The 72089-nt window shown below is 37.7% G+C and overlaps 1 pseudogene; it reads right to left on the bottom strand.

Annotated features, from left to right (window-relative positions):
- Positions 1–30608: 30608 nt before the first annotated feature.
- Positions 30609–56806, bottom strand: LOC149191510 (uncharacterized; annotated as a pseudogene).
- Between the last annotated feature and the right edge of the window lie 15283 nt (positions 56807–72089).

Here is a 72089-nt window from a genome sequence, read left to right as displayed (position 1 = left end):
CCATTTGGAATAGTTCCCCCCTAGAAATTTTCTCGTAAGAATGTAAACTATGGGGTTGCTATCAGAAATAATAGTAGTTTTGCACAATAGAATGTAGTGACGAAATCGTTGGACAACTTGAATGGTCGCCAAAGCCAATTTCTCCACATGTGTATATCTTTCTTCAGTTTTGGTCATATTTTTGCTTAAGTAATATATGACATGCTCTTCGTTCAATTCATCTTCCTGAACTAAAAACATGCCAATAGTGACATCAAATGCATCTAAGTATAACAAGTAGTATTGATGATAATCAGGAGGATGCAACAACGGTGTATGGGTCAATGCATGTTTAAGTGCATCAAAAGCCTTTTTAAGCCACTTCATACCAGGTAAATGATATGCCCTTTTTCAATGGTGGAGTAAAAACTTTAGTTAACTCGGTGTAGTTCTAAATGAATTGAAGTAGAAAGTTTGCTTTCCCTTGTAAACTTTGGAGTTGGCGGAGATTGGAAGGAGGAGGAAAATTCAGAATAGCCTCAACCTTAAGCGAATCGACATGAATGCCTTCCTTTGAAACGAAAAATCCTAGAAATCGACTAGATTGCACAAAAAAAACACACTTGAGGAATTCAAGCGTATATTTTAGTGACGACATCTGATAAACATAGCTCTCAAATGCGTTGGATGGTCTTCCCATTTGAGCGAATGAGATGGAAAGTCATCCAAATAAGGTTGCACAATATGCTTGATATCATGAAATGCATAAGACATAGCCCATTGGAAAGTTGCACCGACATTCTTCAAACTAAATGGGAGTTTTCGATAGGAAAATGTCCCCCATGGACAAATGAATGTGGTTTTATGTTGATTAGTTAGGATTATGTTGATTTGGTTGTAGCCAGAAAATTCGTCCATAAATGAAAACATTTCATTTCTGGCGCAATCATCAATGATTTGATTGATATAGGGGGTAGGATAGTTTTCTTTTGGAGAAGCGTTTTTAATATCCTTGTAATCAACACACACTCTAGTGGTTCCATTTTTTTGTTAACATGTACAATATTGGACACCCAATTAGTCAAGGGAACTGGGTAGATCAAACCTGCTTTGAGCAATTTCTCGACCTCAGCTTTAATCACAATAACCTTTCATGGATGCACTCGACGTAATTGTTGTTTGATAGGTTTTGCATCTGAGTAAGTCTTGGTCTCATGCATAACAATGCTTACATCAATTCTTGACATTTCCTCATAGGACCAGGCAAAAATGTCATGAAATTTTTGAAATAGGACTTTATACATTCAAATCTCTTCGAATGAGCACAAAGCGCCTATGTGAATATTTTCAATAATTCTTGTTTTGAATGAGATGTCAATGGAAATCATTGTAGATATGTTTCTTGAATTCCTTTCGGATTCAAATTTAAAAATTGATATGGGCCATCCCAGACTATCTATAATCTCAAGCAAAAACATAGTTGAAAGTTTTTTCTCGATTTTATCAGGGTTAGGGAGAAAAGTTGAACGATGATGATAATCATTCCATGGCATTTCATAAAGCTAACTCTAGGCCTATAAAGCTAAAACAGGCCTGAGGATTGAGGAGGACTATAGGAAGTAGGCTTATGCTGCAGAAATAAGGTTGGGAGGCTATTCATTCAAGGAGAGGGTTGGAGATTGTGGGAAGGGACTTGCAACATCAAAGCTTCAAGGTTGTAAGTCTATTCAACATTTTATTAAAAGAAACTGTGATTTATCAATTATATCTTTTTTGATATAATTTGTTGGATTCCTTGATCACCCACATAGATTATGATTGTATATTGATCATTTTATGATATATGATTGAGTTAATTAGTTCATTTATCTCTTATGTTATATACTGGATGCTTTGATCTTGTGTATGTTTCTGTCTATGTAGATCTCCTTCAGGACATCATGGAGAAGTTGTGGGAAGTGATGGGAAGATCTCTAAAGAATCGAGGAGAAGTGGATGGTCGAAAGCTCTGAAAGGGACTTCATCAGGCATTTCGATTAAATGGTAAGTGACCTCTATCATAGTGTTTGTTTCAGTCAATCGTAGCCTAGGGAAAGGTAGAAATTCCTTATTGTTTGCTACTATATTTCTCTGAGGTCTAGGGAGATCACTCTTGCCCGCAAGAGGGATAAGTCCGAATAAAAAATTGGCGACTCCACTGAGGAGGGATCAGGACTGAATAGGCATCCATTTGAATCTCTTTAGTTGGGAAAGACATGACTAACAATGCTTATATATATAGATATATATATATATATATCTATATATATATATATATATATATATATATATATATATATATATATATATATATATATATATATATATATATATTATATTTATTTATTACATGTGTTAAGTCATGTGCGCAGGTCATAGTGTAAGTCAGAGTGCACTTCTACGCGATATTTAATGGACTCTTCTGCATATACGCAAAAATTGACTAGGGAACTGCACAAGAAGCCAAAAACAAGATTTTGAGCCATGAGATCTAGGAATTTCACTCTCTTTGGGATAGCTTGGGTTCTAGCCTTGCAAGGGGATGCTTTAGAACACAATTATGGATAGTGAAAGATCCAAACTGATGTTCATTTGCCTAATGCGACAAAATGACATGTAACAAATACTCTCTAACGTATGGTAAGAAATATATATAGAAATAATTTCCTGCATTTCCATGAACCTATATTTAGGAATTTATGAATATTACAATCCTTTTCTCTATTCAATGTTTTATTTTTGTCCTCATATCATTCACCATTAAGTGACAATACCAACTATAATTTTGATGTTGAACTCCACTGTATCTATTGAAAATAGAAATGTTTTTCTTGTCACATATTTATCATGAAGTCCAGTATTAAATAAAACATAGAAACCGTATATTATCCATTCTTGTCAAATTAGTATTTTCCACGAATACAATAAAGTATAGGACTGTAAAGGAACAAAAATAAATTATTGTTTTAAACACAAAATAATATTAGAGTTAGATAACTTTGACTTGATAAGTATTTCTGGGAAATAGATAGCTAAATACTTGGCTCCTCCCAACCTTGAAAGAAAAAGAATGCTTGTCCCCCCAAGCAAATCAGGCCTACAACTTTCATTTCTGTTTATTCCTCCTTGCTTCTCTTAAGTTGCTCCAATTATGCTTTCATAATAATTGAGACAAAAGCAATATAATTCCCAGATATTATCCATATACCCCTCTTTGGGTGGTTAATAATTGCCTCCACTTCACCAACAGTTGGTAGGTCGTTGTCTGCTCATTAATGAGCTCCTATTTCCCACTCCTGAGGACAACTCTCTGTATTCTATGAAACATCTAATTAGCCAATATCATAATTTCATGTTGAATATAATCAAGATTAGATTCCATAGGACTTGTTAATGTATAAAATAATAATTCTTCATAATTAAATTGCAGCCTTTTTCCTCTTTTAGCGATTTGTACTTAACCATTAATTTCCCAGTTTTGTCTTTATTTACAAAATAAAACTTAATTACAACTTTCAAAAACAACCATTATTAGTAATGAATTACTGACAATTAAAATGTCTATCTATTTCCATGTAGCATACTTAACCAAATAAAAGAAGAAGTAAACTTATGCACACTTGTTTACAAGCGTATCCTTAAGCTAAAGGATATCACAGTCTCGACCCCTGGTTCGTGCCTCTGTTTCTTCCTTTGCTGAGGTTTTTTCACTTTTGTAGGTCCATCATTGGTGCTTTGATTAGGGCTTTGTTTAGCAAGGTTGGCCATCTGTGGTGGTCGTTAGGCGTGTTGGGGTGCAGTCTAGGTCGTGTTCCCTCTTGTCGCCGAAAGTGTCATTGCCCTCTTCCCTCTACAACTATCTCTACCTTTGTTTGGTGTTGACTTTGTTGTTGACCTAAGAATAAATGGCTACGGTACTCATTTAGGGATTTTGCCTCATTTTTATTGGTAAAGGCTATGGTCCTATTTTCAGGCGTTGGTAGTTTCGTCTATCTTTTGGTGTGGGTTATTGTCATTTCCAGCTATGGGGTTGTCACAGTCCGTCATGTTGGGGATTCATGGTTGTCGCTTTGGTTCCATGGAGTTTTTGTAGGTTGGCCTTGTGCCATGTTCTCTTCAAGTATTTTCAGCTAGGTTTTTGGACCCATTTTTGTAATGATTTGGTGCCCATTTGGGCTTTATTCAGTGCTCCCTTTAGGGGCTTTTTTGATGGGCCTACGTGTCGTATTTTTGCTTATTATCAGTTTGTGGCCTAGGGTTTTTTTGCCTTATGGTTTTTAGTTTCTATCTGTATGCATGTTTTTTACATGCCTTAGTTGGCGAATGTTTAACATGTTATTGTACTCATTTTTTTATTAATAGAAAAGTATGGTGGTTTTTTCCTCTAAAAAAAATATAAAGAATTTGTTATTGTAACTGATAGCTTTTGGATTTTAGTGTAATTGTATAATCAAAAGTAACATCATTTAATCTATTTTGTAAATCCTTTTTTGTTGTTGTGGGGATTGAGTTCAAGAAGATTAATTCAAGACAAAAAAATTAAACTAGTGTAATAATGTATCTGATCTCATAAAGGTTGTTAAATCTGATCTTCTCTATTTTCATTTTACAATTTTCACTTGTATTGCATTTTTTATCCGAGAACATATCATTGTGATATATAAAGTTTTAAAGCTTTTCTCGAGCACCTTTTAAAAGTTTCGAAAGTTGTACTTTGTATGAATATATCATTAAAGAATGAGGAAAGGAGCACGTATCATTAGAAAATGAGGAAGAGAGTATCAAAGAATGAAGAAGGGAGCCCATTAAAACCAAAGTTAGATGTTTAAAATAAGGAGTTAGGTGCAAAGCGAAGCAACCCTATAAACGGACAATTGAATTGGTTTGATAAAATGCTATGCACTTTGGCTTTATACATATTTTATACTATGTCATGGAATTTGCAAGGATACAGGTGGTGAGGAAGTGAAGAGATGGTAAGGTCGTGAGTGGTAGTGGTGAGGAGGATAAAGTTTTGGTAGCCTTGTCAGAGCCATATTGCAACATTATTGAAGTAATCATAATATTGTCAAAACCTCAAAAGTGGTCAATTAAAAAATGTTTTTATAAATAATTTACTAATTCTAACAATTAGTCAAAAATTGTATACTTAGAAGAATAGTTCCAAATCATATATCATTTAACCAATATATATATTTTTAACAAGAACAATAAATTTCTATTAACGAAAATATGTGTGATGAGAAAAACTAGTACATTAAAAAAGGACTCAGTTAGATGATAATCTGAGAGACATGATCAACCATGAAACATTTACTTCCTCAAAATTTATGATATTTAGAAAGTCTAAACCATTTTTCCAATAGGGATATATGCGATATAAAACATTTAAAATTTTACAAAATTTGTAAACCATGTTTTTTCTTACTGGGGGAGGAGGGGCATTCAAGTCAAGAATCTCTTCTTCACTAGAGCTGCTGGAGGAAGAGTGATTATTATTGGGCTTGTTGATTAAAGTACGTTATTATTGAAATTATTGACGAAGGTTGGACATATCATCTTCAGTTCTAGTCATTGTGGTTCGAAGGTCAATCAACATGTCCATGAATGTAGTCATACTTGATACTCTCTAGTTTATTTGGATTTGTAGGTTCATGACATCCTCCTTAAGAGATGAGATGTTATCCATTAACAAATTAATCTCTTGTTTAAATGTAGATGTTTTTCACTTTCTTGGTGCTTGGATAGTCCTAATAGTCTTGCAAAGGAGATTTATAAGGCAGACCCAAATTTTTGTCAGTTCGACTATATTTAGATTAAGGAATGGTCATAGAGTGTAACATAAGCTTAAGATCATCAATTTTTTTTGTCAATCCACATATTCTTTGCCTCACCATACAAGGTGACAATTCTCACCAATACTAACCCAAGGCTCAACACAACATCCTGTCTCAGCTTGATGCTAAATATGATATTATGAAACCAAACAAAGATCTTTTTCCACCATGAACGCTAGAGATAGGGAGGATAAGGGGTGAGTAAATTTGCATACCAAATTTTCACAAGCTCCTTAATAGATTGCCCCAAAATGGTTGGTGTGACTTAATGAGCTCTGAATTTATTTTGCCTTTTTTTCTCACTTATGCCCCAATTCTAAAAATCCACTAACATAACTTAACCTCCAACACTTGAAAACTTGATAAATTTTTTGTGCTCCTCGAATTTTCAATATGTCCAATTTCCTTTTGCTGCAAAGTGCACACCAAGACAATGTCGAAAGCTACCTAACATAAAACACATAAATGCTGAGATTTACAATTAAAGCGTGAAAATAGAGGAAATACCCGGTTAAGTTTTAGAACGCAGATACACAGATGTAAACGAGATTTTGCACTAGGATTAACACATAGTTGCACACTGAATCAATTTATTCAATATAATAGAAGTTATAGAGTCTTGGCCCTCTCGGCTCAATTACAACAATTTATTTGACCTCTGTCTCAATCTAAAAACCCTATCTATCACTCAAACTCTCGCTTCTCACTCAATTCTCAATCATCCCAGTCAATCCTTTTCCATTACATTTTCTTCTCTTTTATGAGTCAAATCCTATTCTAACTGCACTAACAACTTGATCTCTATTTTAATCAATCTAACAATTAAATCTCTATTCTTAAGCTCTATTACACACCTATGCTAACAACTTATCCCTTAGTCTAAAATAATACAATTTTCTAATTATTACAATAAGGAAGTAAAGATCATATTCGAGATATCCAACCCTCTCTACCAAAACTGACTTTTGACCACTCAGGTCAATGAAATTCAACTTATTTAGCCACAACAAGTGAGCAAACCATCACATTGCTGGCTAAGTCCAGATGCTCCTGCATCAGACTCACGGGGAAGAAAATAATCATTCTTCAGACTTTCAAGGTTTACCCCATACTTCTGCAACTTTGTTGTTGTCAACCAACTAGCATCCTCCACTGGCTGTCCTTTCCATTTGACTAGATATTGAAAATAAACCTGTCCTCTAGTTCTTTTGGATATTGTTTTCTCCAAAACAACTTCAACCTCTTTCTTAACCGTCTTTGGCATTTGTTCTTCCTAGTTCAAATTTTGAACTTCATCTTCTGTAGTTTCCTTCTGTAGCTTTGTCTCTGTCTCTTTGTAAGGATACAAATCTGCAACATTGAAGATAGGTGATATTTCAATTCCTTCTGGCAATTCAATATCATATGCATTAGTTGAAAACTTTCTTACAATTATACATGGTCCTATCTTTTTCATTTTTAGTTTATTGTAAGTCTTAGCAGGAAATCTTTCTTTTCTCAAATACACCATCACTAAATCTCATACTTGGAATTCTTTCTCTCTTCTTTTCATATCAACTCTCTGTTTGTATTTTCCACTGCTTTCCTGAAATCTGCCTTTGACATCTTGTTGTAGTATCTGCATCTGCCTTGCAAACTCTTCATCTTTTGCACTTCTTGTTTCCTGCTTACCCAAATTTCTGAGCTCATACACACCTCTTGGATTCATCCCAAAAACAATCTAAAATGGACCCATTCTAGTACTTTGGTTTGGAGTGTCATTATAAGCAAACTCAACCTGGGCTAGTGCTAAATCCCACTGCTTAGGATTTTGATACAATAAACTTCTCAATATGTTCCCCAAGCTTCGTTTACCACTTCGGTCTATCCATGTGTTTGAAGATGGTATGCTGAACTGAAATTGAGGTTAGCACCTAGTTTCTTCCAAAGAGTTCCCTAGAAATGCCCTACAAACTTTGTATCTCTATCAGACACAATACTTACAGGCAATGCATGTAATCTTACACTTTCTGAAAAAATAGATTAGCAATATGTGTTGTATCACTTGTCTTCTTACTGCAATGAAATATGCCATCTTGGAAAATCTATCTATCACAACATAAATGGAATCATTCCCCCTTTGAGTTTTAGGTAACCCCAAAACAAAATCCATGCTAATTGCATTCCATGGTCGGTCTGGTATTGGCAACGGCTGGTACAATCCTATATTCTGGCTTCTCCCTTTAGCATGCTGACATATCTTGTACTTCTCAACAAATATCTTAACATTAGCCTGCATCTTTGGCCAATAGTAAAAAGCATTTACCTGAGCAAAGGTTTGTCTTGTCCAAAGTGACTAGATAATCCTCCACTGTGTTTCTCCTTTATTATGTTTTCCCTCATAGAACATTTGGGAATGCACAACTTGTTGCCTTTAAACAATAAACCTCCTTGGATAAGATAATCTAACCACTGACTTCTGTTATGAACTACTGGATTTTGTACTGCTGCATAAATATCTTTGAAATCTGCATCATCTTTATACATATCAACCATTTCTTCAAATCCTACAACACCAACTTTTAATTCTTGCATAATGAAATTTACCCTGCATAAAGCATCAACAACTTTTTTCAACTTACCATTTGTGTGTTTTATCACAAAAGTAAAGCTCTGCAAAAACTCTACCCACTTGGCATGTTTCTGGTTCAATTTTGGCTGGTTGTTTATGAACTGTAATGCATGATTGTCAGAATACAATATAAACTCCTTTGGTAGCAAATAATGTCTCCATTTTATTAAGGCTTGTACAATAGCATAAAATTCTTTATCATAAGAAGAATACTTCTTCTTAGCTTCATTTAATTTCTCACTAAAATATGTTATTGGTCTTTGTCCCTGACTCAAAATTGCTCCAATTGCAACTCCACTAGCATCTGTTTCAACTTTAAATACTTTTTCAAAATCAGGTAAAGCTAAAACTCGTTTCTCTACGATTTTCCTATTCAACAACTTAAAATTCTTGTCTGCTGCTTCTGTCCACTTGAACGGCTGATTAGTCTCTTTGATTGTTTCAAGAATTGGTGCACAAATCTAGCTAAAACCTTTGATAAATTTCCTATAAAAACTTGCAAGACCATGAAAAATTCTTACCTCAAATATATTCCTTGGAATTGGCCAATTCCAAATTGCTTGGACTTTCTCTAGATCCATTTTGAACCCTTCTTTAGAAACTACAAATCCCAAGTAAATTAATTCTTCTTTCATGCAACTACATTTCTTCAGATTTATCAGTAGTTTCTCTTTCTGCAGAGTTCTTAAAACCAATTTAAGATGCTCTAGATGTTCTTCTTTACTTCTACTAAAAACTAGAATATCATCAAGATAAGCAATAACAAACTTGCTTGCATATTCCTTCAAGAATTCATTCATCAGTCTCATGAATGTGTTAGGTGAATTAGTGAGTCCAAAAGGCATCACTAACCATGCATACAACCCACTATTTGTTTTAAATGCAATCTTCCATTCATCTCCTTCTCTAATTCTTATTTGATGATATCCACTCTTCAGATCTATTTTAGTAAAATACTTTGACCCACTTAAACAATCCATCAAATCATCCATGTGTGGTAAAGGAAACCTATACCTGATCGTGATCTTGTTTATGGCTCTTGAATCTGTGCACATACGCCATTCACCTCCTTTCTTTGGACTGAGTACTATTGGTATAGCACATGGACTAAGACTCTCTCTGATTACTCCCTTATCCATTAGTTCTTGCACTTGTCTTCCAACTTCTGCATTCTCTTGAGGAGTTAATATGTATGCTGCTTTGTTTGGCAAACTTGCTCCTGGTATTAGGTCATTATGATGACTAATACTCCTGATTTGTGGCAATGCATTTGGCAACTCATCCACAATAATATCAGCAAAATCATTCAACAGAGTTTTGATTTCTTCAGGTAAATCATCTAAGTTTGTGGAAGTCAATATTACCTTAGGTCTCAATAAGAAAACACTGAGGATGTGGTAACAAAAGGGTAAGATCGCGCTCTGAGCTGCCGCACTGCAACCCTAGCCGCGCCTTCTGAGCGATCCCGCTTGCGCCCTCCCTCATGGAGCCTGGAGGCGGCCCTGTGGCCCCTCCCCCCTTTCCACCGGAGATCGAAGCCTTCAAGGCTCTTGTATCTGCAACAGGAAAACGTCAGGTCACAGGTCCGCAGCAAAAATTCATCAAAAAACTGGACAGTATACCCAAGGTGGCCTTACCAGAGGAGGAAATCTGTAGATCTGCGCTGAATCTAGCAGAAAAAGGTTTGATCGGCCAGTTCACCGGGTTGTGACCATCCCCGAGAGCAGTCGAAGAATGGGTTAAAAGGAATTGGCTACCCCTGGTAAATGAAGGAATCAAGATCTATTTTGTAGGCAAAGGGTTCTTCGTTTTCTTGTTCGACAGTACAGAGGACAGAGGCCTGATTTTCAGAAACAGGCCATACTTCATGGGGCCTCAAGGACTCTACTTGAATAAATGGTCTACTGATTTTGATCCAGCGCAAGACGTGCCCAAGGCGGTTCCTGTTTGGGTGCGCCTCCCGCATCTTCCCCTGCATTGCTGGAATCAAAGCTCACTTCAATCCATAGGAAACGCACTTGGAAAATACATAGACCAGGCCCCAAGGAAGGATCAATACTCTTGTGCCCGGATCTGCGTGGAGGTCGATCTGGAAACAGGATTACCCGAAGCGATTCAGCTATCGGTGGCAAACTGGACACACATACAAGAGCTTGATTACGAACAACTGCCTTTCAAGTGTCGATTCTGTCATGAGTACGGGCACTTTGCAAGATACTGCAAAAAAAGAAACGAGGAGACAACATAGAAGGATAAAGAAGATCAATGGAAACAGGCAAAGAAGACAACATTCAGTAGACAGAGTAACAAAAACAAGGCTAAAGGGACAGAGAACAAAGTAGATAATGGAAGCACAAGTAACCAAAACGCCGGAAGCAGTGAAACAAAAGGCAATGAGGGGGATAAAAACCCCTTTGAAATCCTCATGCCTCCTTCAGATCCTCCGGAAGCAGGGGAAGAAGAACCACCACAGCAGGAGAATATTGAAACCATGGAGCCAGGTAATGACCCAATCCCCAATCCAAGCAATCTTTCTTCCCCTTCATATGCAGATATAATAAAAAAAAAGAAGAAAACCATAGAGAATATGGGATCATCAGATGATGAAACATTTGAAAGGACAACAAAAAGGGCTGGACGAAGATCAAACAAGGAAACTAGAGAAGAGGAGTCAGAAAGACAAAAAACCCTCGACAGTCAAGCTACCATCGAAATGACACTAGGGAGGAATATCAGGCCTAGGGCCTCCAAAGGAGGAGGGCCTACCCCTTTAAGTGGTAAATGATGCAGTTGATCTCTTGGAACTGTAGGGGTCTGGGTAATCCCAACAAGGCAGAGGCTATCAAAGACTTATTGAAGATGGAGTCCGCGGACATCCTTATGCTCCAAGAGACCAAAGTAGAAGGGGAAACCCTTCTAAACACCAGTATGTTGAAATGGAAATTTGATTCAGGAAAGGCTGTTAGTGCAAGGGGATCGGCCGGTGGAATAGGCACGTTTTGGTCAAAAAGCTCATTCACCTTGGAACGATCCACAGAGACCCAACATTGGATTCACACAGATCTGCGGCACACGGTAAGCAATCTCTCCTTGGCTCTTTTTAATATGTATGTTCCTGTCCACTATGAAGAAAAGAGAGAGTGTTGGAGGACACTAATGGCCTATATAGAGAAGATCGACCCTTCAAACATAGTCATTGGAGGAGATCTGAATATCATACTAGACCCCAAAGAAAAAAGAGGAGGGATATATTCTAGAGACCCCTTTGTCAACACTGTGGGCAATCTGATTTTACAGTGGGACTTAGTTGACTTCAAACCTATAAAAGGCAAATACACCTGGTCCAACAACAGATCAGGAGAAAATCAAATCTCAGCTAGGCTGGACAGGTTTCTCATCAGCAGTACATTAATGCTGGACAATAGAATGGTTTTCTCTAAGATCCTCCCCAAGCTTACATCGGATCACAAGCCAGTTTTACTTTGTATCAAAAAAGAAGAAGATCTCGGCCCTCTTCCTTTTCGCTTCAGCCCTCTCTGGGCAGGCAAAGACGGATTCTATGAAACTGTTCAAACGGCCTGGAGGATAGCTGTTCATGGATCCCCAAGTTATGTGTGGGAACAAAAAATAAAAAACACCAAAAAAGCTCTGAAAGATTGGATTAAAAAATCTTTGCAAACCCCAACTAGCCAAAGGAAAGAAGCAGTTCTTCAGCTGGAAAGAGTCCAATTCGAAATGGAGGAGAAAGATCCCTCCCCCACAGATTTAGACATAGAAAAAACTGCCCAAAGGAAAGCATATTGCTGTTTCAGAACAGAAGAAGAATACTGGCGTTTAAAGTCCAGAAGTTTGTGGCTCAAATCTGGAGACAGGAACACCAAATACTTCCATAGACAGTGCAGGGCACGAGTCTCCCGTAATCACATAGCAGAGATAACAAGCACAACCGGACAGGTGTATAATGGATTTACACAAATCAAAGAAGCAGCTGTCACTCATTTTCAGAATCTTTTAAGTGCGGAAAGAAATGGAAATGAGGAGGACGCAGAGGAGTTCCTCTCAACCATCCCAAACCTAGTCAATGAGGAGGACAACGACTCTCTGATGAGCCCAGTCACGGATGAGGAGATAACCAATGTTGTCTGGTCCATGGAACCGGATAAAGCTCCAGGACCCGATGGGTTCTCAGCTCACTTCTACAGAATTTGTTGGGAAATCATCAAACACGACCTATTCAGAATGGTAAGAGGAATCCTGAGGAAGGCAAAAGTAGGAGGAGGAATAAACTCTACCTTCCTAGCCTTAATTCCCAAGGAAACAAACCCAAGGACCTTTGACAGATATAGGCCGATTTCTCTCTGCAACTTATCTTACAAGATTGTGGCCAAGCCGCTGGCCAACAGAATCAAGCCTCTCCTCCCAAAGCTCATCTCTCAGGCACAAGGAGGATTCGTAAAAGGTAGACAAATTCTGGATAATGTCATCCAGATTCAAGAAGCTCTCCATTCCAGCCTAACCTGGAAAGAACAAGGTATGATCATTAAATTGGATATGTGCAATGCCTTTGATCGTGTTAATCGCTCTTTTTTGTTCAGGGTTCTAGCAGCTTTTGGCTTTAAACAGGATTTCATAAGCCTCATCAAGGCTTGTACAGAAAACGTTTGGATCGCCCCAATGGTGAACGGCAGACCAACGGAATTTTTTCAAGCAACCAGGGGATTGAGGCAGGGCTGCCCCCTTTCGCCCTTCCTATACATCTTGATGGCAGACGTTCTAAGTCGCAAGCTAACCCAAGAGAAACAAGTTGGCACCATTCCAGGGATAAGGATAGTTCAAGGCATAGCCCCGGTGAATCATGCGCTATTCGCAGATGATTCAATTCTGTTGGGGGGCGCATCCATGAGAATTGCAAGCGCTTTCAAAACCATTCTTCAACAGTACTGTAACATCACCGGTGCATTAGTCAGTGAAAGGAAAAGTGCAATATACAGTTGGAATATCGATCAGCATGCTACAGACAGAATTGCCAACGTTCTGGGGTTCAAAGGATATGCTTTGTGGGAAAAAATCAAATATCTCGGCTTACCGTTGACGAGGGGCTCCAATCGAAATCAACTGTGGGATGAAGTGATATCTAAATTCAAAAATAAGATAACAGCGTGGGGCGGAGTCTGGCTCACCACCGGAGGCAAACTCACCCTCATCCGATCCGTGCTCTCTGCCCTGCCCACATATCAAGCCTCGCTGCTGCTGGCTCCAAAACAAATCACTGACCAAATATCCAGCATCATTCGAAACTTTCTCTGGAGTGGAGGGAAAGGTAACAAAGATCGCTTCCATCTCATCAAATGGGAGACTGTGAAACGCCCAATAGCTGAAGGCGGACTTCAGATCCGCGACCCCCGACACGCAAATCTGGCATTGGGAGGCAAACTCCTGTGGCAATTAATCACAGAACCTTCGCACCCAATCAGTCAGTTGCTGAACCTCAAATATTTACAAAAGCAACCAATCTCATCTTTCAATCCAGCGCAATCTCTAAGAGGAATGCAGGCCTGGAGGCTGTGTTGCAGAGGGATCGAATTCTTCCGAAACCATTTATACAAAATTCCTGGGAATGGAAAAAATTCGCTACTATGGAAAGAACGAATCATGAATCACTCCCCTCTCTCAACCATCAACGAAATAGTAGAGTTGAGAGCCTGGTTAATCTCTAAAGGAGTAAGGAAAATTGAGGATATAGCAGAGTGGGATCTCAATGGCAACTGGCAGCGCTGGACGTTGCCAATCATCCCAACCCTCTTAAAAGAACAGTCAAAAATTCTGTTAGAGGCAATAACAGATTTTACACCAGTGCATAAGGAAGAGGAAGATAAATGGGGATGGGGAAAAACAGGAGAGTACACGGTCAAACAAGGCTACTTTCAAATGCAAGAAAAACAGGAGTCACAATACCCGGAATCAGTTTGGAAACAGATATGGGAAAACTTCAGCATTCCCAAGATCAACTTCTTCAGTTGGACCTTATTCCACAATAAAATCTTGACCGGAGACAATTTGTGCAAAAGAAACTTTGCAGGTCCGCATCGTTGTGTCCTCTGCAAGAACGCTTCAGAAACTGCAGTCCACTTGTTTATTGACTGTGAGTATGCTCAGAAAGTGTGGAACAGCTTCTTAATAGGGCTGAATGTGAGTCCCCCAACACGCTGTCAGATCACAGAATTGTTTTTGACATGGAAAACTCGGTACCCCCACAGCATCAACGAAAAATCTCTTTGGCACAAGTTATGGATCGCTGCACCGAAATATGTTTGTTGGAAGTTGTGGCTCTCCAGGAATGAAGCTGTCTTCAATCAAAAAGACATAAATGCAGAAGCAGTAGCCAGGCAGGCCAAGGATCTCCTCTTAGAAACTCTGAGACAAACTAGTGTCAAAGACAGCAACCTCAGAAATGAAGAAAAGACGTGGCTGGAAGGTTATACACCCATGCCAACTACATATGCCATCATCTGCCCAAACCACATGGAAAACTGGCAGTACAGAGACAGCTCGGACAACTTTCAAAATTGGTGGAAGTCACAAGGTAAATGTACAATTTTCTTCGATGGGGCTTCGAAAGGAAACCCAGGCAGGTCAGGAGCAGGAGGTGTCATTTACTTTCAGAATGGCAGAAAAGAGGAATTCAGCTGGGGACTTGGGCTGAAAACCAACAATCAAGCGGAAGCACTCAGTCTTTTAAAAGCTTGTCAACTGACCAGAAAAGGAAACGCAAATGAAATTATAGTTTTTGGAGATTCAGAACTGCTGATAAGGTCTCTAATACACAAGAAAAGCCTCAAAGATCCAGTTCTAAACAAGCAGCTAGCAAGAGTAAACAGATTAATGAAGGAATTCTCATCAGCACAGCTTTTCCATATCCTCAGAGATTTAAACACTGAAGCAGACAGGTTAGCAAATGTAGGATGCAATCTTGAAAAAAGTATGATCAGCATAAATGCAGAGACTCCGAAAATGGAAATCATTCCTTAGGAGCACTAGGAAAATAGAGGAAAACAATGAAAGTGATTTGTAATACTTGCTTGGCTTTGGCCTCTAATAAATAAAAATACTCGTTTCAGTTAAAAAAAAAAAAAATATTACCTTAGGTCTCCCTATGACAGCGAAATGCATTCTTGCACCTTTTCCAACCTCTTGCAACAACTCCTTTCCACTCATCAACATAACACTGTTTCCAGGTGCTCCTTTGTCAGCTTCATCCTTCAATGGCAACAATGTATGTTTATTTCCGTCCTTCTCCAGAGTATAAGTATTTTTCCTCCCATCATGAATAACTTTCCAATCAAACTGCCAAGGTCTTCCTAGAAATACATGGCATACATCCATTGGCATTACATCACACAATATCACATCTTTATAAGTACCAATCTGTTATGAAACCAGCTCAAGAAAAGATAGAAAAGATAGATCAACGCCTTAGAATTCAGCCTCTTCGAGGGGGCAACCTCCTTTACATTACATAAATGAACAATTCTTGGATGATACAAATGAAAATACCTCCTTTCTATATATAGGAGTCTAAGGAGTCACAATATAACCTAGCCGACTTAACAATAATAATATAAAGCCACAATAATAACAATAGTGGGCTTCTATGGGGCACAAGAGTAACAATATGGGCACTACATGGGTACATCAATATAATAAGTGGGTTATACTAATAACAATAAGGGGTTACATTAGTAGTATAGGGGCCTAACACAATCTGTATCTCTACCTTGCATTGTTCTGTCACAATAATTTGATGTCCTTTCTGCAACCATGACACTTTGTAAGGAGTAGGGTGTACTGTCTTCACTAATCCTAGCTTGTCCACCATCTCTGTAGAAACAAGGTTATCAGTGCTTCCACTGTTACTTATCACTTTACAACATTTACCTTTGGATTTGCATGTAGTTCTGAATAAACTCTTCCTCTGAGCTAGTTCTCCAGTCTCTTTCTCCACCTTAAGAAATACCCTTTTTAACAATAGGGATTCTCCTACTTCAAGGGATTCTTCCTTGTCTGTAATTTGAGGTTTTTATTCCTTTTCCTCAGCCACATTCACATTCCTTTGACATGTTGTTTCATTATGAGGACAGTCCCATGATCCCTGTCCCCATTATCCACATGTGTAACACCAAATATCTCTTCCTTGACCTCTTCCTCTAGGTGCAAATCTTCCTATATTAAAATCTCCTCTCTGTGGTGGTCTACTACTTGAACTTCCTGCTTCACTTTGATGTTACCAAAACCTTGGTCCGGTAACTCCTCTACATCTTACTGAACTTTTCCCTCTATTCCTCTGATTTTGTTTCCTCAACATCTTCTCTTCTGCCTTTAAAATTGCTTGATAGGCATCTTCAATGGTCTTCAGACTCAACAACCTGATCTCATCCTGTATGTCATATCTTAAGCCATTGATATATCTAGCTACCTTCTCCATGTCATCCTCTGCATGTCCTGCTCTAATACTCAATCTATAAAACTCTTCTGTATATTCTTTAATAGACATTCCTTTTTGCCTTAAATTCTGTAACTATTTGAAAAGATTTAACTGATAATATTTTGGCATAAATTTAGCTTTCATTTTACTCACCATTTTGTCCCATTGCTTGATCTTGGACTTTCCTTTTCTTGTTCTGGATGTTTGTAGTTCATCCCACCAAATAGTTGCATGACCCTTCAATCTGGTAACTGCAAATTTCACCTTCTTTTTGTCATCAACCTCCTCATAGTCAAAATATTTGTCCAATGAACTGATCCAATCCATCAGCTCTTCTGCATTGAGACTCCCTTCATACACAGGAATTTCCACCTTTGGTTTTCCACCTACTTTAGCCAACATCTTGATAACTTTGGTAGTTTCATTTTCCTCCTCTTCTTCTTCCTCAAAAGATTCTTCTGCAACACTAGAAACTCCTTCATCAGGTGCTCTCCTCTGAGCAGTCTCCATTGTGTCCATCCTTGTACGCAGACTTTGGATCTCGTCCAATAGAACTGCATTTGCTTCAGGTATTCCCCGACTTATGCCAACTCCCCTGCTCGATGGCATGTTTACTGCAGTCAAACTCAATCTTTGTGCTCTGATACCAAAATGATGTAGGAGGTTGATCAAATAAGGTGGTAGTCTTAAAAAATAGACTATTGGTTAATTTATAACCAATCAGATGTGTTCAAGTGGATTCTATATGTGGCTTACTTTATCTTGAGGGTCCCGTTTTTCCTAAACACGTCGGTCCCACGTTGACTTTCCCTTTTTAAACAGGTGCTTCACTCTACGCCGTTGATCTCCTCTCTCTAGATCTAACAATCATCACTCACCCCGATCACTAACTAGCCCGTTGATTTTCTACCGTCGATCTGTCCGTCCGATCCAACGGTCATCACGTGATTTCACGTGGATTCAAGCACGGTCTTTATCACTTCAGAGGCACGTGAAAAAGTGGTTTTTCTCTCTCCTCCGATTGCGACGTGTCAAGTGCTCAAGCTAATTGCGCGTACTCGGAATATTACCGCTTACCACTTGAAAGGCATGTGATATACCGCTTCCCACTTTTCCAATACAACCCATGTGGTTTAGCGCTTAATTCCAAGATTACCCATTAACACTAAATGACCACGATTAATGATAAACACATAAATGCTGAGATTTACAATTAAAGTGTGAAAACAGAGGAAATACTTGGTTAAGTTTCAGAACACAGATACATAGATGTAAACGAGATTCTGCACCAGGATTAACACACAGTTGCACACTGAATCAATTTATTCAATATAATAGAAGTTACAGAGTCTTGGCCCTCTCGGCTCAATTACAACAATTTATTTGACCTCTGTCTCAATCTCAAAACCCTATCTATCACTCAAACTCTCGCTTCTCACTCAATTCTCAATCATCTCAGTCAATCCTTTTCCATTACATTTTCTTCTCTTTTATGAGTCAAATCCTATTCTAACTGCACTAACAACTCGATCTCTATTTTAATCAATGTAACAACCAAATCTCTATTCTTAAGCTCTATTACACACCTATGCTAACAACTTATCCCTTAGTCTAAAATAATACAATTTTCTAATTATTACAATAATGAAGTAAAGATCATTTTCGAGAGATCCAACCCTCTCTACCAAAACTGAGTTTTGACCACTCAGGTCAATGAAATTCAACTTATTTAGCCACAACATGTGAACAAACCATCACATTGCTAGCTAAGTCCAAATGCTCTTGCATCATTGATTTTTTTTTTTAATATGGTTATGAAAGTGAATAAACTATTATTAAATTAATATAATCTAATTATAATGTGGAAACTATAATCCTGAGTGAAAATAAAGACTAATAAAAACACTAAAAACTATAAACACAATAATTATAAAATAATTTATTATATAAATAAATATTACATAGAGCTATAAATATGATCTTTATAATCCTTAATATAAATAAGGACTAAAAAACATCACTAAAAACTATAAGCACAATGTTTATAGAATAGTTTATTACATGAATAAACATATATTTTCCAGATGGATTTTTTTTTAATATGGCTATGAAATTGAATAAACTAATATTAAATTAATATAATCTAATTATAATGTGGAAACTCTAATCCTTAGTGAAAATAAAGACTAATAAAAACACTAAAAACTATAAACATAGTAATTATAAAATTATTTATTATGTAAATAAATATTACATAGAGCTATAAATATGATCTTTATAATCCTTAATATAAATAAGGACTAAAAAACATCACTAGAAACTATAAGCACAATGTTTATAGAATAATTTATTACATGAATAAACATTACATAGAGCTATATATACTAGTTTAGATCCATCTTAACTCTAGATCTACCAAGCATTGGGAGGGATTGAATCTCTTTTCACTCTAAAAGAGGTTTGCAGCTCAAGGGATTTGATCCCTTCAATGTAGGGTTATAATCTCTAATTTCAAGCTTCTGTGATCCATCTTGTTTTTGAGATTGATCTTCCAGATTAATCACATTATCAATTTGTTGGAAACATTTCGAACCAACTACTGTTCTTCATCCTCAAGACAAATATGAAAATTCCAATATAAAATTAGGTTAGGCTACATAATATTTAGTATAATATGAACATTGACCAAAAAACTAATAATTGATTAACTTGAAAGATATTTGATCCCTCTTGACGCTTAATAGATTCAGAGTTAAGATGGATCTAGGTTGGTTCAATTATTAATTATAATTTTTTTATAATTATAATTATAACTATAATTATTAATTTTATTCTTTTATTTTATGTTATTTTATTTTTATGTAATTTTACCAAGTTAAAATGTTATATTAATAATTATTTTATTTATTTATTTATTTCTAATTTTAATTTTAATTTTATGTAATTTAGCCAAGTCATAATGTTTAACATGACAAGACATTACAACATGTCTTCCATATTGAGTTGGAAAGCACATCTCGACATAATAACCTTTACAAGCCTAGATCCATCTTAACTCTGGATCTAACAAACATCGAAATGGATCTGTTGATAAATCTAGGGGCGATTAGATTAGTTGATTTTTCTTACATTTATAACTGCTTGTGATATATTTTTACTTTACTTGATTAACTTCTTCTTTCACTTGATTATTATTAGTGTTCTTTACCATCAAACAACTACCAAACAATAAAATCAATGAGACAATGGGACCCAAGATGTAGGTGATTAGACAGGGCCTAAACCTCTCCAACTGAGGGGAAAACCCACAAGAATTATTCCCTTCTTATAAAACTTCAACTAATGAATTCGAGAGCTATGACCCTTGACCAAGACCCTCCAAGACCAAGTCAAACCATGCTTCCAACAACTTCTACAATTTCAAATTACCCAACAGATTCTTTTGGCACCTCGACTTTCCTAGCAAATCCTTCTGCAACTTTGACCTTCACAACAAATTCTTCTGCAACTTTGACCTACCCAACAATTTCTTTTGCCCAACAAATGTAGAAACCCTAACACGAGAGAGAGAGAGGCCCGAAAACTTTGATCTAATTCTTCTCCTTTTTTAGCTTCTATCTTGAGAAGATCGAACTTGCTTGAGTGTATCTCCAAATGAGGTCAAGTTCCTTCTTATTTATAGGTTTGTGAGGGTACAAATTGTTATCTTCAGGCTGACTTGTCTCTTCATGTAGGCCGACTGGATCTTTGCACCATGACGAGGTCTTGGAGGGCCTTTTGACTTTATTTTGACTGAAATAAATTTTATTTACAATATGTGACATGCCCAAATGGGTCTTCAATACATGACAATGACTCAATTGACTTTATGACAAACCTAGAAGCACTCAATGGGTGCTTGACCTAAAAAATAAATTTCTCTTGAGCATGAAACCCATGCCTCAAGAATAACAATAATAAATTTATTTTTCTCTTTTCATTAAACACACAAAATCATGATTACATATGTCTTTATGAAGATCGAAACTAGTTATATATTTCAACACCCCCTCTTAACTAGGGAGGCATTCATAATCCATACAAGGTACTTAGACATTCTCAATCTGAAGAATTGTCATAAGAAGAGTTGGGTTGTAACCCATATATATAGCATCATATCATCCAACATGATCACATAAGAAGGCCTTGACTAACAACTCTGTATCTCCACAAGATCAGAGCACAATGTTAGTGAGACCAATGATTTATAGATAACTCCATCATTGTCTCTTAAGGAACATACCCCACTCAGGTGTTCACAGGGCATGTCCTTCAAAGAGTATTCTTATCTTGGATTCCCAGACCTCAAAGAATATTGGTCCTCTACTACTACTCTTATTAAGGATGCCCTACCACATCCTCAAAGAGTGTCAGATTCCAGATGCTTATCCAATCCTCCATTATTTATTCCAAAGTGAAGACAAGAATGATGTGTCTATCTCTCCCTCTCAACTAGGGAGGATATAACCATTCCTATGAAGGAATGTACCTATTCCCATAAAATGAATGTACTCAAGATCCCTCTCAACCAGGGACTTGTTCAATATCCCTCTTAGCTAGGGATTTTCTTCCAAGTTTCTTCTTAATCAAAAACTTGTTTCCAAGCTCCCTCTTACCTAGGGACCTATTTCCTGAAACAAATATCTCTTCTTAGGTGGATATCATGGGACCTTCAACTAATTGTATATCTCCTCCATTTGATGTCATGAATTTCATCTTCATCTTTATGGAGCCTTCATATTTTGAGACTTCTTCGTAGGGAATCGACCATCCATCACTTTCCTGCATGAGTCATGTTAGTTAGTCATCATTCTCTTCATTGGAAAGTCATTTTCTAGTCCACATCTGGCTTTCCTTCATACAATTACCTCTCCCACATCATGTTTTTCTTTAGGATCTTCCATCCCATTACATGAGTGCTAGTTGTAGGTGACATCCACAACTCTTTTTCTCGGAGCCCTGCATTAACCCATCCAAATGTTGTTCAAAAATAAAACTGAACAACAAATGAAAGTTACCTTTTGTGATGGCCCTTCATCATGACATCTTCTTGTAGCAACATCAACATCCTACATATATTGACACATCTCCAAGATATTCAATATCAAGGGTCTCCTTTATTTTTAGACTTCATCAGAGTCTTCATACCTTTTCCATGGAGATGTCATGGTCAATTCTCCTAGTCATCAGATGTTGATTTCCTTTTCTACGTGCTCATAGTTGCATCTTTCCCAATCACTTCTTTCTTTGTTCACATATTTCTTCCAGGGACTTTCATCCATAGTTCCTTCATCTTTGCCAACCACCTCATATTCCATATGAAGACATATTATGTTGATTTCATCTAGTTAATATGTGAACTATGCCCTCATGCATCTTTCCAATGAAAGAGATCCCTTTTCTTCCATCATTCTCATGAGGTAGAGTATTCATCCATGATATCTGCAACTATATGATGACATGAATCAATCTTATCAAATATATGCATACATACCTTATTTATTCTTTTTGGTCATCTATACTTCCTTTGGAAGCTTCCTTGATTGAGATTACTTCAACCATATTGATGTGTTGCACTTATTTGTCATGATACCATCATCCCATGAATCCCATATAAGATGGAATTCTCAGTGAGACACTTTCTTTTTCCAAGAGAGGTGAACCTTTAAATGAAGATTCCAGAGGATAATGATTATCCTCATCTTGCAAATGATCCTTCCTATTGATGGTGATACATGATGAGCTTTTTCTATGCTAGATGGATTTTGTTTTTAGATAATTACTACTTATGATTTCAATGAGGTTACTAAGAAATACTTCCTATCTATGATGACTGCTACAATCATCTAGACTTCTACATTAGTGATACTTCAAGCTTTTCTAATGAGCTCTTGTTTTAGAAATATGCTTCTAATATTATGCCATATTCTACTAATATGCATTTAGTCATAATGATTCTCATCTTGACTACCATGGTAGAGGTATTTTCACCTCCTACTTCTCCTTGCTATGCATTGGAGGAACCATAATAGTAAAGATCTATCCCTTTGGATTTATTCTCATTAGGTTCTTCCACTTCTTTGGTGATATGAGATTTATTTATTTCTTTCCTCTTGTTGTTCTCTTGAAGTTTGAACAATCTCTCTTGTGATGCCCATAATTATGACAGCCATAGCATTGGATTTTCGCCATATTCTTCTTCCTTTTCTGAGGACGAAATTTCCCAAACTTTCCTTTTCTCTTCAAAATGGTAGCATGTGCTTGAGTTTGCTCGTTTGATCCTACATCACTTTTTTACTTCAACCTGATTTCTTCAATTTTTCATAGTTCCCATAGTTCATTGAATGGATTAGATTCCTTATTGCCATAGATACTTGATGTAGAGTTACCCCATCCTCCAATAGTGCATTGAGCACTAAACTAGTCATTCTTGTCATTATTTCTCCCAACGCTTGTAGTTGGTCCCTTATTTCCGATACCCTCCTAAATTATGAGGCTATTCCTTCTTCTTTTGATATCTTCATCTTGTAGAGTTCTTGTCTTAACGATATCACTACTCATGTAGTGCTTACGAAGAACAAGTCTACAAGTTTTGTCATAGATGTCTTTCGACTTTTCCAATTTTGCTACACAAGGATTCTTTTGAGCCCTTATTTCCCTTTTCATGAATTTAGCTATAACTTGAGCTTCTTCCTTTTGAGGCTTAGTGACAAAAATCTTAACATGCTCAACGACTTCATTTTCTATGAGGATCAAACCTATTCTCTTCTTCCATGCAAGCAAGTTTGATGACCCAACCAATTCGTTGCTCTCCTTGCAAAATGAAGCCATTTTGATAGATTCAAAGATAGATATAAAGATACTTACTTGTGAAGTGAAGATTCTCCTTGATGTTAATATCTTCGACTTGACACCTTGATTTTGATGATGATAGAAGATGTATTCTTGTGAAGATGTATTCCTTCAAAAGTGATCCTTCAATGAAAGGGAGATCACCTTGATTCCTTGATGATGATGATTATGCTTCTTCTTGCTTCTCTAGAATGTAGATACGTTTAGATGCTTCAATGTGTAGTTATTCTGTGGATGAGCTAGGGATTTTAGGTCTTCTTACAACTTCAAATTTCGACCCTTCTTCATATTTTCGGCTTGCTATTGCAGGATTGTAATTTCGGCTTCTCCTAGAGAAATCCTAGGTCACACATGTGGCTACAATATGGACATATTTTCCTCCTTTTGACTTTGCTTGACCTTGACTCCTTATCTTGAAAATTCAACTTGATAAATAGTCCTTCTTTAACGAAACATTTGGCTCCTTTGGGTGACTGCAATTTTCAACTTCCACTGCTGTAGGATGATGCCCTAACTTTCACACGTATGGAGAAGATTTAGCCCAAAAAAAATATAAAATAATGCTTCGCTTCTCCCTTCTACCTTCCTTGGGTATTAGGCTTCTTTTTCTTTCTTATTCGAACTTCTTGATTCTTCTTAGATTCTTTTCTAGAGCTTTGACCCTTGAGTGTCCTTATTTAAGTTGCCTTTCCTTGTCTTGTCACCTTAGCTCTCAAACCATGTTGAGAAATAGGGGCAACTAGATTAGGTGATTTGTTTTACATTGCTAGCTGCTTGTGATATATTTTTACTTTACTTGATTATCTTCTTCTTTTACTTGATTATTATTAGTGTTCTGTATCATTAAACAACTACCAAACAATATAATCAATGAGACAATATGACACAAGATGTAAGCGATCAGCGAGAGCCAAAACCTCTCCAATTGAGAGGAAAACCCATAAGAATTCTTCTTCTCTTATAGAACTTCAATTGATGAATTCCAAGACCTATGACCCTTGAACAAGACCCTCCAAGACCAAGTCAAACCATTATTCCAACAACTTCTGCAATTTCGACTTACCTAACAGATTCTTCTGGCACTTCAACTTGCCCAGCAAATTCTTTTGCAATTTGGACCTTAACAACAAATTCTTCTACAACTTCGACCTGCCTAGCAAATTCATCTACAACTTTGACCTGCCCAAAAAAAAAATTATGCCCAACAAATGTAGAAACCCTAACATGGGAGAGAGAGAGAGAGAGAGAGAGAGAGAGAGAGAGAGAGAGAGACCTAAATTATGATTAAATATGTCATTATGAAGACCTAACCTAGTTACATATTTCAACAGGATCAAATCTCTTGAGATATAAACCTATTTTAGAGTGAAAAGAGGTTTGATCCCTCTCAGCACTTAGTAGATCCAAAGTTAAGATGGATGTAGGCTGGTTTATTTATTAACTATTAATTATAAATTAATATTTATTTTTATTTTTATTTTTATTTTTATGTAATTTGATTGAGTCAAATTTTTTTATTGATAATTATAATTATTAATATTTTTATTTATTTTTATGTAATTTGATAGAGTCAAAATGTTTAACAGGACATTACATTACAACGTCTCTACCATACTAGGCCAGAGAGCACCTCTTGGTGCAATAATATATATATATATATATATATATATATATATATATATATATATATATATATATATATATATTTTTTTTTTAAATTTTTATGTAATTTGACTGAGTCACAATGTTTAACATGACATTATATTGCCACATGTCTACCACAATGGGCTAGAGAGTGCCTTTCGACATAATTAAATATGTAATTTATAACTTATATTCACCCATATTAATTAACTAAATCACATAACACCAATTATCACCTCAAAAAATTTAGATACACTTAAATAATTTTACTATAAATATTTCACTCAATTAAATATTATTTTATTTGTTTATAAACCTTTAATTTACAATGAGATAGGGTCAATAACCTTTTTTTAAGTATATTAGGGTTCCACATTTTGTTTTCAACCATCAAACTAGATATGTATTAAAAATAGTGTGTGATGTATTTAACATAAGTGATTATTGATATACACAATCCACCACAACAATAATGTATCCTTCCACCACGTGGTTGTGCGAGTAATACTTCAAAATATAGAACAACAATGGATCCATGCAAATTAAAGCTACTGATAATTATCATAGAAGGGATCAGGCCATGGGGTCCCTTTAAAACTGCATGGAGGAGCATAAGATGAAGGATGACAGAGATGGATTAGAGTTCTCAACTGATTCTAGATTAAAACAGGGATTGACATCTGTAAGGGTTACCAACATTTGAAATGATGAGAGTTATCGAACATGGATTATAGATAAACAATCTAGGAGAATGCTCCCACTTCAGTACATTCTTGCTAATCAAAACTTTCCATTTTCAATATATTTCTGATCTTAATTGGCTAAAAATTTGGAATTTTAGCCATGTATGAGTTAACAACTTGACCAAGGAAAACAATTTATGAGGCAGAGAGGAACCTACACTTCGTAGCACAAACAGAGAACAAACAACATAAAAGAATACACAACAATTTATTTCCATAATTATAAAATGTATTTCAAAAAACATGATTCACATGAAATCACACAGTCTGCTAAAAAAATTCTATGAGCATGTTAATGACATGGAAAATTGACTCTTAGACAAATTTGTTCCTGTTCATGCTAAGGAAAATTGATGATCGGATAAAATTACTCTTTGGATTTTCTCTTTATATATAAATTTCACACAAAAGGATTCAAATCTCAACTTCTAGGTGGAAAATTGATGCTTGGTTACTTTTAATGGTGGAAAATTCATTGGAATTTTATGCCTTTAAACAGGCTACATTAGTGAAGAGTACCATGGGAAAAACCATGGATTGTCAATACCTAGAGTCAAAATGTTTACATAACACAAAAACCCCAACTATAAATTGATTAATTTACCTCAAAATAAAGATTATTTTATTTTAGGGAAACATGAGGATGGCAAGAGCAGGGAGAGAGCACAGAACGCGAAGACGAAAAGATGGTAGCAGGTAGCACAAACGTTGAGGACCTCAGGGGCTGAGCATATTTCCGAGTATGTTTCTTCACGTTTACCTCCTGTTACTCCCTCTTAGAAGTCTAATATGTTGAACGAGGGGTGCAAGCTTGGGTACGATGGGAAGGGGCTGCGTCAAGGTGGGCCTGAGCACAGGGATGAGAGGCAGAGAGATGGCTGTGATCAGCTGCATAATAGATGTCAGGGCATAGACAGGACAGGGGGGTGCAATTTCAGGAAAAAGGGTCAGTCCTGGAAAACTAATGCTGAAAATTCCCCAAGGGATTGGAGGTTAAATTGCATGACCAATTCCCTTAGACCAAGGTGGGAGAGAGCCATGACTCTATAGAGAGACAGGGGGGGGGGATTGAATTGGGTGGGAATTCTTAGAAAGAAGAAAATGTTGAAGGACTGGATGTATGAAGATTTTCCAAATTTAACATTTTATGTTGATAATTGTAAGCAAGAGTCTGAAAATGAAGAGATGGCTTGCCTAGGCAAAGGCAAGGGCCGAGGGGGTCAAGGGCGCTAGAGCCAGTTAGTAAAAAAAGAACCTACCACTTCGGAGAATGCAGGGCCCAAAAGGGGTAGGAAACTCATCGAGGTGGCGGTCAATGAGGCAGCAAGAGCATACAAAGAAGGAACGGATGCTGACATTCGTAAGATAATCCAGGAGATGGAGGACAATATCATGGAGGAAGACTCAGAGCTGGAAATGGAAGAATGGGGGGACCTTGTCCCCGACCCAAGGCATACCAGGGGCAAGAGGACTCTATTCAAACAAATCCTACACATATACTGGTTCATGAAACGCTTGTTGGCCAGAGCTCTGGAACAAGTGGCGGGGGAGATGACAGAAATTGCCCAAGGTATGCCAAACCTCAAAAAGGAAATGAAAAATCTGCAAATGATAATGTTTATGCATGATAGCAAGCTAGATAGGATCCATCAGCGAATGATGGAGCTGTCACTGGCGTCGGGTGACTCTGCTACAGCATCGGCTATTGTGGATCCCGAACAGGATGATAGCAAAGAATATCTTTTTACCTTCCAAGTTTTACTAGAATTTTTAGCGGATAGCCTTTACTTTTCTTGTCTTTATATGTCAGTTCAGACCTCAAACTGTGTATCTAGTTGTGAAGTGTATTTAGCTTGGATTGAAAGACTTCTAAAATTTTGCTACTGGATGGCCTATAATAGACTAAGGTCGCCAACAGATTTGGTTTCCCATGTGGGCAAGTTGAGGCCACCAAGATTTTGTATATGGAACAACTTGCTTTTATAAATAGAAAAAAGAAGGAACTACTGTAGCTTACAAAAAAAAAAGATTATTTTATTTTATTTTTATGTAATTTGACTGATTCAAAATGTTAAATAAGAAAGAACATGACATTACAACATCTCTTCCATACTTGGCTGGAGAGTGCCTCTTGGCGCAATAAAATGATGAAGTTTTTGTAAAATCACTTTGCAAGTATTTTTCATGGAAAAATAATTTTGATTCATCAAAGAGGAAAAAATTACATTTTATATATGTGAAAAGTGCATTTGAGGAAGCATTGTTGTCCAATGGCCATGGAAAAAGGCTTACATTCAAACTGAAACCCTAGGAGTCGAAAACCATAAGCTAGAGATTTGTAAAAATAAAACCATGGGAACACAGTCCCGCCAAAGAAAACCCCCAAAAGGGGTGCCAGACTAATCCCAATATAGGCAACATACATTACAAAATGGGTTAAAAAACTCCAATAGAGAAATTTATAAGAAGAAGAGGCTCAAAGGCTTGTCGTCGAATCCCATAAGGGGAATAATATAGGGAGAAACCCTAGACAAAGTAAGGAAGGGACCTTGAAGGCCAAACAACCCAACAAAAACCACGAGGCACAAAGAAAAAATGGCAGAGACTTTGAAACCAACGCCTAGGGTGATGAAAAGAACCCCCAATGACAGGAAATGGGCAACAAAACCTAGCATGAAAATAAAACGACGCCCCTTAATATGGGAACATAGACGCTACATGGGAAAAATGACGATGCACTGGCGATAACAAAAGAATCACCATGCCCAGGAACTCACAGAAAGATACCCATAGCAATTTGCTCCACCTGCAAACGAAAAACATTGCGGTGAGAAGGACAAGGGAAGACACAAAGGCACAAACCAAGGCTAAGGTGACAATGGTTCGACTGCCTTTCCCCCTCCCCCTCAACTCAGGCCTCTCAGATTTCCATAATTAGTCATTGCTATGCAAAAATATAAAAAATATGTCCATTTTTTCATCGTAAAGTTTAATGAAACAAAATATGTCTTATAATTTAATATGTTTTAATATATGAAAAAAACAAATTAGAAAAATGCATTTTTTAAACTAAATAAAAGAACGATGTCATAAATATACAAGTTTGAAAGTTTATATGAGAATGCAGGTTGAAGAAAGTAAAGGTTTTACTTATTGTAACAATAGCCATGCGGTGGCATGTCACTGCTTATTTGTATACATGAACTGTGTGCATATAGTTTATACTTTATTTGAAGCAATAAAACTTCATTGAAAATTTATTTGTTTAAATCCCACCAATTTCTTTGCAACAACGACACATGTTCACCCTCCCACTAAAAATCTTTAATTCAAATGGAGATTAAGTCTTAAATTTCATTAAGTCATAAATTTCCGCCATGAATGGATTCAAAGCTCTAAGTTGTAATTATTTTAGCTCTTTCTTCTAGAGCACCCGCCTAGGAGAGTTCGAAATATTTCTTCAAAAATAGTGAAATTTATAACCTCAGATAGATATTAAATCTTTGTGGAGATTAAGAAGAGAGAGGTTGGATGGACATGCCTTGGGAGAGTTCAAAATATTTCTTCAAACATAGTGAAATTATAACCTTAGATAGATATTAAATCTTTGTGGAGATTAAGATGAGGGACTTTGATAGGATTTCTTAATTAGATTAAGTATTGCCTTAAGAGAGTCCAGTGTTGATATATGAATTTGAATTGGATTTTGATGTCATGAATAGTTGTTTTCTTTTCCAAGTTTGTGCATCAGCTTGAAAATGCAAAATTTAAATTGAATATTTAAGAGCAAAGAACCTTGAAATTCCATTAAATTTGAATATTTATGGCGATTTTCATCCGTAAGTTGTAAAAATTTCTTCCATTAACACACATCACATGTCATTGAGATATTTTTTCAAATAACTTAAAGTTTATGAGCGATATTAAATCGTGTGACAATTATTGGCAATATGCTATTTTTAGGGGATTATGATTCCATAACAATATTACCTTAAAGAGTTTTAGGATTCAGAGCTTCAAACATATTTTGTGATCTTATGAGCTTGAATTGGCTCTCAATGAGATGAAATCTTTATTTTTCGTTTTCCATTTATTTTGCAGCGGGTTGAAAATGCACAATTTTAAGTTTGTTCATTAGATCTTTAAAAGATATTAAACCTGGAAGTCCATTAAATTTGACTCTTTAACCTAAGTTTTCCATGAAAGTTGACGTCAAGAATCATCCATTCTAGAATGAAAATAGTAATATGTCAAAACTCTATTCAAATGCCCACCTATAATAATAATAATATGATTTAATGCTCCACTAATCTATTTTCCAAGATTGGGTATGGGACAATGTAGATCATCAAGTACAATCATTGAAAGTTGTGTCTACATCATCACAACAGAGTAAGGAAATCATACTTATCAGATTTAACAATAGCGTTGGAAGAAACAATGATTGGATTTCCCTTAAGGTGAAGCATAATATTACCCAAAATCTCTAGTACCATCTTATTGAATTCACTCTACTTCAACACTCCACCCTCATCTGCTTCCACCATTTTAAAATTTTAGAAACAACTCAATCCATTTGTATTCCCCTAGGTATACACATTCAAAATCGATTCATAGCGAAAAACAAACATATAAATTAAATGATATTGACTTCTTCAACAACCACAAAGGAACATAGAAATTAATTAAATGATATTGACCTATTCAACTACTCCCAATGTTGGTAAGCCAACAATTGGGCCTATCATTTCAAATGCAACACGAAGGTACTCTCTAGGAAAAGTTACCCGAGGGTCCTTGGGCAATGATTTCGATGTCATCTACAAAACCTAAACACCCAACAAAAAAACACAGTTAATTTGCAGTCTGTAGATGACGTAAGTTCACTGGTTACATCATATGTTGTTAATGATATTAGAATTATTGGTTGTGGCAAAATTACTCACCTTATCTACTGCATCTTTCTTCTTGACAAACTTTTGTATCGATTTATCATCGTAAATATTTGGATATGTGCCACTTGTTAGCACTTTGTAGTTTTCTTAGGCCGAAGAGGAAACTGCAGAGGTAACCACAAACCACTTTTAAAGGTAGTATCTAGCCTATTAGGCCCCTATACTACTAGTGTAACCCCTTATTGTTATTAGTATAGCCCACTTATTATATTGATGTACCCATGTAGTGCCCATATTGTTACTATTGTGCCCCATAGAAGCCCACTATTGTTATTATTGTGCCCTTACATTATTATTGTTATGTCGGCTCTGATTATGTTATGACCCCTTAGACTCCTATATATAGAAAGGAGGTCTTTTCATTTTATCATCCAAGAACTCAAGCAAGCTATTTATGAGAAGGAAATGTTGGCAATACTACATGCACTTAAAAAATGGCGACCTTACCAAATGGGAAGACTCTTCAAGGATGAGGATTTGGAAGCATTGTTTTGTGCTATTTCTATTATCCAACCAGATTGGATAAACGAAGCAAGGGATGAATGGAAGAAGGATGAAGAAGTATGGCCACTTATTCAAAAGTTGCAAAAGATCCCAATTCAAACAATATTGCCAGAAATTGAAGAGGAAGGAAAAATCATATTGGAACCTGGAGCAGTCACAGAAACAAGAACCCGACAGCTACGAAATTGATCAATTTCAGAGTATCTCATCATGTGGAAGAACTTACCCGCTGAATATTCCACATGGGAGGACAAGAATTTTATACAGAAGCATCAAGAACTACTCAAGCATTGAGGACAACGCTTTTTGAAGGAGAGGGGCATGTTAGGCCCCTATACTACTAGTGTAACCCCTTATTGTTATTAGTATAACCCACTTATTATATTGATGTACCCATGTAGTGCCCATATTGTTACTATTGTGCCCCATAGAAGCCCACTATTGTTATTATTGTGCCCTTACATTATTATTGTTATGTCGGCTCTGATTATGTTATGACCCCTTAGACTCCTATATATAGAAAGGAGGTCTTTTCATTTGTATCATCCAAGAATTGTTCATTTATGTAATGTAAAGGAGGTTGCCCCCTCAAAGAGGCTGAATTCTAAGGCGTTGATCTATCTTTTCTATCTTTTCTTGAGCTGGTTTCATAACATAGCCCTTCCAGCTTCAGAGAGGGTTCTCTCTGTATGATTTTTAATTTTGCTTTTTAGATCTTACGCTAGGTGTGAAAGGTCAAGGTATGTTTTTTAAAATTTTGGTTGTAGAATGAAAGAAAAGTCCATTGGGCATGGAGTCATAAAAATCTTCAGTAAGCAATCACAAATAAATAGAGTAGATGAAACAGGGCGAGGTAGGCAAACTCTTAGATATCATGAATTATGTGTGGTATGAATAAGGTGAATAAGCAGTAAGATTCAATTAAATATAAAGCATACTTAAATGAATTTTATATTTAATCTCAAAAGGAAAATATTAAAATTGTTTAACAAGCCAGAGGAAAGTACTGTAAGTAAATTCAGCTCTTAATCTTCTTATAACAACTAGGAAAGAACACCCATGTAAAAACTTACAAGGAAAAACACATTAACAAAGAGGAAAAAATCACCATTTATTTGCCACAAGAATCCTGAAACAATACTACCTCTGTATTTCTGAAATTGATTACTTCAAAATATAGTTCACTGCTTACAATCAAAGAAATATCTTCTCTTTTGCATAATCCAACCCTTTCTAAATCTTTTTACAAAATACTTATAGAGTTTCTTTTGAGCTAATTCGGACCTCAAAATAAATTAATTACAAAATAATATCTACAAGAAGATGTATATATTTCAAAAATAGAACTAAGTAATAGGAAATATGGACTAATTTAGATGTTTTATTCACACTTTGAGGAGAATTGTTGCTGAATGTAGCTACATTTCGACTTCTTCTATTTTCCTGCTCTTTAATTTGTAGAATTTCTATTTAACCTTATTCAATGAATTCCAACAATTTATCTCACCACCCTTCACTAGGAATGGATAAATTTACAATACCCTGAAATCTCTCATCTACTTCTGTATATGTTTGAAAAGTTGGTTTGTTTAGAAATATATGATGGATTTCATACTGAACGAAGAGATCATATTACAGTCCTTCCATGAAAGCTTCTCCACTTACTGTTCCTCTTACTTAAGTGAACTTTGATGTTTCTGCATCTATATTACACAACTGATCTTGATATTTTTCTAATGGAATCAATTTGCCATTAGAAGCTCATAGGGCTGGGAGTCCTTTATCCTACAATAAAGTAATTTTTTTGTTAAATATTTTCACTTGAAGTTATAATTATTTTCATTTGTTCTCCATGTCACACGGAATAAGTCAATCTTGCGGACAAGATAGACCTTCCTAGAATCTAAAGAGACCTAGTGACAAGCAAGCCAATAAAAAACTATCTTTCTCTAAATATGCATTTATAAACAAAGGCAAACAAGTGATTTAGGCCTACCTTCGGTCCAATGCAAGTTTGTAGAAGCCTCGCTCCTTCGATCCAAATGAGCTCCCTCGTTGCGAATCTGCAAACACAAACAAGAAAACAAATTAAATAGCACCTGAAAAGCCAATATCATAAAACATATTTAACATGAAGATCAAGGAATTCATGAAACAAATGACATAAGACAATTTTTTGAGAAAAATGAATCTGATTGTATTAATTCAAATCAAAGAAGAACTTTACAACCTGTGCCTTGATGCTGTACAAGCCCCTTCCAGGGTCCAACAAGAAGTCTCCTCTACTTTGACAAGTTTCACTCTCTTCCCAATGAAGCCAAAAAGGTATGTGATCTCTCCTCTCAAGCTTAACTAGGAAGTCTCAATTCCACCAGCATTTACCCTAAAAAATGTTCAGCTTCTAACCTCCTTAGCAACCAGCCCAATGCCTTAATTTATAGTGCAATGGAGGGAAGTTACTAGGTCCTCCTTCAAAGGGATAAAGCCCTCCTTCAAAGGGATAGCTCCTCTCATCAAGGGATTAGCTCCTTCTCTTTTGGGATGCATGAACTACCTAAGAGCGACCAATCCATGTCAAAATTCCTTCTAGAATCATCTAGAATTAACCCAAAGTGAGTTTTTTAGAATAAACTTGTTCCTTTTTGACTTTCACAAGGGGTCCGCACCCACTCCTTTAGGGACAGAGCGGGCAGGTCCGCAGTTTTTGTAAACAAGGGGTGCGGGACCGCAGGCAATAGTGAGAGAAAGTGCGGAACCAGAGCTTTGTTGATTTTCAATGTCTTTCTCTCTTTTTCAAAGCTTGACTTGAAGAGCTGAGGTCTGAGACTTGCTTAGGAGGACAGTACAAGTGATGATGGACCCATACTGACTGCAAATAATCATGGCGACGATATTTTTGTGTAACAAATTGACCCCTAAAGTGCGAAGTCTGTAGTAGATGAGGATTTCATTTATCATTTAGGAAGAGTGAAGTACTTTATCATTTCTAGGATCATCTTGTGGAGAGCCCGGTCGGAAACTGTAAAAACATTCAATGCAAGATATATATATATATATATATGAGATCATATCATCGCTGAGGTAGGCATTGCCATACTCAGATCAAAACTGACTTAGAAAACTATCTACTGCTATGATACAGGAATGATCTTGTAATACATCACAAGTAAAGACTCATGTGGACACAGTATGGACGCAGCCATCTATTTATGAATAGTCCATCATATAATGAATACAAAATTCCTCGCAGCTTGGATTGCGGAAACTAGATCCAGGGTCTTCATCTCTACTTCCCGAAACAATACGATTCTATCCATGCGAATGAATGTGTTGAAGTCGAACATGGTAGAAACCACTTGATTACCAGTCAATGATGTAAACTGTTAACAATTGTGAGAGAAACCACCAGTGATGTCAATGGCTCTCAAAGTACCCAGTACAATCCATGAGATGTGAATAAATGTGTTGATGTCGAACATGTCACGGAATCCTTTGATCGAAGGTCAATGATGCAACCTGGCGTCAAAGGCGAGAAACCTGCCATTGAGGCATGCAGATCCCAAGGTACTGACGATTTCTAGATCATCTTTTTAGATAATGAGCTTTAGTCGATAGAAAGCGATCCGTCGCATGCAAGCCCACAACACGAAATCATAGATAAAGTTGAAGAAATTTAGTTGCAAGGACTGACTCAGGGATGGTCAAGATGGATGACAGATATTTTGCAGATGAATGGCTTATTGGAAATGACCTCTTGAACACATAACGACACAACAGATGGTTTGGTGACAATTGACCCAAAGTTAATACCCAGAAACCGGCTGAAGACTTTTAATGTGGTTTGATCAACTGTTAGGCAAAGGATTTCCCAACCCAGGTGAATAAAAGTGTGGTGTTCAAGAGTGGTTACAAAGTATGACAAACAGGCTCATTTTTCTCTCTTTTCCCCCACTATTTCTGGCAAGTACCTCTTTATTTTTGACAAGCTTGAGGAGGATAAAATTTGCTTGATTATAAGCTCATCCTTCGGATGAGTCCAACTTAGTTTAAATTCGAACCCTAAGAAGGAGTGGTTCGTTCCTGTTTGTAATTGAACGGGTCCTTTACTGTGAAATTTTAACGAGTCCAGTATAGGAGAAACTCGACATTTTTCAATTTTAGAGAGTCTGAAAAAACTTAAGAAGACTCCAGGGTTGACCTTTTTTGTAAATTTGTGTCTCCCAAGCCCGAAAAAGTATAAAATGATACTTGAGAGAACTGCTTGATCTTTATGACCAAGGAGTACTTTTCGTAATTAGTGCCCCTGATCCAAAAAAGTAAAAAAGCAATCAACGACACATCATTTTATAACCAATATCGAATTTGAAACGACAACAATCCGGCAATCTTTTCATGTTTTTACGGTCAGAAAAGAGCTGTAAGTGGACTGTCTTTTTAGTTCTGTTTTAACGAGTTTAAAAAGAAAAACTCGGCGATCTTTTCATGTTTTAGGAGTCAGAAAAGAGATTAAAGGTGACTCTAAATGTTTTTCGCTGAAAATGATAGATTTTGCCTGAATAATCCGTTACCCTGAAAAAAAATGCAAACATTACTCATACTTGTTTGAAATGGATAAAAATGCTGCAAAAATTACCTTTCTAAAGTGAAACATAAACAAATTTGCAATTCATTTACTCAAAAAACTTATAAAAAGGGCTTTCGTCAATTCATTTTTACCGTTTGAGATTTGGGTGAGAAAATAGTGCTTTTGTTCAGAAACTTCCCGTGAAGATTGCGGAAAATCCAACCGTCAGAATTGAACGTCGTCTTCTCCAGGTAATCCACATCATCCTACTCTTCAATTTCGACCGTTTCATTTTTTGTTTTAGGTTTTTATTTCATTTTTTGGAGGGTTTTTAGGCTCAAAACCTGCGCGCGGGGGCCTGCAGGCGTAACACTGGCAGCCCGCGGACCCTGACTTTTTCTCAATGGGGAAAAAGTCAGGGGTCCGTACCTCCCATGTAGGCAAGGTGTGGATCCATGCACTGTCTCTAACAGAGAGGGTGCGGTCCTCGCAGCAAGGGTTTTTAACCCAAAAATTCTCAAATTTGACCCAAACAATTTAATTTCTAGCATTCTAATTTGTCTTTTTATTGGATGTAGAGTGTACATCATGCTAGATTGGCGTGAACGGGAGCATGAGGACGTGGATCTTGCCGCGTTGAATCACCAACCTTCGATTGATGCATTGAAGGCTTGTGGCTTGTACAAATTTTGGGCCATAGCTGGCATGAGGGCCCAGGTGGATTTCTTACAGTGGTTGGTAGACAGGTGGAGCATACAGGACCAGTGCTTCTTCATTGGTGGCCACTAGCTCGAAATCGAGCCGGAAGACATATACTTCTTGACTGGTTTGCCTAAGAGAGGCAAAGACTTGACTCTATTCGGGACTAGGCCAAGTGGCCAGTCTGTCGATAGCCTCCGGCTAGAGTTCTGCAATAGCCAGGCTAGAGACAAAGGGATAGACATTAAAACCATATCCCGTCCTGAACTCATGGTGATTGCATTTACTGTCACCAGACTTTGCGGGAGTGCCGCATTACATATTGCCACCGGATCCCAGATGCAGATGGCAGTTGACTGCTTTCGAGGCACCATCTTCAACTGGTGCGATGCTGTGTTGGCCAATGTCAAAGGTCAACTGACCAGAGCCAAGAATGGGCAATTGAAGACCTTTGGTTATGGGGCTTTGGTTGTGAGCTTTGGTCTGGAGAGGGTTCCAATGTTGATCCTGCAGCACCTTACTGTTGGAGCTGGGCTTCCTCGAGAGCCCAAACTGATGCGATGGGTTGCAGTTATGGCCCGTCATCTGGACGAGGGGACAGAGGTTGTTCGATTCAGACCTGAGTATTTCCAGTGGTTGGAAAACTAGGTTTTTTCTATTCAGGACTTCCCTTACGCTGGGTTAGATTTTCGTGGTGATCCAGACATGATTCTTCCACCAAGAGAGCAATGGGATGACTCAGGTAAAATCATTTTCAACATTTTCCTATTTTAATTTTTTTTATTTTTATATCGTCCCAAAATTGATAGTAAAAGTTTCAAATGCAGATGTGGGTCCACAGCGACCAGCCGCTCTCCGGCCTTATGAGAGGAAACAACTAGCTGCAGCCGCGCCAGCCCCACAGGACGAATCAACAGAGACCTTGGCCGAGTTGGAAAGTCATCTAGAGCACTTGACAGGAGACATTTCAGAGACCAGCATAGATGACATTCCTCGTCAACTTTAGCGCTATGTGATTTGGGTCCCAGGACCTTTTAGGAGGTTCCTTTGCAAAGTGGCCCGTGCAGTGGTTTCTTATCGAGATCATCACCAGTGATAGGATGATCGCCTATTGTAGGCACATATGACATTTTTGCTTTTTGTACTTATCATTTTTGTCGATCATAAGGTGTTTTTCAACCTATGATCGAGGACGATGTATTTTTGACACACTCCTACATATATATCACTATTACCGGCTTATCTTGTAAATCATGTTATGGAATGTTTTTAAATTTACATGTATGATTATTGCAAATGTCTATTTAACATTCGAGAAGCAATTGCATCTGCTAATGTATTTAAAGATCTTGGAATATGCTGATATTCAATATAATCAAATTCACGTTCCAAGAGACGCACTCTAAAAAATAATCTCAATAACACTGGATTTCTAATGGCATACACTCTATTAAGTTGTAATACAATGAGTTCAGAATCTAATCTCACTATCAAACTCTAAATCCCAAATGAAATAGATTCAGATAATAACTCAATCACTACACTATACTTGGCAATGTTGTTCGTTGTTTGACCGAGGCTTACCCCATGCATAGATACCAACTCGTCAGAGGGTGAATAGATAACCCAAGCTGCGGAAGAAATGTTCCATGTATTACGACAAGCACCATCAACGAAACCAATGTATGTTTGGAGAGGCATCGACATCTGCAATATCAAGAGTAAAACCAAGATAAGCAGGAATAATGACCAAAAACACTCTCTAAGCTAAGCACACTTTTAAAACTAAAACACACCAGCTAGAAAGAAAACTATCCTAACTACAAAATCTCCATACCCATCCTTTAAGCATAATACCTCTTCAGGTAAAGACCATTTCTGGGTTTACCTAAAGAGTCCCCGTCAAAGTCTACCAATTCATAGGCCCCTTTTGCTAGCTTTCGCTTGAAAACATAGGGACCATGCCACATAGGAATGAATTTTCCAGCGCCTAATTTATCATTAGCTTGATCGTACACTAAGACTAGATCTCCTTTCGAAAAATTTCGAGGGGTCAGATTTCGATCATACTGAGCTTTCATACGTTTTGCGTGAGTTTCGATCGCCAATGCAGCATCACGTCGATTCTCATCTAATTGAGCCAAGTATAACAAACGTTTTTCCTCTTCGGTAGTGGCTAGAAGTAACTCGATGGCCATTTGCAATGATGGGATTTCGCATTCAATGGGTAACACAGCTTCCAGACCATAAACTAGTTGGAAAGGAGTGAACCCTGTTGAAATTTTTACTGAGGTTCGATACGCCCAAAGCGCTGAAAATAGCATGTTATGCCAATTCGACCGATGAATCCCAATGATTCGTCGGATCATGATGACTAAAACTTTGTTGATGGATTCAACCAGACCATTAGCTTGTGGATAATAAGGAGTTGAACTATCGTGACGCAAGCCAAGCTGGCCTATAAGTTCGGTCATCATAACGTTTCGAAAATGATGCCCATGATCAGTGATAATCGCTTGTGGGACACCAAGCCTGGAAATTATATGATTGAACACGAAAATTGCAGCTGTTTTTCCGTCTGCCTCAAATGTAGGCATCGCCTCGGCCCACTTGGTAAAATAATCTACCGCAAGGATGATATATGCATGCCCCCCGGCCGAGTGAGGGTTACATGTAATAAAATCGATACCCCATTTAGAAAAAGGACCAACGACAATTATAGGGTGGAGAGGAGCAGGTGGAGCGCGCATCTTTCGATAAAAAATTTGGCAGTTGTGGCATTTTCGGACCGCGTTAATACAATCTTTAAACAAAGACGGCCAGAAGTAGCCAGCGCACAATATCTTTTGGGTTGTGGCATACCCAGACATATGACCGCCACACGCTCCAGAGTGACAGTCATTTAGAACCCTTTCAGCTTCCTCGTGAGTTAAACAACGTCGAAAAACAGAGTCCACCCCACGACGATAAAGAGTATCTCCAATAATCCTGAATTGTTGGGACTAGAATCGTATTTTCCGACGTTCTGACCTTGAAATTTCTGGCCGAAAGGATTGGGTCTGGAGATAAACGATGATATCCCCATACCATGGATCTAAAGTGCTGATGAGAAACAAGGATTCGTCCGCAATGGGCTCCTCCGCCACAGTTTCCGTGTCAGCACGCAGGAAGTCACACATTAACTCCGCAAAAACTAAAGATTTCTTAGACTTAGATTTTTCAAATTCCAAGTCGAACTCCTGCAGGATGACAATCCATTTAGAGTACTTGCCCCCTAGAAATTGCTTGGTCAAAATGTAGATCATAGGGTTGCAATAATAAATTACTGTAGTTTTACGTAGTAAAATGTAGTGACGAAAACGTTGGACAACTTGAACAACTGCCAATGCCAATTTCTCCACATGTGAGTATTTTAGCTCAGTTGGATTTAAAGTTCGACTAAGGTAATATATCACATGTTCAGTACCGAATTCATCTTCCTAAACTAAGACCATTCCAATGGTGGAATGAGAGGCGGCGAGATACAAGAAGTAGTCCTGGTTGTAGTTGGGAGGATGCAATAACGGTGCATGGGTCAACGCGTGTTTTAGTGCATCAAAATATTTTTGAGCTGTCTCATCCCAATAGAATGGAGTATTCTATTTCAACAACCGGGTAAAACCCTTTGTAACCTCGGCGTAGTTAGGAATGAATCGTCGTAAAAAGTTTGCTTTCCCTTGCAAACTTTGGAGTTGGCAAAGACTCGAAGGAGGAGGCAATTTGACAATAGCTTCGACCTTCGAGGGATCGACGTGAATGCCGGCTTTCGAAACAACAAACCCCAACAATCGACCCGTTTCTATACAAAAAACACACTTGTGTGATTCAACCGAATCCGATAATGCCTATACCTCATAAAGATTGCTCGTAGATGGATGATATGATCAGCTCGATGTAATGAATGAGCAGGCAAATCATCGAGATAGGGTTGCACAATGTGCTTGATGTCATGAAACGCATAAGACATGGCCCTTTGAAAAGTTTCCCCGGCATTCTTGAGCCCAAAAGGTAATTTGCAATAAGAAAATGTCCCCCATGGACAGATGAAAGCCGTTTTTGGTTGATCGGCAGGTAGAATATTGATTTGATTGTATCCGGAAAAACCATCCATGAAGGAGAATATTTCGCTGCCGGAACAATCATCAATGATTTGATTGATATAGGAAGTTGGGTAATTGTCCTTTGGACAGGCTCGATTAATGTCCCTATAATCGATAAATATTCTTATTGTCCCTTGTTTTTGTTAACCGGAACAATATTCGATACCCAATCCGTTAACGGGATCGAATAAATGAAACCTGCTTTGAGTAATTTTTCAACTTCTGCTTTAATAACAACAACTTTTCTTGGGTGAATCTGACGCAAACGTTGCCAGACGGGTTTAGCATCCGGGTAAGTCTTGATTTCATGAACAACAATTGCGGGGTCAATTCCTGGCATTTCCTCATAGGACTAGGCAAACACGTCGCAGAATTCTTGAAATAGGGCCTTATATATTTGAATTTCATCTTCTGTACACGAGGCACCTATATGAATGTTCTCAACAATTCCAGGCTTAACCGAAATGTCAATAGGAATAGTTCGAGAGATGTTTCGCAAATTTAACTCCGAATCAGAATTTTTCATTGGATTCTGAGGTTCCTTGACATATTCAGTTGTAAAAATTGATGAAAAATCATTTTCAAAACAATCATTCTCGGGTAAGAACGAAGATCTGTGATGGAGATCTTCCCATGGTAAATCATCTACACATAGGATTTCACGAATTTGCTCATCAGAGTGAACAAGTTCGGAAAACGTTGTTGTATCCGAGCTTGATGTGAAAAGTGATTCCTCACGGACCACATTCATTAAGTCATTTTTGGTTGAATATGGGTCGGTAAACGATTGCACGGCCTCATACGCAATTTCTTATGGACTCAAAGGCATAACATCACCAAATGAGTCTGTTCTCAGATTCAGAAGGAACGATCCAAGGATCATCATAAACAATTGTGTCTGACGAAATCATATGAATGGTTGCAAATGAAGACGATGCGTTGATCGGAGGAAAAGGAAAAGTTCCCAGTAAACCGACATCTTTAACTAGTCCTACTCCAACATCCTTATACGAGATAGTCATTTTTCCGACATGCTGAATACTTTCAGAAGAGGTTGGGTCGGATGAAAAATAAGCCAGCTGGTCTATTGTTACGATCTTTCCATTATGAGGAAACTTTATAACCCGAAAGACCGATGAAACGACAATTGTCATAGAGTAAGACCAACTACAACCCAAGAGAAGGCTGTAATCTAGAGGGGCATCAACCACCTCCACATCTAGATTAACGGTTTTTCCTTCAACCCCTATAGGTAGATCTTGTAGAATGCCAAAAGGATGAAACCCACGGCCATCAAAGGCCTTTAGAATCGTCGGGCATTGATTTAGTGAAGGAGAACCAAGCGATCATCAACACTGTATCGACATAATACACGTTGAGGCTCCCTCATCAATCACAGTCCTATGAATAGGCCTGTTTTTGACTATCACTGGAATCTGGAAAGCCATTTGATGAGGTAAGCGCAGGTACTATTTTCTAGATCGAAAATTATTAGGTTCGAGTCCTGAACGTCAACAACTCCTATAGCTGACAAAAGTAATTTACGCTGTGTTGGACATGATTGCAACACTTCCAAAGCCGACATTGCTGAGGGTGAAACAGCTAAATCCTCAACAATGTTATATTTCTGAGCCGCTCTCGCATGTGGATTGAAAGCTGACTTTTGAAGTATACCCTTGGCGGGCGGTTTGATTACCAAGTCTGGATTAGGTTTCTCGATCTGTAGTGGATCAGAACCGGGAGGTGAGGTTGATGGGTTAGAATGAGAAGATTCTGCTTCTTTACCATCAACAGGACTTTTACTACCATAATCATGTGATCGAGTCGCAATCCTAACATGGGACATCATCAATATGGGTTCTTCATTGGCACTCGAGGAAGAACCTATCATCTTACTGTCTTGACTTGGAAAAGGATCCTTCAAAACAACAGGCGTTTGGGAACCTTTGACATCTTCGCAACCTCTGCACGATGAGGGCAGTCTCTTGTAAAATGTTCTTCATCACAAATGAGACAAGGATAACAAGGTTTGCATTTTTCATCGTTGGATTCTGATTTTTCAGGTTTCTCTTTTGAATTCTTGTCCGTTTTATTTTTCTTCTTCCCTTTCTTCTTACCACCAGATTTTGATTTGGCTGTAGATGACTCTACAATGTGAATATCCGCGGAAGAATCTCCTGTCAAGGAATCTGGCAAGGTTATGATAGGAGAAGAATTCTTGGAAGACTTCTTCTTACTTTTAGTGTTAACCGTGCCAATCATACCATCAGCGGCATGAGACCCTGAAGGAGCTGCAGCGATTTGATTTTGCTTAGGAAGATCAGGGATTTTCTTGTGTAACGTACCTGACTGAGTATAAACCAAGTCAAGGTACTGTGCTTGAGCAATTACTTGCTCCTCAGTAACGACTCCGGCCTTAGCTACATCTTCAGTGATCTTTGGCAACAAAGATTTTAAAAACCATTCAGCCAAGATCTGATCTGGAATAAAAACCTTCACTAAACGCCGTCGACGTCTCCATTCATGAATGTGATCTGAAATGTAATTGGACGTCGATTGTTTTAATGAAGTTAGTAATTCTGTGCCATTGTCATATCTGACTGGAAACTGAAAATGAGTTAAAAACGAGGTGGCTAACTGACTAAAGTTATAAAAAGTGCCTCGCGGTAACTCAATGTACCACTTGGCCGTGAGACCAATTAGAGTGCGCTGGAAAATCCTTAGACGGATTGAATCATCTGAAATGGAGTTAGACGCACACCAGAGGTGATAAGTCATCACATGGTTCGACGGGTCCTCTCCTGATTTGCCTTCAAACTTAGGAATATCACTAGGCAACTTATTCGGCATTGGCGGCCAAAACATAAGATAATTAATGGGATAGTTCGTTAGGCGCGACAAGTCAGGCAAGTCCAAAGTTGTGATAAACGGTAACTGACGATTAGGGTCCCTAAAAATCTGGGTCATAAGACCAGCCCCAGGAGGAGGATATCCAGGATAACTAGGAATAGGGATTGCATTTGGGATATTGTATCCTCCCGGAAAACCAGGATTAACCGGACCGTACTAGGGTTGTTGAGGTTGTTGATATGTGTACCCAGGGTACGGTTGATACTGATAGGCTGGCTGCTGCATAACAGGACTGAATTGATACTGTCCCTGGTATGGTTGATAAGTAAATTGTGGTTGACTTGTGACAACCGTACCTGAACCAGGTTGTCCTACAGGCATCTGAACCGAAGTTTGAATCGTAGATTCAGACGGAGGTAAAGATGTCTGAGGAGTAGATACAGAAACAGTAAAAACCGGAGCTGTCGATACTCCAGAAGTAAGTGGGGTAGATTGAACAGATGTTGCGGCAGTTGCAGCAGCCATTTGAGGCGGAGTACGAGGCATACTAGGCCCAGGCTGAGAAACTACCGAAGGTACAGAAGTTTAAATAGTAGACTGGACAGGTTGCTGGGGTGTACCAGAAACTAAGGGTTGTCCAGTTTGAGATGAAAACTGTACATTCGGTTGCAAAACCTGTTGAGTTTGCAATGGATCCCACACTAAATTCATTCCGGGGTACGGACCCATAACAGGTTGAGAATATTGAGGACCATAACCGGGTTGAGGGTAGGGTTGATAATTCAAAGGTACATTTCCCGTTCCTTGAACATATGATTGACCGGAGGGTGGTTGGAAACCTTGATTCGAGTACTGACCTTGAGGTTGATACCCTTGAGGCACGTACTGATACTGGGGTTGACCTTAAGGTATAAATTGATACTGGGGTTGACCTTGGGGTACATATTGAGTCTGGGGTTGACCTTGAGGAACGTACTGTCCCGTAGGTATGTACTATCCTTGAGGTTGCCCCCCAGGCGCAAATTGGGTACCTTGAGGTTGCCCCCCAGGCGATAATTGAGGATTTTGAGGCTGCCCCCCCGGCGGTAACTGGCCACCTTGAGGTTGAGGATTAGGAATAGTACCTGACATCATGAGAATATCTTCTACACTCAACGGCTTAGTACCATTGCTTCTAGTTAATAACCCTTGTTCAATGGGTTGAGGAGATGCTCCCAAAAAAGTACCAGAAAGTGACTGATACCCAGAGGGAACAGAAGGACCTCCGTACAAAAAGGATTCTGGCAATTGAGTAAACATGGACGACTGTCTTGACATATTTAACGGAGGATAGTAACCTCTAGGTGTTGGGTGATAAGTAACACGAGGTGGTGAAAAACTTAACCCTGGGTTTTCCAAAAAATTAGTTAAAGAAAGATACCAAGCACTGCTCCTAGGTGGCCTCTAAAAAATTGATTCACGCTCCCTTAGCTCAATAGCAGGTTGATTTTCAGGGATAGGGTTGCCTACTTCTTCTTCCGGAGTAGCAAGTTATTCGATAGCTATAAGTCCAGAAGGAAGATTTTGGGTAATTATTCTTTCTACCCTGGGTGAACCAGGACCACTAGAAGCTGGAGAAGCAAACCCTGATGTTGGAGTAGCAGCAAATTCACTTTCAGGTTCGGATATTTCAGGTTCCTCACCTATATCACTAGTAGATGAAAAGCTACCAGTAACTTCAGAAACAAACACTGATTGTGGATTATAATTTGCTACTAAAGCTTGAAAATCAGGATGTACCACCAAAGAAGGCTCTCCTTCTTCAGGTGACCCAACTCTACTGTCTTTAGGAGTTACGAGGGCTCTTAACCCTTCAGGCTGGCTCGGTGAAAACTCAGGAGGTTGGCCCCGAAGTCTACGGGACTTCCTCGGTAATTCAGCCATGATTAAAATTTTTTTAACTACTTCACACACAAACAAAGTAAAATCTCAATGAAAACCACCTAAAGCCTCTAAAGAACCAAACAAATTTGAATCACACGCCTAAAGAATCTAGGAGATCAAACACACGCAAACAGTAACTTTCCGTACTGAAAACACTAGTTGGTGATGAAGCCCAACGTCGCAGAGTTCAATACAGAAATGGCGGTTGGAACAGTTACCCCGACAACCTGCTTAATGAATAGACTGGCACAAGTTCCTCCACTAAACCGTCTCGAGTGAAGGAACCCCCCAGAAAATCCAAGTGAGTCTAGCCGACGTTTTCTCCAGGTACAGTGGGATCTTCCCACCACTGTCACCTTAGGAAGAATCGTAAAGAATATGGTCACTAAGGTTACCAATTGAAACAAATATACCTGGGGGAACAGTCTACGATCTGATACGCACGCAAGGGCAGAGTAACAAGCTCAATCCCCTTGAAGGCTCCTTGACATAATCCAAGGTTTACCAACAAGTGACCCCAGGCTCCTCGACAATGGTTAATCCAAGGTTTACCGTTTTTAATACGTGAATATCTGGCGTCGTTCCCAATGAGGAAGGATTGATTCCCACACTGGTTCGGACACGATCTCGTGCTTCTCCTTTAAGAGGAGCTTTCCCAGAGCATAAATGCAACAATTGGATTTCTCTCCTACCGCAAGATACAGCTACTTGTTTGTTTTACTGTCTTGGAGAGTTAATTACTCCCTACTCCAAGACACTAGCCTAAGCTATGTTGGTGTATCAGAGCCCTAGAAATAAAAATATTACTAGATGAATTTTACTTTAAGCGTTATTTTTATTGGTTTTTATTTAAGTCAAGAGGTGCGGAGATGAAACTCGTGGTATGAAGACTCGACTCAAAATCACTAAAAAATGCACTTAAGATGATTAAACAATCTTTTCCCTTCAATGAACTTCTAGCTAGGAAAGAGTTTGAGAATGCAAATAATTATAAACACAAATCTTTCTTAACAAACAAATTAAAGGAAGAGCTTTTTGTCCTTTCCAATGCACTCAAAATGAGACTAGTTATTTTCACAAAAATTTCCCTTTTCTTTCAAAACACTCAACCACTACAAAAACAAACTTTTTCCAAAAGAGATTTTTATTTTTTATTTTTTATAAAACACTCAAAACTATGGAAATGACTAACTTTGAGATCTATGAACTATAAAAACCTATTTGAAGTCAAAGCTTACAAGATGCCTTTTTCAAGGATGTTTTACTTAGCTAGATGTAAACTAAGGACCAATTTATGCAAAATCACAAACCAGTCAAAAAACAGCCAATTTTTGTTTTCTTTTTTAAAAATGAAAATCCAAAATTTTAACACAAGCTTTTCAAAGTTTCGTAAAGAGAAAACACAAGGTGGATTCCTCAACAAAGGTAGATTTTGCAAATGGTCCGACTCATAAGAAGGCTGGTAAAAACCAAGGTGATCTGAGGCTTCTACAGCTTCTAAGCTCAGAGCTACTATAAGAACAAACTGAAAACCAAACCCAACAAGCAAAACTTCTAAGAATTTCACCTAAAACCCTAACACCAATGAAATTAACTCAAGGAAAGCTTCTGACAGGTTATATGCAGGTCTGGGCAGGGGATAATAACATCTAAACAAAACTAAGCTGACTAACAGAGAAAATCTTAGGTTTTCCAAGATTTTGACAGGGTCCGTAGGCCCACAGTTAACACAGGTGCGGTACCGCTATGTGCTAAAAGCAAAAGTGCGGATAGGTCCACACTATGTTAAAAGCCTAGGGTGCGGTCCTCTTCCAAAGTTATGAAAAACAAAAAATAACCCTGGATCTACTAAGTCTACCCAATTCCACACACAACAAGCCAAAAACAGAAACAAAAACACAGTTTCTCAGGTCAAAGTAAAAACAAGGAAAAAATCAAGTCCCCAGTGGAGTCGCCATTTTGTCACACGGAATGAGTCGATCTTGCGGACAAGATAGACCTTCCTAGAATCTAAAGAGACCTAGTGACAAGCAAGCCAATCAAAAACTATCTTTCTCTAAATATGCATTTATAAACAAAGGCAAACAAGTGATTTAGGCCTACCTTGGGTCTAATGCAAGTTTGTGGAAGCCTCGCTCCTTCGATCCAAATGAGCTCCCTCGTTGCGAATCTGCAAACAAAAACAAGAAAACAAATTAAATAGCACCTGAAAAGCCAATATCATAAAACATATTTAACATGAAGATCAAGGAATTCATGAAACAAATGACATAAGACAATTTTTTGAGAAAAATGAATCTGATTGTATTAATTCAAATCAAAGAAGAACTTTACAACCTGTGCCTTGACGCTGTACAAGCTCCTCCCAGGGTCCAACAAGAAGTCTCCTCTACTTTGACAAGTTTCACTCTCTTCCCAATGAAGCCAAAAAGGTATGTGATCTCTCCTCTCAAGCTTAACTAGGAAGTCTCAATTCCACCAACATTTACCCTAAAAATTTTTCAGCTTCTAACCTCCTTAGCAACCAGCCCAATGCCTTAATTTATAGTGCAATGGAGGGAAGTTACTAGGTCCTCCTTCAAAGGGATAAAGCCCTCCTTCAAAGGGATAGCTCCTCTCATCAAGGGATTAGCTCCTTCTCTTTTGGGATGCATGAACCACCTAAGAGCGACCAATCCACGTCAAAATTCCTTCTAGAATCATCTAGAATTAACCCAAAGTGATTTTTTTAGAATAAACTTGTGCCTTTTTGACTTTCACAGGGGTCCGCACCCACTCCTTTAGGGACAGAGCGGGCAGGTCTGCAGTTTTTGTAAACAGGGGGTGCGGGACCGCAGGCAATAGTGAGAGAAAGTGCGGAACCAGAGCTTTGTTGATTTTCAATGTCTTTTTCTCTTTTTCAAAGCTTGAATTGAAGAGCTGAGGTCTGAGACTTGCTTAGGAGGACAGTACAAGTGATGATGGACCCATACTGACTGCAAATAATCATGGTGACGATATTTTTGTGTAACACTCCATCTGTATCATGAGGTTCTTCTTTGTTAGGAATCTCTTCACTTCCATGACTATGCATGTTCTGCCTTGAATTTGGAGTTCTTCAAGCTCCTCCTTAGTTTTGGAACTTAGCATTTTAATAATTCTGTGTGCTTCTGCTAGCCTGTGTTCAATCTCAATCTTTGTTTGTTGAACTGTTGTCCTGATGTTCTGCACTAGTTTCTCCCGCTCAAATATGATCTGAATTGATGACCATAACTTTGTAATATTTGCATTTATATTATGCCATATGCTTCACTTGACCTCTACCAACATTTGAGCTATTAAAGACTGATCCTCATATTTTTCAATCTGCTGAGTTCGTTTGAAGTTTCTTTGCACCTATGCTAGATATGCATTATCATCTTTGATTTTTTTTCCTACATCTTTTTTAGTGCTTCCATTAACTTCTCGTTCTCCCTGTTTGTTAATGATAATTCTCCAAAGCTCTCACTAGCTTTTCAGAAAAATATGCAGTGAATGGTTCTATTGTTTGTTGTACTTCCTGTTGTACTCATGTAACTATAGCTGCTAATTATTCATTTTCTTTTAACAGTGCTTCCATGTCCGTTTCCATTTTCTGAATTTGAATGTTCTGTTCAACTATTAATTTGAACAATTTTTCCTTTTCTATCTTCAGATTAATTATTTCTTTAGCCTGAGGGTGTTCTGTGGTTGGAAGCTTGAGTTTTTTCCTTAGAGCTTGAATATCTTCATCTTTATTTTTAATCATCTCCTCAACTTCTTTGATGTTACTAGGTTCATATCCTAGTTTAATCACTAAATCTTCTAAAGCTTTGGTTCTAATGTTTTTGGACAAAGATGACATTCGCTCTATCTTTAGCTGTCAATGCATATTATTTAAAGAGGCCTGCAAATTTGAGGCAGCCATGGATGAACTTGTTAGTGTTGAATAGATCATTTCACCTGCCTGTTTATGCAAATCAATTTGATGAATTGCATGAAACGTTTTGGTGTCAAAAGAAAACATTGAGGCTTTGTAGTCTTCTGCACTTTTAGGGATTGGAACTGTAGGTTCCAAAAAGGACAATTAGAATTGTCCCGTCTCTATATCAACTGCAGACAACAACCTGTCTTGAGTAGTAGCAATTTTCTTCCAAAACTCTGAATATGTTGTAGCCTTCAATGCTTCATTCTTCTTCTTGATCTCCCTCTATCTAGAAAAAATGTTCTGTTGTGTTGCAATCTGAGATGTAGAAGACATAGGTGACTCTATTCTCTCCTAAACATATGGAAATGAAGTAGTGGGAATTCCTTTCAAAACCACTATGGCTTGCTCCTATGAGCCCTTTGCTTTTGAGGATTCCCCTTGAATATTTATTATCTGAGCATCACTTTTAGTGTCAGTATTAGTATTGGTCTTTGGATATTTCTTTCTCCTCTTGAAAACACGAAAGTATGTAGCTTGAGATCCTTAATATGTAGGGAACATACTTTCCCTTGGTCTTCTAATTTCTTTATCCTTTGGAATAGGAGTTTGTAGAGATGTTTGACTGACAATTTTCTCTTCAGCCTCCTATTTTGTGTTCTCTGTCCACTGCTATTGACAAGGTTAATCCTCTCCGTGGATAGATAAAATCCCTCTAGCCCAATGAGTCGGTATAGCAACTGGAGTGACAATCAACTAGACATCTTCCTAAGTTACAATTGAAAAGAAGAATGAAGGAGATGGCCTATCTCGTTCTGATGCTATTCTGATTTCCTTTGTTGAGGACTCTGAACCGTTTGTGTCATGGGCTTGTTCCTCAACTTCTCTCAGTGTTTATGCACCTGTACAAGTGATCAAGACACAACAAGGCATGCCAAAACAAATATCAAATCCAATATCAACCTACTTAACTGATCAAGGAATGTCAATCTAAATGATACATGAACATATGCATTTTGGGAAGATGAACCAATAGTTGTACATTATTAGAAAATAAAGGAATTATTACAACCAAAGCCTTGATGTTGATAAGCTCTCCTTGAGTGGTAATCCAAGTCCAAGCCAAGAACTCTCCAAGTAATTGTCTCAAGTCTGAAAAGAGTTGAAAGGGGACTCCACCTGGAGGAACGAGTGGTATAAAAGGATAACAACTAGTTCCGGAAATGATAGAACTGCTCAAAACATGTAATAGTCAAGAGGCTGGCTAATAAGATCACTCATCGCAAATGTTCCCCAGGCAAGGGTAAAACAACCAAGTGAAAGCATATGATCAGCCAAAGAGATGGTGACGATGGAACGAAAAAATCAAGGTTCATTTGGAAAAAATCGGCTTATAAAAACGACAATCACGAGATGTAAAGCGGGAATGGTTTCATTTTTACACAAGATTGAAACATTGGAAACTATACTTGAGTATACTTGAAGATGGTTTCATTTTTTCACAAGATTGAAACAGAAACAAATTGTGCTTGGATTTGGTTTCATTTTTACACAAGCTTGAAACAGAAACAAACTATGCTTGAGATAAATTTGCATTCCCCCAGCATAATGTTTCAATTTGAGGTACATGCCCCCCAAGCTTCATCTCATTCACCTAAGTAGACTACTAGTTACTAACAAGTGGATGGAATGAAGGTTCACTTACGAGATCAAGTGAAAGACTCGACTGGGATTTTACGAGATCTAATCAAACGCTCGAATTGGAAGGGGATTTGTTTCATTTTTTAATGAGCTTGACACAAGTAAAGGAACTCTGATCACGGAGACCTATTTCATTTTTTAACAATGTTGACACAGTAAAAGAACTTCCCTCATGAGAACCTATTTCATTTTTTAACGAGGTTGACATAGTAAAAGAACTATCCTCATGGTCCTTGTTTCATTTTTTAACGAGCTTGACACAAGACAAGGAACTCTGCTCCAGATCCCTTGTTTCATTTTTTAAGGAGCTTGACACAAGACAAGGAACTCTGCTCCATATCCCTTGTTTCATTTTTTAAGGAGCTTGACACAAGACAAGGAACTCTGCTCCAAATCCCTTGTTTCATTTTTAAAGGAGCTTGACACAAAGATAAGGAACTATGCTCCAAATCCCCAGCAGAGTTGCCATTTTGTTGACATGGTTAATCCTCTCTGTGGACAGAGATAATCCCTCTAGCCCAATGAGTGCATTTATCAATTGAAGTGACAATCAACTAGACATATTCCTAGGTTACAATTGAAAAGAAGAACGAAGGAGATGGCGTACCTCGTTCTGATGCTATTTCGATTTCCTTTGTTGAGGAATCTAAACCGTTTGTGTCATGGGCTTGTTCCTCAGATTCTCTCAGTTTTTATGCACTTGTGCAAGTATCAAGACACAACAAGGCATGCCAAAACAAATATCAAATCCAATATCAACCTACTTAACTGATCAAGGAATGTCAAATTAAATGATACATGAACATATACATTTTGGGAAGATGAACCAACAGTTGTATATTATTAGAAAATAAAGGGAAGCTTACAACCAAAGCCTTGATGTTGATAGGCTCTCCTTGAGTGGTAATCCAAGTCCAAGCCAAGAAATATCCAAGCACTCCTTCTCCAAGTCAAATGAATAGCCTCTATGCACAATCTTAGCATAAGGGTGCAAATAGACATAGACCCACAAGCCTCTAACCTGACCAACCAACAACCAACCATTTGGGAATGTGAGAGGATGAATATATAGGCTGGGAAAGGGATTTAGGATCTCTCCAAATATAGGATTAGGCCATTATCTCGAGGAGGTAGCTCATAGGGATAAGACCAGGAGGCAAAGTTGGGAGAATTCGACATCATCTACGCTAAACAACCTCCAGCTCGTCGCTCTGGAAGCTTCTAGATCACAAAGCTTCTCATCATCTTTGGGAAATTTCCTTTTTGGGATCATAATAGGTATACAAGTAAGCATAGAGATGTCATCACGGGTCGAGTATAATGCAATGTGCAATCATCGCGGTTTTAAGTCTCATAAGAGCGATGATCCTTAAATTAGGGTTTTAGAGCTATTTCCTTTAGGGGAAGCTCAAGGCATTTTCCAATCAAAGTCTTTAGGAGGGATTTGAGTTGTATACATGAATGAGTACACTGCATAATGGTCATGTTTCGGGCACTTCGGGGTATGTCACATGGAAGTGCAGGAGGTGTGACAAAAAATTGTGTAACAACTGCTCCTGATTGGCATACTACTCTATCTCTGGTCTAGGTGTATGTGCATATGGTGTGGTATTCTACTTGACTCTTAGTCTTGAAATTATACCTAATGGATCATAAGACCATGTGAAGCTTCGCTTAAATTTCATTTTTTTTAGTATTTCATCCACTTCCTTTAATGTTGCTCTGGTAGTTATAATATAAGGCCCAACATGTGCCTTCAATTTAAATTGTGCCTTCTTTTTACTTGATACAAAATGTAGTTTATCCATATTTGACATATGTCTAATGTATTCCAAAGAAAAAATCCTTACTGGTACAAATATTGGTAATCTATAGGGAGGAAGTTCACACCCATATATTCGAATCTCTGTATAATTCTGGTAAAGATACTAATCTCTAACCTTAGCTTGTTCTGTAAGATGCAAAACCTTTTTGATCTCTGGTGAAATTCTTGGTATAATATTGCTACTAAGAAGACACAAGGATGTATGTAAAAACCGATCCATAAAATTGTTGAATGAATAATCCTCTGAATTCTTTCTCACCAAGGAAATCTAGTGAATGACAGATAGTGTACTTCCTTGTTCATCCACCTTCTGTAACTGGATCTTGAAACTATCTGCTTGATAGAACAACATTATATATACTAGGATTGACTAGTGTTTGAATGCACCTTCAACTTTAAATTTCAGAAATTGCTTATGAACAACATCTACTAGGTATTGACTGTAATTAAAAATGATTGATGGCTTTTAACCAATTGAAAATAATGACAAAAACCCTAACACTACATCCGCCCATTGGTTAGTGGGACAACCTAATAGGAAAGTAACCATGGAAATAACTTGCCTTGACATTTCAAGGAAAATAAAAGCAGAGTATGGGGGATTATTCCTAGGAAATTTAGAATTCTCAGGCATAAAACATTAAAAAATATGGGGTCACTGGGGAAAGGTAAGCTTTTGGTATATTTCCATGAGTGCATAAGTGGAAAATGGGTGTAAAGAAGTTTGGGAATTAATTTGAAGTGCTAGACAGATAGTTTCTGGGGTAATTGAGAATAGGATTTCATTGTTTTGAGCAATTACCGCTTTCTGGCTGGGGAGGTACCTAAGATGATGACATGTAACGAACTCTGGTAAAATATAAGTCTGGGAAAGGTAAACTGAGGTAAAAATGATTCCCAGATACTTAAATAATCACTATTATCTAAAAAAAATTGATTCACCCAATTTTGAAGCTTATATAAATCAAATTCACACTGAGTTTCTATTATCTTATACTGTGTGTCAACCAAAGGCAGTTCATTTAAATTGGGAATAGAGGGTAATACAAGACTCTCGACGACCAATTTCACTTTTCCCTTATGTGATGTCATTTCAGATTGTAAAGAGCCTCAAAGGAAATTAACTGATTTGTACTTGATTGATAATAGAAGAGGATTGCGATTGCAGAGGGCACTGGTGCACTCGAACAATCTCTGGGTGTGAACCTGCACTGATACAATGAAATGGAAAAGGGAGAAATGTTGGGAAATGCAGGGTTTTGAAAGCGACAAGGGAAAGAAAATTAACGGTTAAATTACCATTTTTGGAGCGTCACAATTAATGGTTTAAATGTTGGTGGGAGTTAATGACCAACATCAATATTACTGTTGGCAGGAAATTTGGCCAATGGTAATGTGACGTGGGGGGGGGGGGGGGAGGCGAGGTGACATTGACGAAATTGCTGGAGTGGCGTGCTATGAGTGGAGTAGGATCCAGTGAGAGTGGGGGCAAGTGGAAGCGAGAGACAGTTTTCGGGGGGGGGGGATTGGATGGTAAGCGGTAAAGGAGGAGAGGCCCTTCAAATGCCTATGGGGACTCCATGTGGTCGATAGTGGTTTCAAACAGACCAATTTTCGGAGCCCCCTCCTCATTAACCTTAGGGAGGTCGGGGGGGCCTGAACATTGTTCCCTGCCATTGATTTTAGCGGGGATGATCTTATTCGTCCAAAAGAGCTAGTTCTTTATTAGAAAATGAAAAAATGTCATGTCGACTTTTATTCACCATCTAAACCATACTTTTGCTATTTTAATCAAGATTTAATGATAATAAACAACACAACTTAGGCGAAATTCTGGCTAGCGCGCCCTTTTGAGGATTATATTTCATTCATTTTTCTTTAAATACTTATTTTATTCCTCTCTTCATTTTTTCTCTATTTTTCTTTTTCAATGTTTTCAAAGTTTCTATTTTTCTTTTTCAGTTTTTCTTATTTTTATTTTTAACAGCTAAACAACTTAAAATGAAAAATAATTTACAACATCCCATTGGGATAAATGACTAGATAATCATACCTTGATCACTGTATTTATAAGGCCCTAACATCACTGTCACCAATAATTTCTGCAACCACGATGCCACTTCAAATACCACATTGCAGAGTGCCTCCAAAAATTCCTCCTTACTCATACTTGGCTTCAAATTATTAGCTGATGGAACCTGTAGGATTGTGTAGTCAGTTTTACTATATTCTCCATCACCTGCAAGCAGATGAGGATGAGTATTATGTGATTTCAAATGAAAATGAGGTTAGAGAAAAGAAATTAAACAAATTAATTAATGTGGACTAGCCCATGGATCAAACGCAAGAAACATGCCATGATCCATTGTAATCACTACAACAAATCCCTATGACTAGCTCCATTTTTACTTCCTTTTTTCTTCGAAGGATTGTTTTACTATATTTTTCTCCACTTTTTTGAAAAGTCGACACTGTTTATTGAGATGCTGCTATTGTTGGCATTATTTTTGTATCAGTGAAAACATTTAGGCGCTAAATTAGGTATTAATAACACCAAAAATTGCACCAGAAATAACACCACGAATTGCACAATAAATTAACACCAAAAATTTCCCCAGAATTATGATATAAATAGCACCAGGAATTGTGCCAGAAATTTACGCCATAAATTGTGCAAGATTTATCTCCTTGTGTAGTGCCTAAATGTCTGCCTTGGTTTCTCCCTTTTGAACTCCAGATTTAGAGCCAGATGTGCCTAAATAGTTAATTAATTGAGGTGTTGTGGGTTAAGTGGATAGGGGCTTTGAGGATTATGGGACTTAGGGTACATGGATTAAGGGTTAATGGATTTGGAGTTAGGGTTCAAGGGATTAAGGGTCAAGAGATAAGGGATTTAGTGCTTATGGGTTAGGTAGTTTAATGGTTAATGGCTTAGGGATTACAACTTAAGGGATTAATTTTTAAGCGCTTAGGGCACATGGGTTTATGGATTAAGGCTTAAGTGTTTAAGGGTCTATGGCTTAGGGGTTAGGGGATTTAGGGATTTTGTGTTAAGGGATTAGCAATTAACTAGGGTTGATGGATTAAGGATACTTAATTTAGGGATTAGGGCTTAAGGATTCAAAGGTCAATGTAGGCTTAGGCATTAGGGGATTTAGGGCTTTATCAAAACTATCTTGAAATGTCATGGAACATCTTCCAACACACCCATCACCAATGTCATCCACCTATGGCTAACATTGAAATTTATTCAAACTATTCTTGTATGCGTCGAAATTTGACATGGTTAGAGACTAGACACATGCCTTGATAATGTGCGAGGGTTTCAAGACTAAAGAATGCTTGATGTACCCAAAAAATATTTGAGATCATCCACATTTCCATCAACATTGATTTTTCAGTCTCATTTTCATCATTCCCATCTATGGGATCTTTGTCAAAACTCTCTTGAAATGTCATGGAACGTCTTCCAACATGCCCATCACTAATGTCGGTCATCGACGTTGCATGGTGAGAAGTAAATCGAGCCAATGTTGAAATTTATTCAAATTATCTTGTATGCGTAGAAATTTGACATGGTTAGAGTAGACACATGAGCTGACGATATGTGAGGGTTTCAAGACTCAAGGATGCGTGACATCCTCCCATAATATTTGAGACCGTCCATGTTTGCATCAACACTCATCATGTAGTCTCATTGTTATCATTACTCATTCCTATATAAGTAATGTTTGTCAAAACTCTCCTGAAATATCATGGAATGTCTTCCAACATGGCCATCACCAATGTCATGCACTGACACTACATGATGAGTAGTGAATGGGGCCAACGTTGAAACTTATTCAAACTTTTCCTGTATGTGTCGAAATTTGACATGGTTAAACTAGTCACATGCCTTGATGATATCTGAGGGTTTCAAGACTCAAGGATGCCTAGCATCCCCTCATAATCTAATTTGAGACCGTAAATGTTTGCATCAACGTACATCATGTAGTCTCATTGTCATCATTCCTCATTCCCATATAGGGCATATAAGAGTTAGAGAATATGTTTGTATATGGATCATATATGTTACTAGTTAACAAGTATAGTTGCTAGGACTGAGAGTTTATTAGTAATAATGGTTACATTTCATGAGTTAAGGGTGATAGGTTATGATTTTTGGGATATAGTGGTTATGGTTACAAGCTATATTAGATAATAGACGTTAGGGGTGAAAATTAGTAGGTGTTAAGGGTTATAGGGGCTTGGGATTATAGTTGTTATGTGTTATACAATTTAGGGGTGATAAGGCTTGGACATCATGGGGTTAGTAATTATAATGGTTATGGATTTAGGATTAGGAATTAGGAGTGATAATAGTTATAGGGAATGCACATAGGGTGTAGTGTTTTTAAGGATTTTGTGGTAAGGGATTAAGGATTAAGGGATTATGGCTTAAGGGTTCACATGCTAGGGCTTAAGGGTTTAAGGGTATATTATCACATATTAATTTTTTTATAATTTTTTGCAAAAAAATTATAATTGGGGTCAAAATTTTTGAAGGCTATTGTTATACATTGGGTTCATATACATGGTTATAGTTATTTTTATAAAAAATATTGGGTTCCTAGACTCAATCTCCAAGTCAAAATAATTTTACTCCAACACATACAAAGCATCACATGTCGGATGTGAATAGAAACCAACACAAGGTGCCCAACATTGGAGTGTGTATATATATGCACTATGTGTCAAGATAACATCCTAGAGCTAGGATATTTAAATAACAACAAGTCTTTTACTCTATTGCATGTGGGATAGTTCAAAGCACCAAATGTCAAAGTACCATATTGTATTACATGGTTCAAAGGTCTAGATCGTGGGTGTTGGAGATCAACAATGAATATGTGTTGCAGATTTTGAATTGGCCTGAAGTATAAAACATCATTCAAATCTTGCAATCACTGAGAAGCAACACATATACCTTAACAGATTCAATTCAAGATTCTCTTATGGCATTAAATATCATTCGTTTCTCATCTACACACTCAATTGCCACCATTGATCTAGCAATTAGATCGAATCAATGGATACACCAATTTGGTATCTATTAACTTTTTATTGAGAACTTTATTTATAAAGATTTATTTTTACCCGGTAAAAAAACAGTGTTCTGTAGTTTCTTACAAGTGAAAAGGGTTTTATTACGGGTGACAATGAAGATTGTTAAAATGTATAAGTCAGCAAGAATTCAACTTTCAATGTTAGCTTCTTATTCCATCTCAGTGTAATAGCAGTTGAAAGAATGAAATCCTTCAATAAAATTGTCTCTATCCACAAAGTATTTGACCCAGACTAGAATAACCTGGTGGACCAATCTGTGATGTTTATGACCCAATTTTGTCATGTACTAGTCAAGAGTAGATACCTCGATTATTCTTTGAGTAGAATAATGAAATTAGTAAGAGTTATAAAGTTTGGGGGTCTTGTTTTCCATTTTGTATAGTTCCTTAGGTATTTCATTTCCCTGAATTGGTCATATGGTGCTCTAAGAATTATTATTCTTTTGTTAGATCAATGATGAAAAATAAAAATTCAAATATCCTCATTTCCTTAACTAATGAATCAGTTCTCAAGATGCTATGTTACAGTCTTCCAGTATTATGAATGAAAACACCATAGAATTAAATGAAGAAACTCTTGTTCAAACCTTCAGATCATTAGCCCCACAAGTACAACTTACAGTTGTCCAAAGTGTTCTAAATTCTGAGACTTATCTACAATATTTAGTCTACCCTCTGAAATCCAAGTGGATTGTTAAACCAATGCATATCATTTTCTTGATGATTAGTCAATTCTTTGGTTTCAATAATGATAAGGCTGTCTGTGAATGTTTCCTAGGTATTTTTATGTTTTTTCATTGTCGGTAAAGTTCAATTATCCTAAATTTATAGCAGAAGAAATGCATGAACAATTGAACAGTTTCAACACCCTTTAGAGCTTCAGATATCAATCCTATCTCATCTACTTAATTTTGGATAAATTCACTGATCAATTTGAACATGTTCTGGAACCAGAAGCAATTACTTCTTTTGGAGTAAGTTCATTGATTCATAGAGCATTTTTTCTTAGAAACTAATCAGAGGGTTTCTTCAATTTTGTTAACAAGTTCATATCCAAGTTGTATTTATTGATTCATGAAGAATAATTTCCAAGAGTATGCCCAGAGCTAAAGAAATGTCTCCAACTAAGTTCAAGGTCTATAATAGGAGATTGGTTCTTATATAAGGACTATACAGTGATAAGGATTTATGGAGTAGAGGTTCAACCCTATAAACTACCTTAATTTTTAACTCATAGGGTTGATGTTTTTGATATCTTAAGGAAGATATCAGATTTGGATTTTATACATTGTTCAAGCAAGAATTTTGCAATGTATTTTAAATTCCAATAACAGTGGGACCTTTTACTATTAAGAATAGAGAAACTTCGCATATAATTCATCGATTTTATTGCTTGTTTCAATTTTGAATATGATGAATCATGTCACTATGATCCTCATCATATCATTTCAGCCAAAAGAAAGAAGCTAAAAATGGTTGAATATAAACATGAGGGTAGTTCAGAAATGGAAAGGCTAACAAACAAGTTGGAATGGTCAATTATTGAAAATGTTGATCAAAATCAATTGGGAAATGAAGAAAATTGATCCAGGAAATCAGAAGGAGTTTCAAAGGAAGGACAAGTAGAGATAGAAATAGTTACCCCGACCAAGCTTGACATTGGAGATAAAAGGCCATTTGTTGAGGATATGATGTAGATAGATGAAGAAGGTGTCACTGAGGAAGAAAGGAGAAAGAGGTCAAAATGTTCATAGGAAAAATATTCGATGCTTGTATGTTATGAAACCAACTCACAAAAATATAGAAAAGATAGATCAACAACTTAAGAATTAGCCTCTTCGAGGGGGAAACCTCCTTTACATTACAAAAATAAACAATTATTGGATGATACAAATGACAAGACCTCCTTTCTATATATAGGAGTCTAAGGGGTCATAATATAATCAGAGCCGACATAACAATAATAATGTAAGGGGAGGAAGTGAATCAATTGCCCTGAGGAGAGCGGCGATGGAGCTGGTTAGGGTTTCGAAACCAGGAAGCAGGTCGGAACCACGCAAGGGCCACGGGTAGGTAGTTCAGGTCAGTGGGTCAAAGAACAGCTGCCGGCGCGGGTTCATAGATGACTGGCAGATGGAGGTAAAAGTTGGTGTCGGGACAGGTCTTTTTGTCTTTTCATGATTTACCATAACACTGTTTTTTACAGTCTGATTACTCGTATTTTTACGTTTTCCTCCACAAGAACCGTGAAGGCTACCACCATTGACCATCGACTGTTGCTTTTCCTGGGAACGGGTAGTAACTATGGTTAACCCCGCCGAATTAGTAGACCTAGACCCAGCATTAGAGGACATCCTGTCCATGTGGGGGAAGGATACCAACGCTCAGAATGTGGAGCATTATTTTGGGGCGTTCGAATTGTCTAGGCTGGAGGAGTTAAATCAGATTGATACTCCATTGTTCCGTTTAGTAGACAAGGATGCGGGCAATGCGGCCCATAATACAGGCATAGCGGCTGTTTCCAAGCAGGTTGGCAACGATTTTGTTCCCAGAGGAGCAGAAGAGGAAGGGTTGCCGTTAGACCCAAAGGGTAAAGAAGCACCACCATGTTTTCCGCCTTCCAAGGGGTTTGAAGATTTATCCAATTTAGGGCTTTCTGCAGGTAATAGTCTGTTAAGGGCCTCTGGGGGTCTTCCATCGATTACTAGGGTTTCTCTTTCAAGGGAAACCCTCTCTTTAAAAGGGCCTACTGCTAACGGCTCCGGAGAACTTCGAGTTGGGGAGCGGGCAGGCTCTGATGGACTGGCAGAGGGCTTTTTATCCTCAAGGAACTTTGTAGCAGGACTGGCGAGTCAGAACCCGTCGCAGCCGGAGATAGAAACTATTGGGGGCATATCGCAGGCAAATACAGAAAGAAATGATGATCGAGGGGGTTATGGTTCTCCGGTGGAAGATTTAAGATTCAAAGGGGCGAAGAGGAAACCACAAAGACCCATTAGATCTCAGGAGATTGAAGGCAATTTGGTCCTTGGGATGGAGGTGTCTATCGAAGAAACCCTAGCTGTCGCAGACTGCACCTTGGTCGGCAGAGCTAGAGGTAAGAAATACTCTTCTGAATTTCTGCAAGTATGGGGTGAGTCTTGTTTCGTGACGGATAGACCGATACAGTTTGAAGCCCAAGTTCTAGGGAAGGGCTGGTTTAAGCTCAGTTTTGTAGATAAAGACTCGGCAGAATGGGTTTTTCAGCGCAATTGGCATATTGGGAACATCCCTATTCTGTTAAAGAAATGGACTCCCATGTTTGATGCATTCAAGGAGAGAACGGATGAGTTCCCTGTGTGGGTACGAGTTCCGGGCTTACCATCCTTCCTGTGGACTGAAGAAGTGTTCAAATCAATTGGTAATAGGCTGGGAGTGTATTTGGAGGCAGATATGACTTTTTTGAAAACGAAGGATAGAACGATGGCGCGTATTCTGGCTCTCCTTAACCCGAGCAGAGGCTTGGCACAAAAAATAAATCTCCAGTATAAGGATTACGTTTTTGAGCAGATATTAGACTATGAATATCTGCCGTTCAGATGCCATCTCTGTCATGAGTATGGGCACTTGGAAAAAGATTGCCCACAGCTGAGAAGAAGGCGACACTTCCGGCGGTCTTCAGCGAATAGAGGAAATGTTCAAACCCCTGTTCAGATGCCCATGGAAAATGAATTTCCGTAGATGCAAGGAGCAGAGGATATGGAGGCAGAGGAGACTGTTAAGAACCCTGCGGGTGAAGCGGTTCCAAATCATGAGGAAGCTCAGGAAATCGTCAATTCTCCGGCGGTTGATGTGGAGGAACTTGACAAAGAAGTGGAGGCCGCGGAGGAGATCGTCAAGGCAGATCCGGCAAAACAAGATCAGCGTGAAGACGAAGAAAAGGGTATGTCAGGGACCCCTTTTTCTTCTCAAATTTTTCCCGAGCATGTTTCTGTTCCTTCGCCTGTTACGTTTCCAAATTGTCATGTACAAGAATATAATGTTGATGAAATTATTGAACACATTTCAATATCCCCAAATGTAGACACTATTGCTGATGCTTTACCAGCTCTGGATATAAACTGTGAAGACCAATGGCCTCCCCTCTCACATTCAGCTTCTCGTTCATCTTGCCCTTATAACCTGAGATCTTTGGGAGGGAAACATAGTGACCCAGGGAATTTAGGTGGATTGGGACAGACCTCCTCTCTAAGTTGCCCTAAAAATAAGAGAGGTAGGAAATCGGATATGTCCAAAGCAAAACTTAAAGCTAAGCTTGATGTAGCAGATAGTAAACAATACTCTATTCCGGGGGTTCTTAGAGTAGCTCATCCCCCTGAGAGTGTTATAAAATGATATTGACTTCCTGGAATTGCAGAGGTTTGGCTAGCAAACCTAAAAAACTGGCCTTGAAAGAGTGGATAAATAACTCTAATTTAGATGTTATCTTTCTGCAAGAAACTTTGGGGAGGGCCCCTGAGATTGAAGCCATGCTAAAAACTCTTCTGCCTGGGTGGACCTTTTCTGCTGTAGACTCCACTGGTCACTCGGGGGGCATTGCTATTGGAATCAAAGAAGGACGGGTTAAAGTCATAAACCAATGGGGGATGAAAAATGTTATGGGCATGGAGGTTATCTCCCCAGATTTCTCTTTTCCTATCTCTTTAGTAAATATTTATGGACCCTGTCAGGGCAGGGAATCTTTTTGGGAAGATCTGATGTCGAAATCTGTGATGAAGTCCCCATCGTTGGTTATGGGTGGTGATTTAAATTTTTCCATAGGCAGAGCTGAAGCTTGGGGACCATCTGCTAGAGAAGACCCTCTATCAGATTTCTTCCTTAACCTCATCTCGGATAATAACTTCACAGATCCTTCTCCGATAAAACTAAAGCCTTCTTGGAGAAACCGAAGAATTGGGGAAGATCGAATTGCTAAAAGACTTGACCGCTTTTTGGTAGCTGAGTCCTTGTTTACCAAAATTCCCATGCTCAGACAGTGGGTTGAGGAAAGAGGAAACTCGGACCATTTCCCTGTTTTTCTAGACCTTTCTCTCCCTCCTCCCAAACCACCTGCCCCTTTTAAGTTCAATCCTGCCTGGCTCCAAGACCCCTCATTCTGCAATCTGTTTAATGATACATGGATTCACCCTGCTCACAATACAGATGAGGATAAATGTTTTTTGTTCATGGAGAACCTCAAAAGACTGAAGAAAGCCACAATCTCCTGGGCAAAGGAAAGAAAACTGAAACAAAATGAGGAGATGGTAAAAATTAGGGAGGAACTGGAGCAGTTGGAAAGTATGGAGGTAGATGGTTATTATTCACAGTCCTCCAAAGACAGAATCCTCCATTTGGAGAAGCAGCAAAATAAAATTCTTTTGGATAAGGAAGAAGAATGGAGGATAAAAAGTAGGGCAATATGGTTAAAATCTGGGGATGAGAATACTAGGTTTTTTCATAACTTTGCAAAAGGTAGGAAAGCTGCAAATACTATCTGGCGACTTAAAGACGAAGAAGGGAGGGTTGTTAATTCCTTCCCAGAGCTTTCTGGGTTAGGAAAAAGACATTTTCAGAATATTTTCTCAGATTCTGGGGAGGCTACTATTGCAGAAGTTTTCCAAACGGTGCAAAGCTTTCCTAGGTTCATTGAGGTAGATGAAGCAGAAGATCTGTCAATCCCGGTCTCAAAGGAGGAGGTTGAAGCAGCTATGAAGCTCATGGGCAAGGATAAGAGTCCAGGCCCAGATGGCTGGACTATAGAACTGTTTCTCCATTTTTATGATCAATTAGGAACCGAAATTACTGAAGTAGTCGAAGAGTCGAGACAGAAAGGAGAAGTCTATAGACCTTTCAACTCAACTTTTATTGCTCTTATTCCGAAGAAGGATGATCCGGAAAGTTTTGAAGACTTCAGACCAATATCTTTGTGTAACTGCATCTACAAGATTATAGCAAAGGTTATTGCCCTCAGATTAGCCCCAATCCTGTCTCAAAATATATCGATGGAACAATTTGGTTTCCTGGATGGAAGACAAATTCATGAAGCCATTGGTGTAGCCCAGGAGGTTATACATAGTATCAGATTGAAGAAAAAGAAGGGGGCTGTGCTCAAAATTGACTTATCAAAAGCATATGATCGGATCAGCTGGCTCTATTTGCGGATGTTGTTGACACAAATAGGTTTCAGCTATTCCTTTATTAGCTGGATCATGGGGTGCATCACAAATGTCAGCTTTGCAGTTCTGGTAAACGGTGCAGCCTCCTCTTTTTTCAACAGTCAGAGAGGACTCAGGCAAGGTTGCCCTCTATCCCCTCTTCTGTTTCTTCTTGTGGCAGAAGGGCTAAGTAGACTGATTCATAAAGCCAGGAGAGCGGAGAAGGTACAGGGTATCGAGGTAGCAATCAATCTCTACATCACTCACCTTCTTTTTGTTGATGACATTTTGATTTTCACTAATGGCTCCTCCAATGAACTAAAGGAGTTAAAATGCATTTTTGATCTTTTTCTAAAAGCCACTGGAATGCAGATAAACACAAGAAAGTCCCAAGCATGTGTGGCAGATTTTGAAAGAAGAGAAAGGAATAGTCTGGCTAATTTATTCCCTTTCCCCATACAACCCCTGGATACTCCTTTCAAATACTTGGGTTTCTGGTTAAAGCCAGCAGGCTACAAAAAAGAGGACTGGAATTGGCTCATTGCTAAGATTGAAGCCAGAATATCACATTGGAGCTTCAGATGGTTATCCAGAGCTGGGAGGCTGACTCTTATTAAATCAGTTCTTCTAGCCATTCCGGTTTACTGGGCCGCCCTGACTTGGATCCCCAAAGGTGTACTGGAGAAAATCAGGAGAATTTGCTGTAGATTTTTATGGGCAGGATCAAAGGAGTCCTCAGTGTTACCTTGGGTAGCCTGGGACAAAGTGGCCAGACCAAAAGAATGGGGAGGATGGGGCATTAAAAGACTCCCCGATTTCAGCCTCTCTTTAGCTGCAAAATCCGGTTGGAGGCTAATAACTATGGAAAATCTATGGACAAGAGTGGTGAAAAGGAAGTACATCGACCCCATCCCTTTGGAAGACTGGATTCAGAGTCAAAATAAGAAGATAAAAAATATATCAGCCATATGGAAGGCCACGGTGGAAGCCTTCTCTGTGATCGAACAAGGATTAGCTTGGAAAGTTGGAGATGGAAGACTGGTCAGGATCGGCAGAGATCCATGGGTCGGATGCAATGAGGATTTTGCCTTATCACCAGGGCTACTCAGACACTTGGACACTAAAGGTATTACAGCATTAAATCAGTTGGAGAAGGTCGGACAGTCTACTATTTGGGGACAGGCTTGGAAGGATGATGTAGATCTGGGGTTAAATGCCAGATGGAAGGCTGAGTGGGAGGGTTACATCAAAGAATTACAATGCTCAAATGTCAGGATAAAAGATGAACCTGACTGCTTGATGTGGGCTCAAAGTAAATCAGGGGAATACTCACCAAAAGATGGATATCTCTTCTTAATGGGAAAGAAAGGCTGGGGAGCTCCGGATTGGTGGGCCAAAAATATTTGGAAACTCAAAAGCCCAGCAAAGGCCAGGCTTTTTCTCTGGTGTATCTTAAAAAGGAAGGTCCCAACATGGGAAATTTTACAGGCTAGGTTCTTAGTTGGGCCTGGTAGATGTCCCCTGTGCAAGTCAGAAGAAGAATCCATTAATCATCTCTTCATAACTTGTGCTGTCTCAAGACAGATATGGGAGGAGGTCACTGTGTTGCTCAAGATAAAAGCTCAGTGGGGGCATGATTCATTGGAGACAGCTTGGAGGAAATGGTGGCAAGACTTTCCGGAGGGAAACTTGAGAAATTTGCCTCTGATTTTTTGCTGGGGAATATGGCTTGCCAGAAATAAAAGTACTTTCCAAGATAAGGACACCCCTTCCACCGTCATTGCCATTAATATAGCTGCCATATACACTGCATTACCGCCCCCTGAGTCTAAAAATCCTAAACCAAATCAAAATCAAATCAACATTCAGGAAGGCATTCCATGTGGCTTCTTTGATGGGGCTTCACAAAACAATAGGGCTGGAGCTGGCCTGTGTATTCATATCAATCCGGAACACTCACTAAAAGCTTCAGTTGGGCTGGGTACAAGCACTAATAAGTATGCTGAATTATCTGCTCTGCGCTACCTCTTATGCTGGCTTCTTCACAAAAACATAAACACTATCCAGATTTTTGGGGATTCTCTAAATGTCATAAATTGGGTCAATGGAAAGGCATCTTGTCAAAATCAGATTTTGAAGACTCTTGTTGAAGAAATTTCTTTATTAAAGGCATCTTTTAATATTTTTTCTATCTGCCACATTTACAGGGACAAGAATGAGGAAGCAGACCAGCTATCTAAGGCTGGTTTACAACAGGATATGGGCAGCTGGACCATAGAAGAGATCAGACAGGGGCAGTCAGTCATATCAAATATGCCTCCTTATGCACAGTCTCTTTGACCACAGTCTTTCTTCATCTTTTTTGACAGCAGTTTTTTAGCGGATACATATAGTTCTGTATATATATGTATTTTACAGTTTTCTTTACTTAGTTTTGTTTTCAGTTTTTTGCCACAGCATACAGTCTCAGACATATACTTTCCTATGGTATCTTTTCCGGGCTATAAAACATATATTATTTTTTGATGTATGGGGTTGTTTTCCTTTTGTTGAAGGAGACCCCAGTTTATGTTTTCGTTTTTCTTGCTCCATGGTTTACACTATGCCTCCATTGGGAGGAAGTTTGTACAGGTTTCATACTCCAAAGAACAGCAGAAAAGCTCCTAAATGTTGAGCAGAACAACAAATTTCTGAGCCACCAGTGATGGATTAAGACCATTATTGCTTGTAAAACTTTTTATAGTTCTTAATAAAAAGTTTTGATTTTTTTCCTCGGAAAAAATAATAATGTAAGGGCACAACAATAACAATAGTGGGATTTTATGGTGCACAATAATAACAATATGGGGACTACATGGACACAAAAATATAATAAGGGGGTTGCACTATTAACAATAAGGGGTTACACTAGTATTATAGGGACCTAACATTGTAACAGATAAGTCAAAGGACACATCTTCTGTAAGATGGCTTGTTATTCAAATTGATCAGCAATATTCAACAAAAGTTAAGGTTTTTCAGTCAATAAATGGTGGACCTATATCAGTTGAAATGCCTATCACAACCTATTACAATGAAATCAGATAACAAGGTTACCATGATAGATAGGAGAAAGTTGAAAAACTTAAAATCAAAGATCCTCCTCATTTACTTATCATGGTAGATAACGAAGACATGTCTTTAAATATTGAAGTGATAGAGCCTCTTCCTAAAGGAAGTAATTCTCATGAAGGAGTTAAGACCACTCAACTCAAATTGAATATGAATCAGTTTAATATTGTTGATAAAATTGATTTTTTCAAACAAGCAGGTCAAATCATTTGTACAAATTTGGTTAATGAGTCCACTACAAAAGAAAAATTACAGTCAACTATGAAGAAATTGGAGAATCAATTGAAGTCAAAGAAAACACAAAAAACATATTTGTGACTGTGCAAAGCTGAATTAGAAGGAAAAATTATGGAAATTGATGATGATGCTTCAAGTAATGTTGAAGTTTCAAATTTACCAAAAGAAAAAGATACAACAATCCAAGTCCCAAATAAAAATTTCAAAATGCCACATGATGCTCATCCTCAAACTCTAGAGATTCTTACAGTACTTCAAGAAAAGGAGGACTTGGAAAGAGAATTACAAGATGCTAAAGGAACCATTGGAGTATTAAGAAATCAAATTGAAGAGTTAAATAAATAAGTTCAAACACTTTCAAAATCATAGTTTGAACATCTCTCACGGGTTTGATCTTGATATTGCATTAACCAAACAATTGGAAAACTTGACAATTAAAGATATGGAGTGCAGAAAATTAAAAGAGGAGCTAACTAAATTAGAGCAAGATAATGAATAGAAAACAAAGGCCCTTGAGGAAGCTCTGGCTAAATAGAAAGAATTAAAGGCATAATTAAATTCAATGAAGCTCAGTTTGATTGATACTAAATATGTTATTTTGAACCATCTTGCTCTGGAACTTAAAAGATTGAAGGATTATTTTGCATAGGTTGAAGATGAAAAATAATTGGAAAATTCTTGTTTGACTCAGGATTCCATTTTTTAGAAGGATCTAAGAGACAAACCTATGAAAGCAATAAATGCTGTAATATTTCTTAACACAAGGTCAAAATCTCAATTGCTTTTTTTTTTTTAAGGAATACATGATGGGGTTGACCTTGTCTTTTAAGCTAGAAAGTATATTGTGAAAAATGACTTTGATGTGATAGGAAAATCAAATTATATGTTAGGTAGAGTATAAAATTTTAAAGATATCTTCCAGGATATTTTTGTGCAGGGTCTACCAAGCTTCTGGAATGATCAAGGAGTGCTTATCCCAGATGAAGAGTATTAGGTCAAGTTTCAAGAAAAGAGGAATGACACATCACAATTCAATCATACTTATTCTAATCTAACAGGTCAAAACATTTTCAACCTTTTAGAAAAATATTTTAATCTTCTTAATCAAACAAGAAGAGTCATCAATGATTTACCACCGATCTCTTATGATTTTCACACATAATTGGATACTATGTATAGAGAGATGATAACAACATCATTCCCATCAACAACCATATGGAAGAGGATAACTTCATTCAGCGAGAAATGGATTGCATTGGAGGAATCTTCTACTTCAACTGATCATGAATCATAAATAATCCCAATATTTCTACAACATATTGCAATTTTATCTTATCTTATTTCTAATATTGGGTTTTTTTCCTAAAGATTGTAGAACTGAATATTTTGTAAATTTTACATAAATTCTTTCATCATTATGAGGAAAAGGTTGGGATTTTGAGAAAATAAAGAATGCAGTGTGTATGTAAAGACTTGTTTTTTTTCCTAAAATTAATTGAAGTTTGTCAAGATTAGAAGTACTTCAAGTTTTTCAAGATCCTTTGATTTTTGCATGGATGATACTGAAGCAATTTGCAGTAAATGGAAGTAGAACTAAGAAGACTAAGCATAGGCAAATTAAGACTAGTTGTTGATTTGTTATGTTTTCATTATGAATATTGAGTTTTACTATTTTATAGTTCACTTCTGGTTACAACATGGGACATACAATGATTAGTTAGATATAAAAATGTGCAATTGGCACATGTGAATCACAATACTATCATTTTATTGCTTTCATGGTTTTTAATGTTCAACGTTGAGTATAATTCTTAGAAATAATTATAGTAAAAGAACATAGGTGGAAAATTTAGAATCTATATTATTATCTTTCCCACTTTTCCAAAAGACATAGCTCTACACCGTGACCGTTTTTTCGTTTAAAGAACTTACGAAAACATTTGTATTATTCTCAATAATAATTACTCTTTCAATGATATTACTTGGTGTTCTCTATAGGCCTATGCATTCAGTGAAAGCTTTGATCCAACCATATTCACATATCAACATTCAAGTAGCGACAATGATATTAGTGACATTATCAAATATTGATGGCATATGCAAATAAACAATGAATATTTCCATGTTTCTATGGATGATTAACAACATAAATCCCGTGTTCTTACAAGCATGCCCATAATATCCTTTATAGAATTTGCTAACATTTTGTATAAAAACTAATGTATCTCAATTTGGAAATTCTCAATCCAAGTCATTCTAACTTTAGAAGATAAAATGTTGTCACTCTTTGCTCTAGAATTTGGTTAACAAATTATTTTCCATTGGAATTTCTCTCTTTATAATTCAAATAAAATAAGCACAAACATAATATGATATTCTTAATATCGAAAAACTCCAAAGATAAGATAATCTTACAAGCTCATATATCTTCCTTCTCTCATTTGAAATAAATGGAGAAAATGAAAATAGCCAAAGTTCATCAAAAACCAGATTGAAAAAAGGAAGATGATCTTGTTTCTTGCTAAGAAAATCTCTCTCTAAGTTTGTTCAGGGATCACCTGACAAAATGAGTAAAGATGGCAAGGCTTGAGTGAGGCCTTTATTGTTGAAAAATAAATATAAAATGTCAGCAAAGTACAAGCACCAAGTTACTCTACATAACTCATTCCCAACAAATCTCCAACATAGTCCTATATAATAACATTCATCGGAAGTACTTGAATGTAATAAAAGGATTCAAAAATAATCTTTGGTGTTCTATTTTCATCACAATCTATGTTGATACAAAATGAATGGAAGAAGCATGCAGATAATCCTATTTTTTTCTACCAACAATTCATACTATATCTTGAAAACTTTAATGATATTGCAATATGTAATTTGTATTGATACAAATAATATTGAAGCATTTCAAAGTTTAGGCCATAAGAATCATGATTTTTGAAACATGGATTACAAATAATTCTGAAAATTTAGAAGTCTTGGCCATTAACATCATAGTCTGCAATAATGTCATCTAGTGTATCATTGTCAATGTTCATATGATATTTCAAGTAGTTAATATTATCATCATCCTCATCTTTCCCTCCATCATCTTCATCATCATTGAAATCTAATTGCAGACCATCCATATTATTAGCAGATGTATTTGGCTCACCATTTTCTATACCATCCATATTGTTGCCTTCCTATTGTAGCGGCTACAACCACCCTCCAAATTTTCAATGTTCATATGATATTTCAAGTAGTTAATATTATCATCATCCTCATCTTGCCCTTCATCATCTTTATCATCATTGAAATCTAACTGCAGACCATCCATATTGTTAGTAGATGTATTTGGCTCATCATTTTCTATACCATCCATATTGTTGCCTTCCTGTTGTAGCGACTACAACCACCCTCCAAATTTTTTCCTTAGCTTCGTTTTGGAGCCGCCCTACCAACTTTTCACAACACCTTGTCTTGCTTCGTCAAGTACACAAGCTTTAGTGTTTTTCTTGCACAAAGACAATTTGTCAATCAATTCTTGATGCATTCCCCTCATAGGCTGTTCATCTGGACTTAGTGTAGTTGCAGGCTGAGCAGTTGCCCTAAGAAATTGCACAATTCTTGAGGGAAACCAACCTTCCCTCTAGAATTTGTGCAATCCTGTCTGGCAGCCTGCTGGGCTCCAAAATTGCGCAATACTGCCAGTCAACCCTCGCGGTGAAAATTGTGCAATTTTCCCCAGCAGGGCTGCTAAACCTAGGAATTGCGCAATCCTGGGCAACAGTTAGCTTCTATACCCATAAATTGCACAAATCTCTTGGGTATCCAACCCAGCTTCCAGCCAGAAATGCACATTTCCTCCCAGCAGTTGAGCAGCCTCATGCATGAGCAGTTGGGTTGACCACTCCCACCCGGGACCGAAGAAACTTGACTTGCATGCATGGCTTGCTTTTTCCCGGAATAAAAAAAGCTAACATGCAAAAAGCATCCCATGATTTAGGGAGTTATTTTTAGCATCCAGAGGTGACATGCAAAGTTCATTTAGAAACTTCCCTCCAAGTGTCGCTTTTTCCTGGATTTGTGGCATGCGCGTCATGAGCTCAAACTTATTTATTCGATGCATCAGAGCTTGTTATTTCACATTGATCTTGGAGCTCTGACATC

Source organism: Pinus tabuliformis, chromosome 2_2 (assembly GCF_031772625.1).
Source record: "Pinus tabuliformis cultivar Carrire ecotype Pingquan chromosome 2_2, CPIR1, whole genome shotgun sequence".
NCBI classification, from domain to species: Eukaryota; Viridiplantae; Streptophyta; class Pinopsida; order Pinales; family Pinaceae; genus Pinus; species Pinus tabuliformis.
Note: the sequence above shows the minus strand (reverse complement) of the source record. Positions and strands in the feature narration are given on the sequence as shown.